The sequence below is a fragment of the Castanea sativa genome, chromosome 4 (assembly GCF_040712315.1).
Source record: "Castanea sativa cultivar Marrone di Chiusa Pesio chromosome 4, ASM4071231v1".
NCBI classification, from domain to species: Eukaryota; Viridiplantae; Streptophyta; class Magnoliopsida; order Fagales; family Fagaceae; genus Castanea; species Castanea sativa.
Genome location: NC_134016.1, coordinates 48,121,427 through 48,192,623, shown reverse-complemented (window position 1 = coordinate 48,192,623; position 71,197 = coordinate 48,121,427). Strand labels below are relative to the sequence as shown.

At 34.2% G+C, this 71,197-nt stretch overlaps 5 protein-coding genes, 1 long non-coding RNA gene and 1 pseudogene across 9 annotated transcripts in view; 6 read left to right on the top strand and 1 right to left on the bottom strand.

Moving 5' to 3' along the window:
- LOC142631046 (wax ester synthase/diacylglycerol acyltransferase 11-like) overlaps nucleotides 1-8,321 on the top strand; it is an 8,406-nt gene extending 85 nt beyond the window's left edge. Inside the window, exons 1-5 of the mRNA XM_075805123.1 lie at nucleotides 1-159; nucleotides 350-922; nucleotides 5,277-5,630; nucleotides 7,090-7,227; nucleotides 7,961-8,321. The exon at nucleotides 1-159 is cut by the window's left edge and continues 85 nt beyond it. Coding sequence (XP_075661238.1) covers nucleotides 1-159; nucleotides 350-922; nucleotides 5,277-5,630; nucleotides 7,090-7,227; nucleotides 7,961-8,113 — 1,377 coding nt within the window. The 3' untranslated portion in view covers nucleotides 8,114-8,321. The remainder of the gene's footprint in view (nucleotides 160-349; nucleotides 923-5,276; nucleotides 5,631-7,089; nucleotides 7,228-7,960) is intronic.
- A 12,786-nt stretch (nucleotides 8,322-21,107) lies between these two features.
- LOC142630506 (uncharacterized) lies at nucleotides 21,108-25,120 on the top strand. The gene is made up of 3 exons (XR_012843326.1): nucleotides 21,108-21,153; nucleotides 21,435-21,522; nucleotides 24,023-25,120. It is a non-coding gene; the product is annotated as an uncharacterized LOC142630506 (long non-coding RNA).
- Nucleotides 25,121-26,349: 1,229 nt separating this feature from the next.
- LOC142633055 (F-box protein At1g30790-like) lies at nucleotides 26,350-27,570 on the top strand. The gene has a single exon (XM_075807334.1). The coding sequence runs from the start codon at nucleotides 26,350-26,352 to the stop codon at nucleotides 27,568-27,570; it is 1,221 nt and encodes a 406-aa protein (XP_075663449.1).
- A 10,406-nt stretch (nucleotides 27,571-37,976) lies between these two features.
- On the top strand, nucleotides 37,977-38,921 carry LOC142633054 (RING-H2 finger protein ATL32-like; annotated as a pseudogene).
- Nucleotides 38,922-42,339: 3,418 nt separating this feature from the next.
- On the top strand, nucleotides 42,340-57,554 carry LOC142631196 (uncharacterized). 3 transcript variants are annotated; one of them, XM_075805298.1, is made up of 28 exons: nucleotides 42,340-42,567; nucleotides 42,695-42,869; nucleotides 43,037-43,176; nucleotides 43,283-43,399; nucleotides 43,626-43,766; nucleotides 43,889-44,272; nucleotides 44,375-44,532; nucleotides 48,067-48,188; nucleotides 48,340-48,431; nucleotides 48,705-48,951; nucleotides 49,078-49,138; nucleotides 49,385-49,533; nucleotides 49,640-49,710; nucleotides 49,814-49,981; nucleotides 51,061-51,132; nucleotides 52,955-53,056; nucleotides 53,135-53,224; nucleotides 53,529-53,604; nucleotides 53,706-53,799; nucleotides 53,907-53,976; nucleotides 54,080-54,259; nucleotides 55,198-55,320; nucleotides 55,413-55,496; nucleotides 55,624-55,808; nucleotides 55,955-56,093; nucleotides 56,187-56,246; nucleotides 56,800-56,904; nucleotides 57,010-57,554. In XM_075805298.1, the coding sequence occupies exons 1-28, from the start codon at nucleotides 42,448-42,450 to the stop codon at nucleotides 57,121-57,123; spliced, it is 3,639 nt and encodes a 1,212-aa protein (XP_075661413.1). In that variant the 5' UTR covers nucleotides 42,340-42,447; the 3' UTR covers nucleotides 57,124-57,554. The 3 variants fall into 3 exon arrangements, with proteins under 3 accessions (XP_075661413.1, XP_075661412.1, XP_075661411.1); XM_075805297.1 differs by having other exon boundaries at nucleotides 43,889-44,287; XM_075805296.1 differs by having other exon boundaries at nucleotides 43,889-44,532.
- A 1,508-nt stretch (nucleotides 57,555-59,062) lies between these two features.
- On the top strand, nucleotides 59,063-67,066 carry LOC142631573 (conserved oligomeric Golgi complex subunit 2). Of its 2 annotated transcripts, XM_075805769.1 has the most exons (13): nucleotides 59,063-59,682; nucleotides 60,138-60,344; nucleotides 62,108-62,444; nucleotides 62,910-63,071; nucleotides 63,278-63,377; nucleotides 63,474-63,689; nucleotides 63,778-63,886; nucleotides 64,297-64,497; nucleotides 64,745-64,849; nucleotides 66,213-66,338; nucleotides 66,441-66,575; nucleotides 66,706-66,853; nucleotides 66,957-67,066. In XM_075805769.1, exons 1-12 carry the CDS (start codon nucleotides 59,221-59,223, stop codon nucleotides 66,817-66,819), a joined length of 2,274 nt encoding a protein of 757 aa, XP_075661884.1. In that variant the 5' UTR covers nucleotides 59,063-59,220; the 3' UTR covers nucleotides 66,820-66,853; nucleotides 66,957-67,066. The 2 variants fall into 2 exon arrangements, with proteins under 2 accessions (XP_075661884.1, XP_075661883.1); XM_075805768.1 differs by having other exon boundaries at nucleotides 66,706-67,066.
- A 2,053-nt stretch (nucleotides 67,067-69,119) lies between these two features.
- LOC142631574 (uridine/cytidine kinase UKL1, chloroplastic-like) overlaps nucleotides 69,120-71,197 on the bottom strand; it is a 5,973-nt gene continuing 3,895 nt past the window's right edge. The window contains exons 8-14 of the mRNA XM_075805770.1: nucleotides 70,759-70,842; nucleotides 70,613-70,673; nucleotides 70,314-70,374; nucleotides 69,965-70,058; nucleotides 69,795-69,867; nucleotides 69,474-69,556; nucleotides 69,120-69,348 (exon numbers count right to left, since the gene is read on the bottom strand). Of these exons, the coding sequence (XP_075661885.1) occupies nucleotides 69,199-69,348; nucleotides 69,474-69,556; nucleotides 69,795-69,867; nucleotides 69,965-70,058; nucleotides 70,314-70,374; nucleotides 70,613-70,673; nucleotides 70,759-70,842 (606 nt within the window). The 3' untranslated portion in view covers nucleotides 69,120-69,198. The remainder of the gene's footprint in view (nucleotides 69,349-69,473; nucleotides 69,557-69,794; nucleotides 69,868-69,964; nucleotides 70,059-70,313; nucleotides 70,375-70,612; nucleotides 70,674-70,758; nucleotides 70,843-71,197) is intronic.

Here is a 71,197-nt window from a genome sequence, read left to right as displayed (position 1 = left end):
GCGAGTCCTAATGCACAATACTTCAACAGCTCTGTTCTGTCAGTATCTATTATTGGTGTCATGCAAAGTGAGGTACCAATTGAAACCAACGAAGCGCGTACCATATCATTGCTCAATGATGTGTTCCTGCCCATCAATACACGCTTCTCCTCCATCATGGTGATGTTATCTACTTTTCTCAATATTGTTTTACTTGGAAAATAATATGATTCTGTCTTCTTTTTCCTCTTTTATGAAATACACAAACATCAGTGCATGGAAGGTTAAATGGGTATTCAGATGCTGCTTTTTAAGGTTCTTACATTAATCCCTTTAAAACTGGCACTAAGTAGTGAGAATTTGTGAACAGGTTGAGGATAGAAAAGGTGAGAAACAATGGAAAAGGGTTGAGGTGAAGCTTGAAGAGCACGTTAATATTCCTATTTTCCCTACTGGCTTGTTACCCACATCATATGATGAATATCTTGAAGATTATATATCAAACATTGCAATGGAGCATTTTCCACAAAACAAACCACTATGGGAAATTCACATGGTTAAATATCCAACAAGCAATGCAGCTGGTACTATCATATTCAAGCTTCACCATGCGCTTGGTGATGGCTACTCTCTCATGGGTGCACTTCTTTCTTGTCTTCAAAGGGCTGATAATCCTTCTCTTCCCCTAACACTTCCTTCTCACCAACGCTCAGAGCCAGAAAGTGGCAGAGAAAGTGTTCGTGGAAGAGTGTCTCAACTTTGTTCCTTCATCTTTAACTCTGTATCTGATTTTGGTTGGAGCATGTTAAAGAGTACATTGGTCGAAGATGATCGAACACCGATAAGGTCTGGGGCTGAAGGAGTCGAATATCAGCCAATCATGGTATCAAACATGATATTCTCTATGGATAGTATGAAACACATTAAGGCCAAGCTTGGAGTGGTATGATCAGCATATTTTATTACAAATTAGCTAATGATTTCAATTTCATATCGTTTTTCTGGTAACTAATGACCTAATTAATATGCCTATTAAATGTGATCATAGGATGAAAGCATTTTTGCTAAAACATCATTAATATGTTTGTTGAATGTATTCTATACTTTTCATCTGAAATTTTATTTAATATTTAAATAATTAAAAAAAGCTTTCTCTTTTTACTAGTGACGTGCGTATATCTCAATATATTAAGAGGTTTTGGAAAGTTAGGTATTACCTTTTTTTTCTTCCAAAAATATCCTCAATTTAATTAGTTTATCATTATTCCTAAAACATAAGAAATGAGATTAAAATTGTAAATAGACAAAAATTAAAAGGTTTGGTTTACCTCCATTACTTTTTAAAAAGGAATCACCTTTTGTTTTAATAAGAAACTGCCACATCATCCACTAATTAAATAAAATGTGAAGATTAAAACCCACTACCATTTGTCATTGTATATTTAATACAAAATAACATGTCCAATTAAAAAAGTATTAAAGGTAAGTCAAACCCAAAATTAAAAATAAAAAACCTACAGAGTAAAAACTCCCCACTAGATAACTACCCTAAATTCCTAAGAAAAAGATACCCCATGTTCCATAAAATAAAATAAAAAATACCCCACACTCCTATAAATAAAAAATAAAAAACCCTACCCCATGTCCTATAAAAAAAAGACCCCATGCTTCTATCAAAAATAACAACTATCTCACGTTCTATAAAAAGAAAACTACCCGCATCACTTCAAAAAATTAAATATAAATAAATAACCCACGGAGAAACCAATTGCAACTTCCTAAAAAAACTTCCTATTTCATTTGTTCCTCTCTTCCCTTTCTCAACATAGTGGAATGCATAAGGAAAAATGCTAATAACATTAAATCCCTCTAACTGAAAACTCACAATATTTCTTCAGTTTCTTCTTTATTCTTTCATCCTATTTCTAATTGACACTATCTTGTTCTGCACTCTCTATTTAATATACTGAATTCTTCTCAATGGTCAAACGTTTTTCTCAAATTTGGTAAGCCTATAAACAAAATTTATATACTATGTAAGCAATTGAATTATATTATGTATCGTACTTTATCAAATACATATATTGTGAATTGGCAACTCTATGACATTATGTGATGTGTGAACTATATGAAAAGTATTATAGAAAATTCGGTTATACATGAAAAATTATGACACTAAACCAAAAAAAAAAAAACCCTCACACGCATGTGATGAGACTAGTATATATATAAAAAAAAAATGTTTATTTAAATTTGTGAGCATGATAATAATATTGACAAACTTATTTTTTTATTTTATTCCTTTAGTTAAAAATAAATCACATATTTGACTAAAACTACTGCTTTTATATTATTCCTTTAGTTAAAAACAAATCACATATATGTGATAAATTACATATAAGGCATGAACCTTGGCCTTTGTCCCTCCCCCCCCCCATAAGAACTTTGTACTTGTAGAGTGATTATCATGCTAAGGGTGCGTAATGGTTTACATGTAACTAATTAACTAAGCATTTGTATGAATATTAATGAATAGGTAAAAAAAATTAATCATAATCCTTATTTTTGCATATAAAGATTTGAAAGAAAAAAAATTAACCAAATAGCTCATAAAAAATTCAAACTTATTCAAGAATTACCAAATTTTAACATACTATAAAGCTTAAATTGCTAATATTGAACTCACCTTAAATTCTTTTGATACTTATGATAACTTCTCTTTTTCCTTTTATTAAAGAATTTGATGTTCCTGCCCATCTTGTGACCCTTTGGTCTGTTTTTTCATTTGACTAGATCAGTATCCATCTCTAGTCTTCCACTCTCTGTGGCCCAAGGTTTAGAAAGAGATTATTTTGGCCCCCTAGCTTATTCTAATTTGTTGGTCCAAAACAATAGTACTCTTTCATTAAATAAAATCCCCTTATTGTCCACCCTAATAAATTATAGTCAAGGCAAATGAGTAAGGTAATTAGATTCAGGTCAAAACAGGTTATCCTTAATGGGTTGTAAGCGGGTTGGGTTGACACTTATTTTTTTCATAGAAAAAATAAATAAATGAACAAAAATAATAAAATACTTAAAAAAACATTTTAAAAATAAAATGATTCTTGAATTTAAACAATTCAAAGTTCACCATTCACTAATGATATTATGAGGTCATCACCATAAAAAATCAAAATAAAAAATTAATTTCATGATGCATCTCTCATTACTAATAAATGATGTCTCTCATTTGGAAGATCGCACATGTTATGAGTTAGATATTAGAAAATTGGACAAAATTTTCATTACCTTTCTGCTGCTTTAATATGCACCAATTTTATCAATTAAGATAGCATTACTAATCTTCTTATTTCATGATGTGTGTCTCATTACTAATAAATGATGTCTCATTTGGAAGACCGCACATGTTATGAGTTAGATATTACAAAATTGGAAAAAAAAATTCATTACCTTTCTGCTTCTTTCATGGGTAATTATTAAGTATTCCCGGAGTACCATAAATGCGTACTCCTCCTCTCACATAACTATAGGCATCACTAATTAAATTTATGGTGGGACCCACAATTAATGTGAGAGGAGAGAGTACGCATTTATGGTACTCCTAGAGTATTTAATAATTTTCCTTTTTTCATATGTACCAAATTTATCAATCAAGATAGCATCCCTAATCCTCTTATTTCATATATGTACCTTGCCCTATATCACTCTTATAGTCTACATATAACATATATTATATGCACACACACTTGCAATAGCATTAAACATTATCATCTAATAAGCACCCCTTTTTTGCTCTACCATGCATGTGTATTCAAGGGCCAATGGTTTTAAACACTAGATGTTTGAGGTCACATGATATTAAAAATAATAATAATAAATTTGTTTTAAAAATGGGTCGAGCCACAGGTTAAACGGGTTGACCCAAACCAATCTATAAAAAGGTCGGGTCATGAGTCAACCTGTTTTTACTTTAGGTCAAAAAATTTCAACTTTGAGTTGGGTCCAACTTTTCCATGTCTAATAAATTATGTGAGCAAGGGAGAAAGTTCGAAGGTGGCATTGCCCCAAAAGTAGACTTATCCAAAATTCCTAGGTTTAGTTCTCCTACAACCCTAGTTTTAGTAACCAAAATATTGAAAATAGTAATTACCCTCTTAGCCACCATGCCATCTTCACCTTCATGACAACATGTTGACAATGACGCCTTTAAATCGGAAGCAAGATGAGGGTTGATTGGGAAAATTAGACCTATTAACCCATCTTCACCCACACACAAAGAATAGATAGCTATGGGTAATAGGAACAATAAACTGTTTTAGTCAAATCTATTTCTAACTTTGTACCCAATTTTGACCCGATCTGTTAACAAAGTATTTAATATACTATATATAATAGTAGAAGTTTTTTCTTACAATTAAGGTCGTGCTGCTACATAGGAAAACTGCCCATCTAGAATTCTGCCATGTATAACTTAAAAAGTGAAACATTAATTTGTTTGGCAATGCTACAACACTGTTTAATAGCCTCTCATTATAAATAAAAAAAAATAATATAAATTTAAGAGTCCTTCTAGGGTCACAACAATTTTACAAAACTCTTAAATTTTCCTACCACCTCACACATGGGTTATTAAAAAAAATTGCAGATTATAATGGGCCAACTATGAGATCATAGACAAATTAGGGCATTGTGAATTTATGTTGTGTTAGGTCTAGGAATTAGAGGCAACTAATAGGTATCATGATTGCCAAAATTCTCATATCAAATCATCACAATGCTATATCATCCATTAAGCCAAATAACATGCCAATGTTCAAATTTCACATCCTAAGTAAATCATGGAGAAAATCTTTCACACGAAGAGATTAAATAGATGCAAACTATGAAAGAAAGGTATGATAACTACTAGTAAGCCTAATCAAAATATACACTGTCTTTCACCAGTTTACTTTTGGTAGCCTTCAAGGTCTTTATACTTTATTTCTTAGGTGTCTGCAGATTGGTGTCAACCTTGTGATCATTTGCATCATTAGGCGCAAAAGTTTGATATTACTTTGTTCCCTTATGAATTTAGTTGACTCAAAAAAAAAAAAAAAAAACCTTATGAGGATATCATTTTGTATATATCGTGCAAATTTATTATTCTTAATCTTCATATAGTTTGTTAATTTTTATTATATTTTTTAATAAGTATGAAGATTAATTTGTTATAAAAATCTATAGAAAATGCACAATTAACTTTCAAAATTATAGTAAAATCATTGTTCGACCAAATTTTATTTTCTCGAGTGCAGACAGTAAATGATGTAATTGTTGGAATAATTTTCCTCGGCACCCGGTTATACATGCAAGAGAGTAGCAATAAATCAACTAAATCACATTCCACAGCATTGGTATTGATCAACACTAGAACAATGAGTGGCTACAAGTCAATTGAGGAGATGCTTAAACCTAACTCAAAGGTGCAATGGGGGAACCAATTCGCCTTCTTGCATGTATCAATGCCAGAGCTTAAGGACCATAAATCTCCAAACCCACTTGACTTTGTTTTGGCAGCAAGCAAGATAATCAAGAAGAAGAAAAGTTCATTGGGTGTTTATCTCACTGGTAGGGTTTTGGAGATTGTGAAGAAACTTAGAGGTCCTGAGGTATATTCATGATCTTATTCATCACCAATAGTTCACTATTTCTACCTTCAATCATTTGATAATTTTCAAAACAATTATGTTGGTTCTTTTTTTTTTCTTTTCTCTCTTTTTTTTTAATTAAAAAACCCTACTTATATATATATATATATATATATATATAGAGAGAGAGAGAGAGAGAGAGAGAATTGTTGGCATACTTAGTTTAATAGTTAATAGTTAATACTTGGTGTTTATAACATTTGATATTAATATCATACTTTTCTATCACATTACTAAAAATGTCAATTAGTTTTTCTTTTCTTGAATAAAAATGGGTAGAAAAAGGGTGGGAGGAGTGGAAGGGGATTGTATTCGGTATATAGTATATACCTTATAAGCAAGACACATAATCTTGGATTGGTGCGTCTATTTTGATATCCAAAGGTTATTTAATTTTTTTGAAGCAATTTCTTCACATTGCAAAGCCGCCTAATATTAATCAATATTAGAGCAATTACAATTTATCACCATGAACTTTCAGAATACATGACTATATCTTAAACTATAACTTGTGTTTCACTTTGTTCTTTATCGTTAATTAATTAGGCTATTAGCTTGGATTGATAAATAGGTCACATGCGACTCATGTAACTCCTGCATACGTGGCACCATGTGAACAAATCGAATTGACCCTCTTTAATCCCTTTAAAACAAAAGTTACGTGGCAAAATAAGAGTTAAATTTGTTAAATAATTTTATTTTAAAGGATTAAAGAGGGGAATTTTGGTCTGTTCATGTGATGCCATGTATGCAGAGTTCACGTGAGTCACACTTGACATGTTTTGCGGTCTAATTTAATAGTCCTATAGACGATAGGGTTCAAATTTAACCATTTAGGATGGTAATCATGCATTTTGAAAGTTTAGAGTCATAAATGTAAATAGGGGTATAGTTTATTTTGGTTAAGTGTAATTTTATTTTAATGTTATACAATTTTTGTCTTAAAAAAATATTGAAAAAAAAATCTTATATACATATAGCCAAAATTAAGAAAAAATCTAATTAGAATTTCAATTAGAATTTAATTTTGTGTCATGTGTCTCATCTAAACTTTTTAATTTTTATGTCAAGTTAAGTATTTAGTGCAGAATACAATAAGTTCAATATAAATGAACTTTAAGAAACTCAACCACATATCTAAAATTAGAAAAAGAGAGAATTTGAAAAATTATGCTTTCCAATTTCATTTGTTTGTCTAGTTAAAAATAATTCAAATTAATCAACTTTTTACATAAGACTATAAACAAGAGTCATTATATATATATATATATATGTGTGTGTGTGTGTGTGTGTGTGTGTGTGTGCGGTGTGAAGTTTTTTTTTTAATCTTACATTTGCATGTACACGATTCTAAAGTAGTTGAATTTATTTTTGAATACGTACTCTATAAGATCTTTTCGACATTCTTGTACTACTGCAGGCAGCCGCTAGATTCGTCCACGAGACACTAAGGAACTCTAGTTTGTCAATTTCGAATGTGATCGGGCCAGTGGAACAGGCATCTTTGGATAATCATCCGATTAAAGGTCTATACTACTTGGTGTTAGGTGTACCTCAGGTAAAAATGTAAAATTAAAATTGTTATTATACAGAGAAATGTTATTTCTATAATATTTTCACAATATTGTCACAACAAATTTTTGGTGGTGGGTTTCTATTGGTTGTTATGAGTGGGAAAAAAAGCAATTCAAGTTGTAAATTTAAATTAGAACAAATAACAACTTACTACCTATAATTTTTTGTAAAAATATTATGAAAATAACACTCATCTATTGTATACCACCTAGTTTTCCTTAAACAAATAAATATCTTTTATAAAGATTTTTTGATAAAAATAAAATTCCAAATTCCACCTTCTTGTAGTTTTTTTTTTTAATTTTTATAATCCATATATATCGACGTATAGATGTGACATGTTTGCCTCATAAAATAGAGAGACCATGTGCTTTTCTTTCATTGGTTTTTTTTTTTTTTCCAAGTCATAAAAATGATTCTGTTTTTTGAAGTCACAGAATGATATTTGTAACTTTCTACATATTAAAAGAAATCACATAATGATTTTGGTACACTTATTCTCAGATCTTTGATGTTCACTCTTTTTTCTTTTTTTTTTTTGGTCTTTACAGCGGAAAGTATAGAACAAATTAACAAGCATGATTTATGATTTAATGTGAAAAAATTCCTCAAATTAAATCACCTTTATGAATAATTATAGAACACCTTGCTTTCAATTAGATTCATCATATTTTATGACCCACTGTAACATGTTTTTTTTTTAAATGGATTTGCAGAACCTTACAATAACAATGGTAAGTTATATGGGAAACCTGAGGATTAGCGCTGCCATGGAGAAAGGATTCATGGATCCCCAAAGATTCAAGTCATGCGTGGAAAATGCCTTCGAGATAATTCTCAAAGCTGCTGATGATGAAATTCCTATTTAAACAAAGATGTATTTTTTTTTAATCAACAAATTGAATTGTTCATTCATAATATTGATTTTCTATCGATAAATAAGTCAGTACAGTTTATATATGATTGTTCATCTTTTCTTTCATTCTCCATGTAAAACTGTATGTGGGTAGATGGGTTTTATACTTTTAATTAATGTATCCTGCATTATTGGGCTTAATATTTATTATCATGATGCCAAGTCTATTTCTCTTTGATTTATTATTTGGTGTAATACATACATACATACATACATATATATATATATATATATATTAAATTGACCTGGATTAAAAGGGACTATTTACACCCTCCAATGACATGATGCCACCTCATATTTTTACACATTAAAACAATAAACTTAACAAACACAATCACTCCCTCACAAATATGAAACCAAGAGCGGTTTGGCAATGTAGTAACGTTTAAATGTTGTGGAAATATGGATGGATTAAAAAATATTGTGAAAATACGTATTGTGCTATTTAAACAACGAAAACTGTTGTTTAAACAACAAAAACCAAACAGACCCTAAATCTTCAGAAGTCAAACCCCGAAATAACCGTCATAATCTGATGAAAGTACCACCGAGAAACTAGACAAAACCGGATGGTTGTATTCAATGCCTCACCTGAAAGCACAAACCCAAAGCCCCTCCCTCCGCCTCTGGTTGTCTGCCACTTTCTTCTCCTTAGCAAATCGCAACCAAAACATCGTCTGATATATAATTCTACATCAAACCCAATTTCCCTTATCTCTGGATTTTTTTTGCTTTTTTTTTTAGCGTGTTTAAATGTTATTTTAAAATAAAAACAAAAATTCTCTAGGATGGGTTAGGTAGTTTCGCATGGCTAGTGTGAAAGTGAAACAAAAGCCATTCTATTTCTCTTTTTTTTCCTACTAATGCTTAAGCCATCCTTCTCCTTGTTGATGTTGGCCATTTTTATAAGTCTCAGTTACTTGGAGTTCCTATTTACAAATCTCCAATAACTTCTTGGACTTGGAGTTCCTGTTTTTCTGCAAATTTTGGGTTTAATTTTTTTTTTAATTAAATTTGGTATTTAGGGAGTGGTAGTGTGTGATAACATTTTATTGATTTGTGGGTAAAAAAATTTCAACTTGCACAGTCCACACTTCAATGAAAATCTAAACAAAGTCTCATCTCCGCTCATTATTTGGTAGCCAATAGCCAAGAAAACCAAAAGGAAAATGCTCGTCTTCTTCACAAAGAATCCCAAAATAAAACCCAATGGCCTTGATTCAACCACATCGGCCAAGGATCTAACCTCCACCACAAAATTGCCATGAACCACCACATCAAACTCCAAATACTCATGTCAGCCAAACCCAAAATGCAATCAACCCAATTGCCATTAACTCATAGAAAATTGCTGACCCGCGACCACAAGAACTTCATCACCAAAATAGAAAGATGATCGAGGAAGAGATGGGAGATATAAGATAAGAGAATATATATATATATACTGAAACAAAGAGAGAGATTCAAGCGTTAGATTAGATCCAAAGAAAAAGAAATAGAAATGAGAATGAAAGAAAGAGTCAGCTGAGAAACAGAAGACATTGACCACGTGAGAGAGAGAGACGTGTAAAATTTGGGAATAAGAGAAGTTATTAGGAAAATGCCGAAGTGGAGGTTTCTTACGGAAAGCTTTTAAAATCCATGATTAAGAAACTATATCATTGCATGATATGTTCTTGTATAACTTCAATTTGTGTTACAATTTAATGAAGAAATCGTTGCTTGACCATGCAATGGTTTACAAAAAATTTGTCAGTTTTAAATACTGCACAAAAAAAAACTCAAAATTTTAGATATTAAAACTTCTAAAAGACCAAAAAATATTAAAGAATCAGATGATTTACTGCTTAGAAATTATTGAAAAAAACAAAAACAAAATATATATAACTAAACAATAAAGAAATATGAGAGAAAGATGGGTTACATTCAATATATATGACTATTTGAAAGAGAAATATAAGAAAAAGAAAAAAGTATATGAATCCTTAAAGCAATAAGTTTTAAATTTTAATAGGTCTAAACTTTAAACCGAAACAAAATATATATGACTAAAAAATAAAGAAATATAAGGGAAAGATGGGTTACATTCAATATATATGATTATTCAAAAGAGAAATATAAGAAAAAGAAAAAAGTGCACGAACCTATAAAGTAATAAGTTTTAAATTTTAACAAGTCTAAACTTCAAACAATAAAAAATAAAAATTATATACAGTTACAGGCGTATGGTTTGGTGGTTCAAGTATGAAAATCACTTTTTTGAAAAATACATGAAAAATCATAATATATATATATATATATATATGAGATGGGTTCAAGTTACACCTGGTGTAACTCCACAAGAGTTACACCTTTTTTAAATCATAGATTTCCAAAAGATCTAACGGAAAAAAATAAAATATCATCATTATTTACATCATTAAATACTTACCTAATTAATAGCATCCTCATTATTTCTCTCCTTATTAAATATTTTTGTGTCTCTTTTTTTTTTTTCTCCCCAATTTCTATGATAGATGTGCTTTGTTGATGGTTGCACAATAATGCAAGCAACCCCAGTTGTTGTATCTCCTCCTCCACTATGTAAAAGCCGAGCACAGTGTATTGGGGTCAATGGTGTCCTTCTTTCCCATTTGTTGCAAGTCTCAGATAAAATCTCAATAACTCCATTCCCAAGCATGGCTGTTGCTTATGCTTATGTCTTCTTTTTTTTTTTTTTCTTTTTGTGTCGTGTGTTGTTGTTGTTGTTGTTGTTGTTGTGTGATCATAAGAATTGAATTTGAATTCAATCCAATCGAGAAAAATGAAATCAAAGAAAGTAAAAAAGGTTTGCGTGAATTTTGAAGAATTTCTTGGACTGAGGTGATGGAAAGAAAAGAGCGTGGTTGGACACTCTTTTCGCTTCTACAAATGGTAGTTTTAAAATGTTGGTTTGTTTTGTGCTATTTTGTTTTTATGGTGTGCGTATGAGTAGAGGATCAAATGAAATGAAAAAAAAAATCAATTTAGATGGATAGAAGAAATAATGAACCCGCACTCTGTATGAACCCAAAAAAAAAGCAATACATACAGAGTAAAGAATGAACGATTTGCAGCTCTTGGTGAATATCTTCCTAAAAAAGATGAGGAAAGTAATAGAGGTTTTATTGAGGGGAGAAAAAAAAGGACAAAGCATAGAAAGTGGAGAGAAAAAAAAGGAGACAAATATTTAATAAGAAGAGAGATAATGAGGATGCTATTAATTAGGTAAGCATTAAATGATGTAAAGAGTGATGATATTTTATTTTTAACGTTAGATTTTTTGGAAATCTATGGCTTAAAAAATGTGTAACTCTTATGGAGTTATACTAGGTGTAACTTGAACCTATCTCTATATATATATATATATATATAAAGAGAGAGAGAGAGAGAGAGAGAGAGAGAGAGAGAGAGAGAGATGGATTCAAGTTACACCTGGTGTAAGTCCTGTGAAGTTACGCATTTTTTACACCATAGATTTCTAAAAGATCTAACAGTTAAAAAAGATACCATTAAATGTTATTGCATTCCACTTTTGTCTCTCTCCTTATTTATTGTTTATTACTTGATTAAAGGGCACTTGCCCTTTATATATATATATATATATATATATATATATATATATATATATAAAAGATAAAATTTTTACTCTAGCATAATCTAAATGTATATGTGTGTGAAACTCCCTCCTGAAAACTTGAATCCCGACCCTTGCCCCCCACAGCTCACAAGCACTTATACTTGTAGAGTGAGCTCACAAGCACTTATACTTGTAGAGTGACCATCGCACTAAGGGTATGTGGTGATGGCACTTGCCATTTTCAACAACCCACTTTTCAAATGAGTCATTAAACTCTCTCCACTCAACCCGTATTCTTCTTCTTCTCCACAAGCACTTATACTTATGGAGTAACCATCGTACCAAGGGTATGCGGTGGTGGCACTTGCCATTTTCAACAACCCACTTTTCAAATGAGTCATTAAACTCTCTCCACTCAACCCGTATTCTTCTTCTTCTACTCTCTCTCTCTCTCTCTCTCTCTCTCTGAACTCACCCCTTCTCCTGCATTGACCCACACAACTTATTGGAGCTAAATGTTAAATTTATTAGCTTGTTAAATTAATTCAAAATTATATATCAGTCCAAAACCAACTAAAGCCAAAAATATTTACTTTTTTACTGATTATAAGTCCTCTATCACTTGGCAATGGAGTGAGGGAGATCTGGTACGAATGTCAATTTAAAAAACTAAACAAAAGACGTTATTTTATTCTTGAGTCTTTCCTTAAAATTTTCTTTTGCTATGTTTTTATTGAAAGGAAGCTTTAGATTTTCTTAGAGAACTATTGCTCTATCTGCTCTACTAGGTTCATCTTTAAGATTTGTCTTTTTCTTTGAAATATTTCTTTTGGGTAAGTATTAAATTGTAAATCTTTCGTATTTTTCATGTGTAGTCTTTTGTGGATTTGGTGGCTCTAGGTATTGCATAAATCTTTCACATGGTTTCCATGCCCAGATTTTTCCAATTCATTAAAAGTCTACAGCCCATCTTTCTACTGCAAAGATAAGTATTAAACCCGAAGAAACAAAAAGGTTTTAGATTGTGATGAAAATTTAGAAATTTCTGTTGTAGCTTTCACTTGCTTGTCAATGAAATGGAAGGTTTGGCCATGGTGGGATGCTCTTTAGTAGATTAGTATGGTTTCTAGGTTGTTGAAAATGGCATGTGCCTTTAATTAAGTGAAAAATAATAAAACATTAAATAAGGAGAGAGAAAAAAATTGCTGGTATTAATTAGGAATAAGGTGGAAAGTAATAGTATTTAATCATTTAATAATATTTTTTTAACCGTTAGATCTTCTAGAAATTTACGGTGTAAAAAATGTGTAACTTTACAAGAGTTGCACCAGGTGTAACTTGAACCCGTATATATCATTTAATGATATATATTAACAAAGTAAAGAAGAAGAAAATAACAGAAAAATAGCTCATACCTCTACTTGGCTTTAAAAAAATATCGGGGTTTGCATTGCTTTTATAGTGTTCATGATTAACCTCGCAAATTTAGAGATAAATTATCAATATTTGAGTTTGAGTTTAAGTTGGACTTGTTAGAAAGATAAAGTTTCACTCGTTAAGTTTGGACTTTGGCTGTTGATATTGTTTAAAAAAAAAATTATTATAAAAAGTTAAAGATTTCGGTTATATATATATAAATAAAGTAGGGATTCTTTCAAAACACTATTGACTCAGTCCGGAACTATAGCCCATATTATATATGGCCTTTATTATACCTTGTTCTAGTAGAATAAGGATTCTTGTTTTTCTTAGTTAGATTAGGTAGAGATGTAGAGTACATGTACTCACAGGTTAGTTCCTTTCCACGTGTATAAATCACTTGTTAGATAAATTTTTTTCATTAAATGTCAAATAATTTTTTATTATATTGGTCACGTCAATAAAGTTATGAGAGATAGAGTTTCACTTCTTATTAAATTTGGACTTTGGTTGTTGATATTATTGTTAGATAAATTTTTTTCATTAACTGTTATCTAAATTATCAACATTTGAGTTTGAATTCAAGTTGGACTTGTTAGAGAGATAGAGTTTCACTCCTTATTAAGTTTGGATTAAATAAAAATAATTTTGTTTAAAAAAAATGATAATGATGAGTTTGAGTTTAAGTTGGATTTGTTAGAGAGATAGAATTTTACTCCTTGTTAAGTTTGGACTAAACAAAAATAATTATAATTAAATAAAATGATAATTTTATTTAAATATTGTGCTGACGTGGACAATTGTGAGAGTTTCAGAGGTTTCGGTTATATATATATGTAAGTGCACAATTGCACCTGGTCCCAAGAACAGTTATGGGCTCAGGCCCAATGAGCCTTAAACAATACGAATTTGTAGAGTGTGGGCTTGAAACCCAGGTTAGAAGCGTGTGAGGATTAAATGACAAACTAAAGATTGCAAGTAATTGGAAACAACAAGGAATATCGTAAATCAGCTTCCTCGGATGTAAACCGAGAGTTGTTCTTATATTATATCTTTCTCTTTGTTTCTTTTTCTTTTTAGGTTACAAAAAGTCCGTCCACTTTTTCTGTCTTAGATTGCTCTTTAAATACTACTCTTTTGAATACTTTGTACACGTGTTGCCTCACCTCCCCCTTAGCCTAGATATTTCTTTTCTCAGTGCCTTTGAATAGTAACTAGAAGTTTCTCTTCCACTGTTCAGGTGTCACTTCCCCATAAATGCGGCCAGGGTGGTAGGTGCAGGGTCTTTAATGTGGAGGTAGCAGCCTTTATCTTTGACATTTCTTCAACACCGGTGCTTCTGGGGCGTTCTAGGGTTCCCCCTTTTAACCATTGGCTTTAACCGTGTCATCCCCTAATCTTTACTATGAAATCCCGAGTTCTTCGGTGTTCATCCGAGGGTAAGTTCACCCTCGGCTGGATCCTCGGATCCTCGGCGTATGGGCCGACCCATAGTGCTAACAAATTCTAAACCCAGGAGCAGGCCTTCCTTAACACGGCCCAAAAGGCCCACATTCCCATCAGGATCTTTTTGCCCCCCACAATATATATATATATATATATATATATATATATATATATATATATATATATATATATATATATATAGATTAAGAGAAAGAGCTTGAAATGATGATAGAGAAAAAAAATGGAGAAAGTGAGAGAGAGAAACGAATGATACATGTTGTGATTGCAAACAAAGTTGCTGAAGAGTAGAGCTCCGAGCATCACCAAAGAAAACTCACAACCACAATCTCTCTCTTAGTAACATTTTAAAAAAAAATGAAATTAGGAATTATTTAATTATTTTTATGGAATAGATGGTACAAGTTAGGAATATGAATGATTAGGGTTCTTATTTTTTTTGTTTTTAAATGAGCTTTTCTTGAATATAGTGTTATTTTTTCTAATCTTGTTCTTTTTTGGGGCTATTTTTTATATTATTTTGACTCATTTTTATTGTTACTAGAAATTTTATTTATTTTTTTGCTTAAGGGATTAAAGATTACATTTGGGGTGCCAATATTATTTTTGTGAGTAATGCTAGAGGCACAACAATTCTTAGACTAGCACAAAAAAAAAAATTAGGGATTAAAAAAAAACATGTGTGAATTAGCATGTTAATTTAAGAATATTGTAAAATTGTTGTAACATTTTATTATATCCCTAACATTATTCTTATTTTTATTAAATCCAAATTCTTAAGATTATTAAGTCAAGATAGTCAATTTTTTTTTTTTTTTTATAGAGTAGACAAAACATGCTAATTTAAATATAATTATATATATAAATAAAGCCACCCCTGCCTATCTGGGGTTGGAACTTGGAAGTCTTGTTTGTCTTTTTCATCCCACCACCCATCATTTTTCAGTGCCATTAATGAATTTATTGCCTTTTTTTTTTTCTATTTTTGCTTGTGCCTTTGGTTGTTTTGGTCCTCCACGAGCAGGCGGTGTGCTTCTAGTCTACAATTTAAGTTCTTGACCACAAACCCTTCAGGTGGGCAGCACCATAAACCCTTCAAGTTTGAGGCTATTTGGCTTAAAGATCCTAGATGTGATGAGGTGGTGGTAGATTCGTGGCAAGAAGGTCTGAATAGACTGGAAAATATCAATTTAACAATTGTATTGATAGATGCAGTAAAAGGTTGAAGGTTTGGAATAAAGTGGAGTTTGGGCCTGTGGGGAGGAAAATTGCGGGTCTACGAAAAAAACTACAGGAGATGGAATATCAATAGACAACAACACAAACTGAGAAGGAAATCTTTGAGGTTCGTAGAGATTTAAATATGTGGCTTGATGCAGAAAGTACAATGTGGAATCAAAGGTCTCGTAACACATGCTTGGTTAGTAGAAATCATAATACTGGCTTCTTCCATGCAAGGGCATCTCATCTGTTTCAACGTAATACTATAAAAGGATTGTGCGATGCAGCTAGGGTATGGCAAGAGAAGGATCAGATTATGGAGGAGATAGTCGTGGGGTACTTCCACTCAATCTTTCAATGAAATGGCCGGACTGAGGCAACTAGGATTATAGAAGCTATTTAGCCAGTGGTGACTAGTTCCATGAATGATGCCTTAGTCATGGAGTTCAAAGCTTGGATGTGTTTTAAAGTTATAATTGAAGTCCAAGTTGAAAATGCAAAGTTTGCTCAAGAAAAGCTTAAGAAAAACACATTTTCAACATGTACCTCGATAGCAGTCTCGATACCTCTTGATAGAAGCTCAAAACCTACTGCCTCCTCGATAGAAGTCTCAATACCTCTCGATCGATCAAGCTTCGTGGATCAGCAAAAATCAGCAACGCGAAAAAACCCATAACTTATTCGTTTGAAACCCGAATTGAGATCTGTTTAAATCGATATTTAAAAGACATCATAAGCCATCTATTAGAATGCTTTTTAGAGAGAGAAATGATAGGCTAAAAATGGATTGACTCCTTGTGATGAATTAATTAATTAATTAGTCAAGTTTATTAATTAATAAAATTAATATGCAATGTACATGACAGCACAAACAAATCACCAACTAAAATAAAATGCAACGAAAAATAAATTTGATAAGGTGATTTGTTTTCGAATGGGAAAAACATTCAAGGCAAAAATCTCACCGGATACAAGTAAAGGAATCCCAGTACTTTATACCAACCTACAGTTGAACCCTTACCCCAATACCCAATTAGACTTGTTCTGTAGTAACAACCTCTCATTTTAATGCACAGCTCCCAATACATGACTAACCAATAAATGTCTGAATCACAATACGCGACTTGATCACCAACTTAAGAAGGATGTTAGCTGCAAAGTTCTTCAATTCATCACACGATGAAGATCACAAAGTTGCTTGGACACAAAACCCTACGGTATACAAATACAACAGTTTCGTTAAGAGAAGGAAGAACTAGGGCAAATTAGGTTTCTAGTCACAATTTGCATGAACAACACTTTGCTCCACACTTGTGCGATTGTGTTCAATGTGACTACCCTTAAAATAATTCTTATATATGTTTAGGGTTGTGAGAAAAGAAAACTCAAACACATACTCACGGATTGGAATGAAATCAGAACTGAAAATCTAATTTTCATAATTTTCAATAGATACCCTATCTGTCAAGAAGCTGTCGAGTTTCGGACTTAGACAGCTTTTTAAATCTCGATAGATACTAGCTATCAAGTTTTAAAAACCAACACTTCATTACTTGATTCTTGGACAGACTTGCATGGCTTTAACACTTGAACTTGAAACCTTATTCCTTGAAACATTAAGCACATCCTAGATTTACCCAATTACAAGTAAAGTGCGTTTTGTCAAAGGATTAGCCAATAAGAAACACTCCATTTATGTGGCTAGGGTTTTGTAACTAAGTTTTCTCTATTTCATAAAGCCAAAGAGTTTCAAAGTAAATCTTAAAATTCGATTGGAAAAGAAGCTGAAGTCATAGCAACCACCACAGACTTGCTGCTGTGAGGAAAACCTTCAAGAGGTTCTTGAAGCCAATTGGAGGTTCCAACTATGATTGTGGGTGGAGAGTTCATACATTGAAGAGTTCAAAGGTTCTAAATCAGTAGTAGGATTCTGTTGTAAGTTCATTGACTGCGATTGCAGAGTCTAAGAACAAATGTTTTGTACTAGATTTGAAACTTCTCTTTATTATAGTGGATTTTTTTTAGAAGGTTTCCCTCAGGATTTTTACTGTGAAACTAGTTTGTTTCATTGATTTTCCTAGGTCATCATATCTTGTCTTATTTACTATTCCGTTGTGCATAATTTTGACCTAAAATTGATGTTTGTAAATTTGAACAAGGTTTATTCATAATAGATCTAATTAACAACTTGGGTTTAAAATTTATTAATTCTATCAATTGAGGCCTAAATTTCCCAACAAGTTGTATCAGAGCAGGTACACTTTGATTGGATTAATTTTCTGAGTGTAATCCTTGACCTCTATTGTCATGGAAATTATTGATTGTTTTGATCTGCATGATCTTGTGTTGAACGATGATGATGATATTCAAGATGTCTATTGTAATCTTTATAAATTTTGTTTGAAATCTCTTAAAAGTTCTACAAAATTAAAAGCTAAATATAAAAAGATCAAACTTGAAAAAGATGAATTGATTGCAAAATTATAATTTGAATGAGAATTTAAAAAATCAATTTTCATCTCAGTTAGACAAAATTAAGAGTTTAGAAGAGCAACTAGTTGAATCTAAAACTAAAGTTGAAAAATTAATTAGTGTCAAACCTGTTTAGGAATGGCAACGGGTCGGGTTCGGGCCGGGTTTTTGCATATCTAGACCCGACCCACGGGCCAAGACCCGTGACCCGGACCCGACCCGATTATTAATCGAATTTTTTTTCCGAGACCCAAACCCTCCCCGCGGGCCCCGTTTACCTTCTTGGGCCCAAATCTGACAAATAAAAAAAATTTTGAAGCCCAAAAAATTCTTTAACCTAAAACACTCAACCGCTTCACTTCTCGAACGAGTTGGGTCCCCTCTTCTTGCCAAATCCGACCACTACAAACAAAAAAAACAATGGCACCAATCAAAATCACAAAGTCATCAAAACCCATTTCAAAACCTTGTGCTAAAACCATGTTGTCACAAAACCCAGATGCTAAAAGCAAACAAAACACACAAAAAAAAAAAAAGAGATTGAGAGAGATATATAGATATATATACCGGCTATGACGAATCAGCGATTGTATTGCATGCGCTTGTGATCGTGAGGGCGTGATAAGGCGTGGCTAAGGAGTGGCTAAGGCGTTGCTGCGTGCTGAGGCACTGAGGCGTGAGGTTGTGATGAGGCAAGGCTAAGGGCCTGAGGCGTGGCTGTGTGATTATGCGTGAGGGGGTGAGGGGCTGAGGGGCGTGAGGGAGGGTGTGAAGATGAAGTGAGAGGCGGCTGGGTGAAAATGGAATGAGAGGGGCTGGCTTAGGGTTTCATTTATATAAGAGGGGGTTTTTGTAATTTCACCTAACCGGGTTATATCCGGGTCGGGTTTCGGGGTTTTTGATAAAACCCGGACCCGCTTCGGGTTTTTTTTTAAAAACTCATACCCGACCCTATTCTTTATCGGGCCAGGTAAAATTCGGCCCATTAAAGTCGGGTCGGGCCGGGTATTCGCGGGTCGGATCTAAATTTCCATCCTAAACCTGTTGTTGAGCCTAGCTCAAAAGAAAAAGATTTTTACATTCTTCCATTTAAAAAGAATAATGAAGAGCTGTGCACTCCCCTCCCCCTTCTCTTCCCAATAAGTCTAGGGATATAACATTTTTCTCCGTTGTTGACATGGCCTATTATAATGGTACCACTTAAGAAAAGTGGTATGTGAAAGTTCCATATTTAAACGGAGATGTATATAATTCAAATCTCTCATATAAAAAATGTTAGTAGTTTTCAGAAGTTTCCCTCCCCTCTAAAGAAAACCTAGGTGCTAAAAAAAATTGGCCTAGGTTCATGTATTTGTTGCTAAAGAGGGGGCAAGATCATTTTAATAATTTGTTGCTTGAAAATATTGGTGATGCTTTAAGGATTTAATATTCACTACAAAAAACGCGCTTTTAAGCCGCGTTTTTTAGCTGCGTTTTACAAAAACGCAGCTACAGGGTCAGCTTTGAACCGCATTTCTACAAAACGCAACTCCACCCTGGACGTATAGCTGCGTTTTAAAAACACGGCTATAGACCTCCCCTGAAGCTGCGTTTTTAAGTGTGGAAGCTGCGTTTAAGTGGTTAGGACTGAAGCCGCGTTTTTAAAAATGCGACTCTCCACCCCATTTTTCCAAAACTTTTTTTTTATTCAATTTCTTTGGAGCTACGTTTAAGAAACGCAGCTTAAGAGATGCTTAGAGCTGCATTTAATTAAACGCAACTCTAAGCATTTGTGGAGCTACGTTTAATAAACGTAGCTTAAGGATGCTTAGAGCTGCGTTTAACTAAACGTAGCTCTAACCATCTGTGGAGCTGCGTTTGATTAAACGCGGCTTAGGTTTAGTATAAAATTTAAATAAATATATAAAAAAAATAAAACCCTAAACTACTCTCTGATATCTAACCCGATCTCTCACCTTCTTAAGCCAACCTTCCTCGATCTCTCTCGGCACTCACTTTGTCTCGGTCTCTCTCACTACTTCCTCTCTCTTAGATTGGCATGGAGATGATGCTTGGAGTTCGGCCCGTGGTGAAGGAGATCGGCATGTGGTAGAGGTGTGGAGATCGGCCTGTGGTGGGTTTTTGGTTCGGTGTTGTGTGTGTGGTGGCTAATGTGGGTTGAGACCGATGAATTGATTGATGGGTTGGCTTGGTGGTAGGGAGTTTGCGGTGGAGATTGTGGTGGAGGTCAGAGATTGGTGGTGGAGATTTCAATGGGTTTGATCCTTTGTAAAAAAAAATTTCCTATGGGTTTGATTCTTGGATGGTTTTGGTATGGGTTTGATGGCAATGGGTTTTGGTCCCGGTGTGGTAGGTGTTTGGCTTGGTGGCAATGGGTTGTGTTGTGTTTGGATTGGTGGTGGTGGTAGTGGGTTGATTTGGGTGATTTTGATATGGGTTTGTAGTGATTTGTTGGGTTGATTTGGGTGGTTCAACAGTGGTGGGGTGGTGGGTTTGGGTGGTGGTGCTATTGTTGATGATGGTGGTGGTAGGTGGTGGTGGTGGTGTTGTTGATGGATTCTTTCCCAAATTAATTAGTGAGGACTAATGCTTAGTTGAGTTGAGCTGAGTTGCAATGCTTTGAAGAAATAATATGTTGTCAAATAGTTAGTACCGACTCTATTTACCTTTCGCGTACTTCGCTTATCACTGAGCTTATGACTTTTTCATTAGAAAGTATTAACTTTCATTACTGTGTTGCTTAGTGAGTTTTAATAGTTTAATGTTTTTGCAGGTCCATGAATGACAAGATACTGGAGAGGTTGATGCCCTCAGTAAAGGTACCAAATTTTGGAAAATTAAACATTTAGTTCAGAATTAATTGAGTTACTTATGTAATCCCCACTCCCCAGGTTCCTTAAATGAAAGTTATTTCTGGAGGTGGTTTGGTATCATTATACATGGGCTAGTGTTAGCATCATAGTACATGTTCTTGCTTTCCCCTTACTATATCTGTTGTAGTTTAAATGTTAATTGATGATATTACTGCTGTATTTTTTTTTGGAAGGGTCATCTTGTTAACCTAATGTTCTCCCTTTCTATATATTGTTTTCTATCCCAGGAGATAATAATTATGTGGATGACAGACTTCTGTATGCTCTTGGTCAGCTCTTGCTTTAGCGGCACCACATAATGGGCAGAGCCATAGGGTAAAAACTCTAGCAAATAGCCTTCCTATTTGATTTTATAATTTTATTTGTAAATTTTTTGGTTTTACTTGCGCCATGTTGGCATGGAGTCATCATCATTTTGTGCAGCCTCATTGACAATAAAGTATGCATATGCATTTTATTTGGCATGATTTACACAGAGACACATGCAAGCACACACACACTTGAGTGGTAAATTTCAAGCGCAGTTTCATATACCATGGTTCTGGAGTTGTCACTTAGATTAATTGATTGTTTGTTTGTTTTGCTTTGCTGCATATTGTCATCTATATTAGTTAAGGCATGATCCCTTCCTTTGAAATAGATAACAGAAAATAGATTTGATACCAAATCTGATGGTAAATATATGAGATATCATTGTTTGATTAATCATAACTGATCATATCAGTGCAATTGAAAGGAATTTATTGAAGGCCAAAGTGCTAAAAGACCCCCTTAGATTTGGGTCAATTTCAAACTGATCAAAGAGAGAGGGGGGGGAATTGAGGTGGCAGTATTTGCTTTTGTAATCAATATTTTTATCATGATTCAATGCTAGATCTTAGCAAAAAAGTTTGTAATTTGATTCAAAATTATATTCCTTTAATTTTCTTTCGTTTCTTATTAACCAAGCTTATATTTTATTTTAAAATTTATTTTCAAAGGAGTTTTTATTAAATTATAATTCTCATGAGTATTTCATTACATTTTTGTTTTAAAATGATATTAAAATTGAGTTTTTTAATTAAGTTCTACCCAAAAAAAAATTATAACAAAGTGTCACATGCAGTGCATGTGGGAACACAATTTTCAGACCAAGCCCAAAATGTAAGGGATCTTGGCCCAGTGAACCCAGTACAATAAATGTGTAGAGAGTGGGTCAAAGAGCTAGGCTTTAGTGCTTGGATAATAGTTAATATGATTTTGGATGATGAGCCAACAAGAATTGAACTCGGTTTGTGCGAGAAAGTTGGTTCTCGACACAATCCGAAGAGCACTGTTCTAGCGTATATTGGATGACCATGGTTACAGGAGTTGTTGAGATTGCTATAGTGCTTTCTCTTCTCCTTTTTTTCATCCCCTTCTCTGGGATCTCTACCCTTATTTATATTACCTCTCTCCCTTCATCCTTACCCTACACGTGGACTACATGTGGACAGTTGATGGTTGTCCCATCAGCCCCCTCTAAAAGTCTTCTGGGGTGGCTGTAAGGCTGCCATAATATTGTTCAGAGGTCACTTCCTCATTAATGCGGTGGTAGCAGTTTCCCTTAGATATTTTTGAGTCCTTATCCCTCTTGTACGTTCATGATACTCGTTGCTATCATTAGAACTTCTTGGAAGGTCATCCTTGATCATTAGGATTTATACAAGATTTGCGTTTGGCTTTATCCGAGGAGATAGTACTCCTCGGACTCGGACCACCCATGCTTCTCGGCCAAAACCACATGCTCTCGGCCAAATCCCAAAATCCATGACCCCACAGTGCACATGATTGAATGAGATGAAGGGGTCAATTTTGTCATCATGGGTCAATAGCACAAAATTGAAAAAGAAAAAAAAAGGCACAAATTTGAAATTTGAGGGGGTCTGTTTGAAATTGACCCAAACCATAAGGGGTCTTTTTGCAATTTTTTTTTTTGATAAGTCTTTTTGCAATTTGGCCTTAGTTAAATGCTATGAGCAACACTTAAGGAGTTTTGTGTAATATTGGTTGGGAGCCCAATGGACCATATTGTAAACCTTCTGGTGATATTTCTATCATCACCAACTATTTTGCAATGCCGGCTTAGTACAATACCTTATTGGTTAGTGATGAGTAGGATTTGTGAAGATGATGTACAAGATCCCGATAAGACTTGAAACCAAATTTAGAGTATGACAAGCACAAAGAGGTCACCACCAGTTTTCTTCATCCATGTTCTTATTTTTCTGATAAACATAGCATGCACAAAGGTTCACTTCTTGAATTTGGAAATAAATATTCATATTGCTTACATTTCTGTCATTGGCAGGTTCCTATCTTATGTTGGTGTAGAGAATTGATGGTTTTAGAATAGGTTTTGTTGTGTACTCTCAAAGTCTTAACTTTTCACATTTTGTGTAGAATGTTGTTTCAGAACTGTGCTTCTTTGGCCAACCCCCCATTTATACCTTTTTTTAATGAACTCCCATATATTTTTCTAGTACCTTTTTGTCTTCCATGTTTGCTATTGAATTTGGAATTGCTGCGTGTTAGATTCTTTAATAAGTTCTGTTGCTTGATAATTGAGCTATATAGGTAGGGCTTAGCTATAGCTTTCATATCTTGCTTGACTTGTTTTATTGCATAGTAGGGGAAATCTAGTTGCTTTACTACTTTTATGTGTGCTCATTGGCTTAATCTATAGAAAAAAAATTGTCAGAGGAAATGTCAAAGATATTTTTAGATGTACAGATCATATTGTTTTAATTGACAATGGGTTGATGTTTGATTCAATGATTTTGATATGGGTTTGCAGGCATTTGTCGATAGAGAAGAATCGGTACCTCTACATTCGTCTACTTCCAGAGCCTTCATGATTCTCCAAGGAATAGCCTCTACTTGCTCGGGTTTTGATATAGTGACTACTCTAGAGTATCGCATTCTTATTTGGCACCTGAAACATGAAGAACACACTTGCTTGGCATATGCACATCTCCATGACTAGACACATGCAAAATAGGTAATGTAAAGGGAAAAAACAATAGCTCTCATTATCAATCTGATCCATGTATTGCTGAACTTGATTGAATTGAAAGTTTTGACTAGATTTTTTTATTCTCTCTATGTTTTAACTCTGATAAATTGACTACACAACTTACTACACTACTCTTGTTAACGAATAGTTGAACTACAGCTAACCTTCCTCTCATGTTACTAAGTTGATGGAAACAACATAATTGATATGGGGCAGAAATTGATTCGTGGTACTATATTTTCGTTGTATTGTATTTTTAATCCAAATGAGCTCTCCCTATTTCTAAATAATTTTTTTCCCTTCCATTTTGGCATTTGAAAAGCGAAATCACTCCATAATTAGGCAAAAATAATGTCAAATTATGTCTCTTTCCCTCATAACATTGTTCTACCAAATTGTTCCATGATCATGCCTTTTGATACAAATGTTTGAATTTGAACTCATGTTTAGAGTATTATGTATTGCAAGCAAAAATTTGGCAAGTTTAACTTGACAAAGAATAATTTGTGCAATTTTACCATGAAGTGGACAAGAAAGCGTATGTCAAAATGGAGCCAAATGCCATTGAGGAAACTCTTGAGGCCTCACAACATGTTGTCATTCTAAGCATGTTGTAAAGTTTTTTGTGAATAGACATGAACAAACGTCTGTATATATATTTTTGTTAATAGCCGGTTTGGTTGTTTATGATGTTGTTGGCTGTGGCTGTGGCTTTTTGTGATGTTGGGAACTTGTTTATTTTGGCAATTTTTGTGTTGGAAACTTGTTTATGGAACTTGTGTTGGGAAGTTGTGACGTTGGGATAAGTTGTGTTGTGTTGGGAACTTGTGATAGCAGGGAAAAATTCTTCAGTTGTGATAACAGGGAAAAGAAAGAAAAAAAAGAGGGAAGAGAAAAAAAGAAGAAGAAGCTATAGCCGTGTTTTTAAAATGCGGCTATAGTTTTTAGGCTTTGGTTGACAAACGTAGCTGAAAGAGGGCCTATAGCCGTGTTTTTGAAAAACGCAGCTATAGATCGCTGACTATAGTCGCATTTTTAAAAAATGCGGCTATAGACCCGAAGCCTATAGCCGCGGTTATAGAAACGCGGCTACAAACCCGCAGGGGGCTGTTGCTGCGCCGCTTAGGCCTGGGTTGTAAACGCGGTATAGACCCCCTTTTTTATAGTGATTTATCCTTACTCCATGGAAATGCGAAGAACTTGCGGTCTATCATCTCTATTTTCCAATTTTTCTTAACTGTATCGATTACTTTTTTTTTTTTTTTTTTTAGAAACAAACACACACACATAAGAGAGGGAAATGAGTTCTAACGCAAAGGCACACCACAACTCCGCTCAAAAGTCATGGCAACTTTTAAGGGAGGATGAAACAAGTTATACTACACACAACACGCTTTCTTAAACAATATGGGACAATTATCCCTTCTTCTTTTTTTAAAGAAACAAACACATACACAAGAAAGAGGGAAAGAGGTTCTAATACATTGGTGTCCTACTCATTAGGATTATAATAATGGAGTAACTGATATATTAGACGTAAAATTTGAGAATGTAGCACATTGGATGCATATTATTATTACATTAGACGTAAAATTCATGTGAATCTGGGTGTCCTACTCATTAGGATTATAATAATGGAGTAACTAATATATTAGACGTAAAATTTGAGAATGCAGCACATTGGATGCATATTAGCTAGTGAGAGAGAGTTTTGAGAAATTGGCCAAGTAATTTGTCCTTTTAAAAAAAAAAAAAAAAAAACAAATACGTTGAATATATATCGTATTGTTATAATTGGTAGCTTAAATTTGAGTTCATCAATTTGTGCCACATAGGATCATAGCCTTGAATGTTTTATTCCATCCTAAGTTATACTTTTGTGTTGATCACGTAATAATTAAAAGGGACTCCAATTGAATAGTTATCAAGCCGTTAACATACTTATTAAGAATAGTATTCCTTATTCGTGTAAGACTTGTACTACGTCTAGACCTAAAGCATATATATATATATATATATATATAATACGGATATTTTCAATTGGATAAGTGCCGCAGTATTTGAATAGGCTTCTCTATTCTCTCGTAAATTGTGTTCTTTGTGTGAATATGGCTGAGTTTCAAGTTAAAGAAAAAAGAAAAGCAGCCATAGAAACAGGCAGAAGTTTTTTTGATTCCATCCCACATCAAATCATCCTCAATATTTTCTTAATGCTTCAACTGCGTTACGTCCTCAGATTGAAGTCCGTGTGTAAGGCCTGGTATGTATTAATCCATGATGACTTCATAGACTTGTACTTTAAGCTTTCAAGGAAAAACTCTTTTGGGATTGGCATTGGACTTAGTACTGGTCCTCATGCCCGCGACTATGATTCTAAAACTATGATTCCTTATGAAATATCTTCTTTACAAATAGGAGGTGGGATAAAGACTTTGATGATAAAAAACATATCTGCCATCGATGGATGTTTGAGTGTAAGATATTCAATTAATGGTTTGATCTTCCTATCCGATGATGATGATTTTTATGTTTGTAATCCAAGCACTGGAGAGTTTGTTACCCTCCCCAGATTTATTCATCATCCTTGTCCTGATACGAAAAGGAGGATTTATGAAACTGGATTTGGATATTCTTCATTGATAAATCAATATAAAGTGATCATTATCTTTCAAGATTTTTGTGGAAAAAAACCAGTTTCTAAGGTCAAGGTTGCAGTAATAACAGTGAGAAGTTCTTCAAATTCATGGAGGATCATCGATGATTTCCCGCAATATAAATATCTTGGCGAACGAGGAACAGTATGTTTGAATGGCACTATATACCTGATGGGTTTCTGCGATCATCGTACCCATCTTGTTGAGGTTTTGGCATTTGATGTGGCCGATGAAACAGTCCGAAAAATCACTCCACCTCCAGAAATTTATGATAAAATTTTGCCCAACTTGTCCGAACTTGAAGGGAAATTGTGTTTAATTGACTTCAACGACCTTGATGATGAGAAATCTTTTGAGATATATATGATGGTAGAGGATCATCAATGGGAGTCTCGATATACATTATTTTCTAAGGATTTCAAACTAGATTTTGATTATTCCCTATATTATACCCAATATCAATGCCTCAGACATGGGAAATTACTAATATGGTCAGAGTTGATTGATGGATGGCGTTTTTTTTATATCAAAAGCAAAACCTACGAAACTATTGAACTTGCTGCTTCAGATTTCAGTATAAGCCTTTTTCCTTATGAAGAAAGTCTAGCCTCTATATGTAGTATGAATGATACTCTCACTGCCAATTGCCTAGAGGTTGAAGCTAACGTGCCCTGATTGCCTGGAGGCTGTTGTGCTTGATGTGAGGTCCTCTCACTGCCAATTTATTTTCTTTTATTGTGGGGCTAATTTTAAACTCTCAATTAGATATTGAGACGATTTCTTTTTATTTTTTTGGTAATATTCTTTCCAATTAGATATTGAAACCATTTCTTTTTATTTTTTTTGGTAATATCCTTTCCAAATTTTTCTTTCTATTATATTTATTTTCTTCTAAATAATTACTCAAATTAGTTACATTTCAGATTGACATTTTTTAAATTTGTAGTGGTAAGTTGCACACACACACACCTTGTGGGTTTTGAATAATGACCTCACCCTCCAATCCATTATTATGGAGGAGAAGTGTCATAAAAGCTATAGCTCATTGGTTTCAAAACTTTTTGATGAGGTCATACAAAGTAGGTGGCAAGAGCAGCTTCAAATCATACAAAGTTTTTCTTTAAACTAATTTGGAAAGAACCACTTCAAACTCTTCTTATATTTTTTTTTTTTTTTTTTGTATATGAATTTTGACAAATTTATCATTAGATTGCATATTCTTGCTATATTCTTCATGCTTACAAAATTTAAGTAGATCAAAGATCAATACTTATGTCATCAATCAAAAGTTTAAATTTCAAATTTTTGTAATCTTAAATTATGCATGAAAAATAAGTTTTTGGATTGAATGATAAATAACATCTTATTTGAACAAAATTTAATATGCGTAATAAACATAAAGTAGATGCAATTCAATAATTAGATTTTCAAAATATGTAACTATGTTAATTTTTTAATAAGAGTTTGGAGTGTTTCTTTTCAAAGTAGTTTGGAGAGAAACTTTGTCCCTTCAGATCTGTTAAGAGTCATTGGTTTTAATACTCAAAATTATGTAGGCAAAGCTTGGGACATGCAATATCTTATCCAGGTATAAATCCATACAGACGCATTACTAAAAAAAAAAAAAAAAATTCGCCATATATACATCATCTAAAACAACATAAAAAAAAAAAAAAGTATTTACATCTCAACTAATCTAGATTGTTTTGTTTTGATTACATGATCACATGATGCCAAACCAAAATCGGTTTTTTGCTCTAAAACAATTTATCACTCTTCTGCTATAAAGACATGAAATGAGAGTATTGGTCATGTAATTTCCATTAAAGCCCTGTGGTTTCTAAAAGATAAATGATAAAAGGGTTATGAATTTGAAAGCTTATAAGGTTCGGGTGATTCAAGCAGTCCTTCAATGTGTGAGATCAAGACATGTATTCCGAACCACTTTCCTCATTAACTAATCAGTGACTTATAATAATAAATCTAGTGACGATTTTTTACTACTTTTTTCACAACCACTAATTTGACATTATATAATTAGTGCATAATAAAAGTTGTGTTTATAATAGGCCCATATTATATAGATATTGCTCCAATTGCAACTTCCTATCTTAGCAAAGTTGTGAAAATTTGTGTTTCTATATAGCTCCTGTTGAGTTATATTTCTGCATTGATATCAAGATTGTAGCATTAGATGGTAAGGTTAGGTCAGGTGCTACTGGCTCGACAAGCAAGAGTATGAAAAGTTTTGAGTTTTAGACTAGCCCCGTTAAAAAGATTTGGGTTGGGCTTTTTTTTTTTTTTTGATATGATTTGGGTTGGGCTTTTGATCCTAGAAATAGCGAAAGATCATTCCCATGGTAATGATTTTCCCCTCTTTGTGTGTGAATTGTGATAAACTAGCATACAGTTTAGCTAGATTTTCGATTCATGTTTCTAATTATACAGCATGGATGGAGGAAGTTCCTTATTCCTTACGCTCTATAGCAGAACATGATGTAGCCAATTTGGCAATTCAAGTTTAATAAAGTTTCCTTAAGTTCTTTCTCAAAAAAAAAAAAAAAAAAAAATGAAGATGATAATGATAAACTAACCTCGTTGCAACCATTTGCTTAAAAGCTTTATATGTATATCATTCATCTAATATTTTAAGGGAAAATTTTAGATATAATTCCTTAAATCTTTCAATTGAAATTAACTTCATGGTTGAATTGACCAATACAATAAAGATAATATTATCTTTTTTTTAAGAATAATTTAATTCTACCGTATGTTTGATTGGTGAATGCAACCACATGATTAAATTTAGTTAAGGATCCTAACTCCTAAGGTGCAACACTTAATTAAGAACTTTCCCACATGTTTAGATGTGGAAAAGTTTTGAAAAAATTCAGTAGTTATATATATAAATATATATATATATATATATTAAAAATCTAAATTATTAACAATTACAACTATGTATGAAACATGAAAAATGAATTATTTAGTTAGAAATATTGATTTTTTTCCAGTTTGATTATTTGCTCTCCTTTTTGTTTACCAATTTAGTTGTTGACCTTTGTCAAACTAATTTTTTTGTTCTTAATTTGTGTTTTTGGGAGATCAATTTGAATTAAAACATAGGGATCCCCACAACCACAATTATTGTAAGAGCAACTATTGTAGTTAAAATGGGAAGTTTGGTTGCTCAGATCATGCCCACCAGTGAAGTTTGGCCAAATTCTTTTAGAGGAAAAAGAAAGAGCCATAATATTATGAGATTTGGCAGCCAAATGAGATTGTAATAAAGAACAGAGTGTTCAACTTATTTTATATCCAATACCTTTATCATCATTTGTATAATTACAGTCCAATATAATAGATACACTTTTATAAATAAATCTTATAAAAAAAACACTTTTATAAATAAATAAAATAAAATAAATGAATGAATACACATCAGTATTTATGTTGAATACACAATACTCATACGTCTCTGAAATTTTTCTTACTTTAATCATGCATCATTTTCATTCATATGATTACATGATTGACTAATGTCATTTTATTACAATCACATCAATTTATCTGTTGAAAAATACAATGATGCATTTTGATTGGTATTATTTTCTAGGCATAACCTTCACTAGCATCGTTTTTTTTTTTCATTTTTATGTCTATTTCTAGATTTGAGTAAGAGACACGTGCAATTACTCGATGCATCTAATGTAGCATTTATTTCATATTAGATTCTATCAGTTTTTTTTTTTTTTTTGAGAATGTAGATTCTATCAGTTGATTTCATTGTTAGAACCCATTGACATAATGTATTGAATGTCCAAAATTTTCTCAAAAATAAAAAAACAAACAAAACATTTTTACTATTAAAATTAAGGATAAATTGTAAATTATATCCCTAAAGTTTAGAGGTACTTGAATTTTACACCCTAAAATTTCAGAATTTGAATTTTACCCTCTAAAATTTATGGTGTTTGAATTTTGCACCTTTACGTTTCAAAATTTAAATATTACACTCTAAACTTCTGAAATTTCAAACACCCTTAAACTTTATAGAGTAAAATTCAAATATTCCAAATTTTAGGGGATAAATTCCAAATTCTAAAATGTCAAATTGTAAAATTCAAAAATCTTCACATTTCATGGGTAAAATCTAAATTCTAAATTTTTGAAGTGTAAAATCCAAACACCCCTATATTGGCATAAATGCACTTTTAGTCCCTACATTTTGGCGTTTTTTCATTTTAGTTCCTACATTTTTATTTTACCACTTTTAGTCTCTAATTCAATTAACGCGTTTCATTTTAGTCCTTTCTGTTAGCCCAACGAAAATTGCTTAGGTGGCAAAAAGATGCTGATGTGGCCAATTAAAAAATGATAAAAAATTTTAATTAACATTTAAAAATGTCAAAATATAGAGACTAAAAGTGTATCTAAATTCTAAATTTTCGAAGTGTAAAATTCAAACACTCCTAAATTTTAAGAGCGTAATCTACAATTTAGGGAGCTATATAAAAGTGGAGGAAGAAAGTTTGATGTGGTGGTAGCATCTACTGCGACCATAACAGACATCGTTTTAGGAAGAAATTCGTCAAATACACTTCTCAGAGATTGAAGTGGAGTGATTTTAGGAGAGATAACCAGGGTAGAAGCCTCTGAGAAGCTTAGTTGTCGTTTTTTAATATTTTATTAGAAAAAGTTCATGTCCACGTTCAATTCAAATCACTCTCAATTATTGATTTATAAAAATATATTATAAAAATAAAAAAAGAGATAAGGGGAAAAAGAAAAAGTGGGCCAGTGATGCTTTTGAGCCAATTGGTCAAAAATTCTGAAGGCAGTACAAAACTGTATTCAGTGGCGCAAGTTAGGCATGTCCCACGTATACAAAATATGGTGGAACCATGCACGACCGTAACGTATGTTTGTTTCCAGCAAAGACAAGTAGACAACTCTCATTATTTCCTGTTATCTGTCTCAACCATGACAACATTCAACGGTAACTCAAACCTCACCTAGATCCATTGTGCTTTTATATTTATTTATATATATATATATATATATATATATATATATATATATATATATATATATATATATATATGTGTGTGTGTATGTATGTATGGCCAAGGGTCCATTAGCTCAGTGGCAGAGCATTTGACTGCAGATCAAGAGGTCAAATGCTCTACTAGAACCGTATATATTATAATTTAAATTCTATAGTATGAGTGATGTAATAAATCAAAAAAAAAAAAAAAAGACTATTACCTTACAAAGTTTTACAAAGTAAGAGCATCCACAATAGTATAGTTATTTTTTAAGCTATTTGACACTATAAAAAGTTATTTTATCTTTTTTACTAACTTATTTTACAAAACATCTAACGACTGTTGGTCTATTTTAGCTTTCAACACAATAAAATAATATAAACATCACAATAAAATAATATATCTACTACAATAAAATAATAAATACCACTATAAAAAATAAAAATAAAAACACCACAGCCAAGAACAACCACCCAACAACAACTAGCAAGTCAAGAACAACCATCTACAACCATTGCCAAAATTCATCTCTATTCTTAACCACGACAAATGCAATAACCAAACACAGTGATGATCAGACGGCTGAAGAGGACAGTGATAATAAGGCTTTGATGGGTCCACAAATGGCCGAAAAACAAGACTAGGAAACTCAATGTCCATAGAAATATAAGGGTACCGATCAATCACGTCACGAATGAGTTCGAACTCGGATTCCAAATTACCAGTCCACACTTCTTGGATCGTAATCGGTTTCTACCTCTTTTTGAAATCATCGCTCTCAATCTTCTTGATCACTCTAAAGTCAATGTCTTGGAAATTCTAAGCTGAAAATTTTGCTAGTTAGAGAGAAGACTGAGGTGGTCTTCTTCTTTTTTTGTGTAGTGTAACGCCCTAAAATCAAAAGCAATAAAATTCTATTTAATCTAAAAAATCCATAAAAATATTAAATAAAAGAATCCAGCAACCTAAAAATTTCATCACAAATGTCAGAGCTCTAAATCCACCAAAAATTAAAAACATCCTCAAAATAATTCTCCAGTACAATGTTTAATACCATAAAAATAAAATAAAATCTTCAATCCCACAAATACTTCGTAACTGTTTACTCCCAGTAATCTCTACTCCAATAATCCTTCTAATGTATCTGTAAGGGGAAAATAAAGGGGGTGAGATAACTCAATAAGTAGAAATCACTAACATTGGGGTGTGGGAACAACTTTTTTTTTAAAAAATTCTTACAAACAATTCATTACTCATATCTCATCAATATTTTATCATCAAATATTTCATATAAAAGAAATAATAATCTTTATATAGTGAGCCATCATAGTGTATATATATCAATATCATCACAAACACAATTTCCTAGACTTTACTCGTGGTCAACGTTTACGCCCCATTGACAGGGTTGTGATATCCCTTTTTTGGGACTAGAACCTCCTTTTCATTCCCTTTCTTAAGGATGGTTCATTTGAAACCTAAAAGTGTACTCCCTTGCTAAGGAGCTTTCTTTTTGGATCATCAATAGTATACTCTCTTGCTAAGGAGCTACTAAATGTGCACTGTCCCCTTTTCTAGGACCATCCCTAAGGACTAGCTGCAGTATGATTGTCCCTTGCTAAGGACTAACACAGTACTGAGCTTTTTAATCACGACTTACCATAGGTTTTCAAAACATATTCAAAATGTTCACATAAATAATCCATTCATAATTCTCAAAATATAAATATATATTCACACATACAAGTTTAAACAAATTTAGATTGTCCCACATGTTTTTCATAAAATGAATATTCAACGTACACATCAAGCATTTATAAAGTATCAATTTATATATAATATCAACATATTTATTTTATATAGAATAGTTTAATAATCAAACATTGTTTTGGAAAAGCCCCCAAAATTAGCAAACACCACTTACCTCTTAGTTGCTCAATAAAAGAAATCAACCTCCCTTGAATCACAATAGATCAGTAGAATTAGAACCTAGCAACACCAAAGATAGGTCTATCAATACACAATTTCCTTCTCAAAAACCTATTATTACGCTTAAACAATTTTATCCTATACAATACTAATATATCCAAAAAATTTCATTTATTCACTTAAAAAATATTGCTACCAAAACTTTTTTTTTTCCATTGATATAGTCATGAATATTCAAGACTTCAAAATGGCCGAATAAGGGAAATCTCATCAATCTACAATTCACATCCTTTCTTGTCATGTAGCTATATCCGTCACTCCTAGTCTAATATAATAATAATCATAGGACATCATTTCCCATGATATAAGGATAAATGGGTGTTGATGAGATCAGAATGTATGCCTAAAAGTCCTTCTACATTTAATATATTGATAGGTTAGATTTTATGAAGTCATGCCTATGGTCCTATTAGCTACTAAAGCAATTTCAAGCACTATTCCTCCCTGAAAATGTAGGATGATTCTCTAGCCATATATTACATATCTCAGTTCATCTAATAAATGACTCATAACTCTTGATGCCGCAAGACATAAAGGACATTGATGGGTATAGATTGGACAATGATAAGAGTGTAGGTGCATGACATATGGTGGAGGAATTAACAAGGCTATATACAATTTTAAAATAACCATAGAGTAGCCCTATTATTCTATTAGGTACATCAGTAAGAGACGCCTCCTATAAGAGTGGGAACAAACCATACCTGTAGACTCCAATCTCACGGCCACAGTGAAGAAAAGCAAAGCTCAACATTCGACTGAAGCAAAAGGATGCCCCATCAACAAAATACACTGTGACTAAAGAGGAAGAAAGCTAGGGTTTTATTTATTTAATTTTTTTTAAAGGCTTAACAAGGCTCATATATATTCACTTATGTCACCTCACTTGGGCTTCATATTCTATAGTATATATCTCACTTTTAATATGTTAAGCCCAAATCAATTTAATTCATTTAATTGTAAGCATCCTTTGTAATTTACGTATAATAATTAAATTGGTATCAAAATTATGGGGTGTTACATGCAAAGTGTGAAATTAGTGTGTGAAGTTGAGGAAGTGAGGGATGAATATAAATGGGGAGGTGAAGATGGTGTTGTGTGTGTGTGTGTGTGTGTGTGTGTGAGAGAGAGAGAGAGAGAGAGAGAGAGAGAGAGAGAGAGAGAGAGTGAGTGAGTGAGTGAGTGAGTGAGGGGACTGTGTCTAAGTTCAACATGTTTGCTTACTTTTGACTAAAGACAAGTAGTGGATCAGCTTCACTAAAAAGACTTGGTCCGATCATTACCGTCCTCTATTCTTAACCATCGACAATGGAGCTTGGTCGGCAATGGAGCTGGGCAAGATGGGTCTCAGTGATGAGGGAGAGAGAAAAAGAAATGAGAAGGAAAAATGAAAGAAAGAAGAGAAGTCGGAGAGAGAGAAAAAGAAAGAAAAGATAAATTATTTTTTTAATGAGAGAAGAGAGAGTTTAATAAATAAATAAAATTTTAGCTACTTGCTACAGTACACAGCCACTATTGCTACAGTGCTAAATAGCTATATTTAGCACCACTATTGCTAGTGTTCTAATAGGTTAAACTCTATTCTTTTATAGTACATGTAAAAAAACCTATTATGTACTTCAAAAGTTACAAATTAAACTTAATATTTTTAAAAGTAACTATACTAAACCTTAAACACAATGTTATTTTACCTAAATGAGTAAAGTTTTAATTTCTTGCTTTCCTAAACATCAATATTTAATTTGTTACCTTTTAAACTATATGTTTTACTATGTTACTTCTAAAATCCTCAAGGTCTAATTTGTTACTTATGAGGGATTCAAATTAATATTCTTCTAATGAGAGAGATGATGGATGGTGCCACTACTCTTTGGGTAGTACTATTGTATTTTTGTTAGTGGCTAAAATATTGTTTATGTCATTTGCATGAAATTCATATATTTTTCCTAAAATTTAATAAATTATTTTTTGTCCCTAAACAATCATCTTCATCTTTAAAGATTATTGCTGAATTTTTTTATCCCTTATGTTCTGTCAAACCATAAAAAATGAAATCATTATTTTGATGTTATTAAGTTATTTGAAAATGTTAAAATGTTGATTTAGGATATTTGACTTTTTACATAATTTGAATGAGAATTCCTCTAATCCACAACATGGCAATCAACAAAATCATGTACGTGTATTTTTTATCACATAAGTCATGTGACTTATTTAATAAGCCATATAATTTATTTAAACAATACATGTGTATAGTTTTATAAATAATCATGTAATGTGTTGGAGAAAATTTCTTCAAACTGGTTTGGATGAAAACTTTTTCTTGTTAATTTTTATTATTTGTTTGTAGGAATCCACATCAAGTGACTATTAATATGCTTGAAATTACATTCACGAACGTAAGGATATTTGACGAAGAACAAATAATTCTCATCAGATTTTCAGAAAATAAGCTAAACGTGGACATATTTATAACCTTGGGAGACCAAATTCTCATATATATATATATATACACCACTTTGTGGATGTAAGTAATATTTTCTTAATAAACAATGAATGGTCAAACACTTGTTTAATGTAACGTAAATGCGTGTTTTTTTTTTTTCTAAAAAAAAAATCATTAGTTCAACATCTCATAATATAATTTAAAATAAATCTCCTTCTCGAAATTTTTTTTATAAAATAATTCATATATCAATGTCAATCTAACCTAGGCAGCCTAAACTAATTATTTCCCGTGACAATATCACCATTGTGTTACCTTGACATATCTTTGGACAACAAGTTCACCGATCTATTCTCAAAAAAAAAAAAAAAACAAACAAACAAACAAACATGTTTGCTAACCTATGCTGCAAGGAATCTCTGTGCACCAACCAGACAAGGAAAAAATGTTATATTATGAAGGACCAAAGCTGACAAGGAAAAAATGTTATATTATTAAGGGCAAAGTTTAATTGCAACTCTACTCAATATCTATGGTTTTTTTTTTTTTTTTTATATACAAGATATAATTTTTACTCTAGTCTAATTTAAATGTATATGTGTGTGAAGCTCTCTCCTGGAGACTTAAACCCCGGCCCTTACCCCCCACACCCCACAAGCATTTATACTTGTAGAGTGACCACTGCACCAAGGGTATGCGGTGGTAATACCTATGGGTTCTAATTAGCTTAATTGGTAAAGTTTCTAATGGTTGAATAAAAGATCTGGAGTTCAATCTCCGCTTACACCAAAAAATAATTGGTGCCTTGGTCTAATGATAAAAAGTTATTATATGGAGTAAATGTCATAGGTTAAAACTTTCTAAAAAAATATTTGATATTTTCTTTTTTAAATATGAATGGCATAAATGCACTTTTAGTTCTTACATATTGGTTTTTTTCCATTTTGATCCCTACATTTTTATATTATCACTTTTAGTCTCAAACTAATTAACGCGTGGCATTTAAGTCCTTACCGTCACCCAACTAACAGAAAATGCTTACATGGCTGATGACACAGTAAAATAATAATTAAAAAACCTATTTTGGCATTAAAAATTTGTCACGTCAGCATCTAAATTAATTTTAAATAAATAAAAAAAATTAAAAACAAAAAATTACAAATCTAAGAATATCAAAACTTGTTCTTCAATGGTCTTCTTAAATCAAGAAATAATTTTTTAATTAAATTATTATTAATTTACACTTATTTGATTCTCAAAAAAATAATAATAATAAATCCAACAACGACATGACATCAAACCCATAATCAAAGAGCAAACCCAGCAACGTCATTTTCCGTTATTTGAAATCCAAATAAAAAACAAACAAAATTATTTTTTTTTTTTAGTTTTAAAGTGAACACCAGATTTTCACTACAAACACCAAACACAACAAATTTCAAAGCCACTCATACAAATTTTGCACATGCATATGCCCAGACTTACCATTCCATCCGCAAATAAAAACCATAGTAGCAAAGCATTCAATCTATTCACCAAAACAATCCCATGAGTCCCCTTCGGCCCGTATCGAGAGAAGGTGAGATCGAAGATTCACTATGGGGTTTCGATTTACAGAGCTTGAAGCTCCAGCCATGGAGGTTGAGAGGGCAAGTAAGATCGAGATTAGAGAAAAAGAGAGAATGGGCTGGGTTTAGAGATAGAACCACTGTAGGAGGTGGTGGTGACGCAAGTTCGAAGCTCTGCTATGGAGGCAATGAGCTTCGGTTAAGAGAGATACACTCGACAGGTGGGAAGAAATGCGCAGTCAAGCGCGGAAACACCAGATAGCTCGTTCGATTTGGATTGGGAGAACAAGTTGTTGACGGCGATTATCACTGTTATACTCGTTTGCTTCTTCTCTTTCTTGGGCTTCTTCTCAATCTACCTTCGCAGGTGCGCTTGAGAGCGCGTGGCCGCCGCGACAGCTACCCAAATAGATTCCTCTTCCTCAAAGGTCTCAAAATCAGCAAAAGCGCCCTCTAATGTGCCGTTTGCTTAAGCGAGTTCGAGGACCATGAGACGCTCCGTTTGTTGCCCACGTGTTCCACCCTGTTTGCATCAACACCTGGTTGAGGTCTCGAGTCACATGCCCTGTTTGCAAAGCCAAGCTCGCCTCGGAGACCAATCGACTCGTTGACGATTCGTCACATTCGAGTGAGTCGAGCAACGACCCAACTCAGGAAAATTCGGGTACCCAACTCGACTAACAGCAAAACCATGTTGTGGTTAATGTTAAGGAACCTGAAAGCAAAGATTTGCAATTGCAAATGGACGAGACAGTGAATCGAACGAGTGGGAAGCTCCCTAGATCGCACTCAACGGGTCACTCACTAATTCAACGAGGTGATAACACAGAGAGATACACTCTACGATTGCTAGGGGAGGTGAGGATCCAAGTTCTTTTATTATGGGTTTGCTCTTTGATTCTGGGTTTGATGTCGTTGCTGGGTTTATTTCTTGATTTAAGAAGAACATTGAAGAACAAGTTCTTATGTTCTTAGATCTGTAATTTTTTGTTTTTAATTTTTTTATTTAATTAAAATTAATTTAGATGCTGATGTGGCAATTCTTTAATGCCAAAATAGATTTTTTAATTATTATTTCATTGTGTAGTCAGCCACATCAGCATTTATGTTAGTTGAGTGACAATAAGAACTTAAATGTCACGCGTTAATTAGTTTAGAGACTAAAAGTGGTAAAATGAAAATGTAGGGACCAAAATAGAAAAAAACCAAAATGTAAGGACTAAAAGTGTATTTACACCAATATGAATTTAGACAAATTCATCGTTGGATTGCATTTCTTTTTATATCCTCCATATTTGTAAAATTTCAAAAAGATGAAAATTTATAACTATACCATCAATCAAATATTTAAATTTTAAGTTTTTATACTCTAAAATTATGCATAAAAAATAAATTTGTGGATTAAATTCTAAATAACATCCAACTAACATGAAATTTGACATATATGTTAAGAATATAAAGAACTACAATCCAATTGTTACATTTTCAAAATATGAAGCCATTTTAATTTTTTTAGTGGAAGTTGTAGTCAACCAAGTTTGTAACCAAGCTTTTTCCTATTTCATCAAAATAAAAATTGTCCTATTATTATTAGATAATTGACTAATTTCAAAATCATGCTTAGATTTTAAAATATTAATTTTAATACCTATATTTTTAAAATACACAATTTAAGTATAATTTCTTAAATGATGTGACTTAGGTTCCTCCAATTAAATTCAATTATGTGTTTGCATTAATTAATGAATTATATAGTTGAATTCAATTATCATTCAATACAAAAAAAAGTTTTTTTATTTTGGAATTCAACTAAGGATTCACATTTTTGTTCAATAGAACATTCAAACGCACATATAAAAGTATAAAGGCTATAAAAAGTCCATAAATTAATAAAGCTTTCAAAAAAAAAAAGAGTCAAATATTATATGTCTTATAATGGAAAAGAATTGAATGACATGGACAACTCAATACATTTCGGGGTCTAAGACGATAAGTTTTAATGATTTTTTTTAATTTTTTTAATATTTGTTAATTTAATTTTGTGTATTTATTTTATTTAAAAATCTTTCTTCTTATCTATCAAAATATCTATAAAAACAATTGTTCTTCTAGCCTAATGAGATTAAAATTGTTAATATACTTTTTGTATTTAGCTTTTGTTAATATCTATTTTACTAGTTGTTAGGCAATCTTCATTGCTTATTCAACATATCATAAGAGCATTAACATTAGGTATGCTACATTTTTAGCATTTAGCCATGATTTTAAAATCTAGTACAATTAAAGAACTGCTTTTGCTCCTCATTTTAAGGGTTTTTACCGGACCGAATTTGTGCTCGATTTGTGGTTGAACTGGATGGTCCAATCCGATTTTGAAAATTATGCATTTAGCACACCAAAAAACGTCCCACATCAAATGTTCCAAATGGTAAAAGATTTAGTAGGGATGAACTATACAGTTCTGTTAGTAGAATTGTATCATAGAAATGCTAAAAACTTTTACTCTTTTTTTTTCATTTTCTCTCTCCTCTCACATATTTCTATCTCTCTCTCTCTCTCTCTCTCTCATGCTTCTCTCACTCTCACTCTCAGCCTTTCTCATTCTCTTCCTCTCTCACTCACACTCTTGGCCTTACCATGCCTCCGCCTCGCCATGCCACACCGTTGAATCTCTCTCTCTCTCTCTCTTGATTGACGAGTTATGGGTTTTTTGTTTTTTGGGATGGATTTTCAGAAGTGAATGTGGTGGGTTGTTGGTGGTGTTGAATGAGTTATGGGACAGGTTAAAGATAAGAGAGATAGGTGTTTTTAGAGAAATTAAATGAAATTTTTATTAGTTGTTTATATTATTTTAATATGTTGTAATGTTAAAATGGAACATTTGATGTAGGGTGTATTATCAAATACTATATTAAAGTAGCAAAAGTAGGATTTTGTGTGTTATTTTAGCATTTGGCATAGCACAGTTGATGCTAGACTCATAACAGTTTAAAAAAAAAAAAATCAATTTAGGGTTTCATTTGTATAAAATATTGGCTCAAAAATTTGAGGACCTTATTGAAGATGTGGAAGGAATGCAAACCCCCCTCCACACACACACACACACACACACACACACACATATATAAGTTAATTATGATTCTACATTTTGGGATTTGCTTGGGTACAAGTTTGGGACCTTTTGTCTATTTAGTGGAGGGCCTTGAAAGTTGAAATCTTTAAAAAAAAATTTGGGACAGGTAGGGACCTAAGGCCAAGGCCTTGAGATGTCACTATTGAATGGAATGGACGGAGAGTAACTATTTGGTACTCCTAAAATATAGTGATGTGATATTCACTCATTTTGTAAAAATAATAGGCTTTATTATGAATTTAATCAATAAGATTCACTATTCATGTGAGAGGAGAATATACTAAGAGTACTTGAAAAAATTCCATGTATATGTATAAATTATTGGAAATGAATAAACATGAAATGGGAGAAAGGAACGACAAAAGTTGACAAAAATCAATGGATTGTCATTTGCATAGGGAAAAATTGGTACGGGCCCAATTGAAGCAAGTTTGATGGACAACTTAACAACAACATTAGAAGCGACAATAATCCAATGAACTCAAAATAAGCTTCATCACACTAACAAAAGTAAATAGTCGATGATACAATTATTCAATAGATCATGACTTAATGATTCCATCACTAAGACTTTGAAAGTAACTCTTTCACCTTCAGAATTCTTAAGAAAAGAATCATTATCATCATATAACAGATGAAAAATGTTGATACAACACTTGCAAAAAAGAAGAAGAAGAGAAAAATGCTAACATAGCAAACGAAACTCGTGCCACATCATCCACCTAACTCCAATTCATAGATGTCGTTTGAAACGTAATCCGTCCTCAACTACTAGATGGCGATAAGGATATTTTCAGTCATTTTGAACTTTCTTGAGATTAAAAAAAAAAAAAAAAGATAAGCCCAAATATTCAAATTTAACCCAAAAAAAACACAAATTAACCAAATTGGATAATGGAGTTTTCTTATTTTTGGTAGGAAACAGTAAAGTTTTATTTTATTTTGGAAAACAAAAACTCAAATTCATAGACACCGTTTGAAACGCAATCCGTCCTCATTTAATAGATAGCGACAAGAACATTTTCGGTCATTTGGAACTTTTTTGAGAAATTTTTTTAAAAAGATAAGCCCAAATATTCAAATTTAACCAAAAAAAAAAAAAACACAAATTAACCAAATTGCATAATGGAGTTTTCTTATTTTTGGTAGGAAACAATAAAGTTTTATTTTATTTTGGTAAACAAAAACAAAACAATAAAGTTCATACCATAATCTATCTCCTATAATATCTCCTTCTCTCTCACACACTCTCTTTTCGGTCATTTCTCTCTCTCTCACATTAACTGAGGCAAAAAGAAAGAGAAAAAAACCAAACAAAAAAACAAGACTAGAAGAGAGAGAGTGAGAAAGAAAGAGAGAGAGAGAGGCATGGTTTCAACAAGAAGAAGTGGATCTCTCTCTGGTAACACCAACAACAACAACAACAACAACAACAGTAAAAGATCATCTTCCTCTGAAGATAAGCCTCCTTCACCAAAGCGTCAAAAGGTTTTTTTTTTTTGTGGAAGAAATGAAATTCAACGCTCAAGATTTTCGATTTTTTGTTGTTGCGATCTGTACGGTGTCGTTTTGGTCTAGGGCTTGTTTTCTTGACGGAAAGTTGTGAAATTTTCAGGTCGAGAATGGCGGAGAGAAACCGACTCAAGCGGTGGCGGAGAATTCAAAAGAATTGTGCGAGCCGTCGACGGCAGATCCGTCGGAAAATGCTCCGATCGTCGGAGAAGACGCCGTGAGTACTCAGAAAGACGAGGTCGCGCCAGCCACCGCCGTTGATGCTCCGATCGCCGACGGTGGGTTCTTTTTTTTTTTCTTCTTCTTCTTTGTTTCGCTCTGTCACTCTCTCACTGTGCTCAAAGCTTTATCATTTCTTTGTCTGTGCGTTTCGATTCTGTCAAAACTTTACGATTATCGAAACTCGAAGTTGAAAGTTTTGTTCTTTTTTATTTTTATTTTTTAGGAGATACGCCGAATCCGATTTCATTAGTTGATAAGCCGAGGAGTTCGTTCTCTTCGTGGAGTGTATATCAGAAGCGAAACCCGGCTTCGACCTACGAGCTTTCGACCCCGTGGTGCAAGCTTCTATCACAGTCTGCACAGGTTGGGATTGTGTTTTTGTTTTTTTTTTTTTTTTTATAAGGTTGAATGGAGTTGGGAAGTGGGTTTTCATTTTTCTGTGTGGTAATTGTTTGATTATATGCCGCAGAATCTGAATATTTCGATTTGCACTGACACATTCGCCATTGGGTCGAGTAGAAACTGCGGTTTATTATTGAAGGATCATACTATTAGTGGGACTCTATGCAAAATAAAGCACACCCAGGTATACCTTGTGTTTCAGTGTAATTTTACTTAGTTAGAAGTTTTGTAGGATAGTTATGAAATTAGGCATGGCTTTGATGACAATTAAGTGAGTAACAAGCAAGCACATATATGTATTTGTGATTGTACTTGGGTGTATGTACTTTGGTTTTCTATCTTTTTGGAGATGAAATCCTTAGAGATATGTATATGCAGTATGAGTACTCATTGTTTCTGGACATGATCAGCGCGATGGTAGTGACTCAGCTGTGCTAGAAATTGTGGGGAGCAAGGGACTGGTGCAAGTAAATGGGACAACTATCAAGAGGAGTAGCAGCTGCATGCTCAACTCGGGTGATGAGGTGGTGTTTGGGGCAAACCATGCTTATGTATCCTTCTCTTTGGTTCTTGGACGGTTCTTTGTTATATTCTTCCTTGTGTTTTCCTGTGTGTAGCTATGCATGTGTGTTTGTGACTGTGTTCATGGGCACCTTAATTCTTGTCAACATAGATATTTCAGCATCCCGTGCCTGAGGTTGCAGCCAAAGGTACAGAGGTTCAAAGTGGTGTTGGGAAGCTTCTGCATTTTGAAAGGAGGACGGGGGATCCTTCAGCTGTAGCTGGAGCTTCCATACTGGCATCCCTTTCGGGCCTTTCCAGCATGAGACAAGATGTATCACGTTGGAAGTCTCCAACTCAAACTACCACTAAAGTCAACCAGGGTCCTGAGGTGCCTGCTCAATCCGTTGTTCAGGATGGCACAGAGGTTGAGCTTGATGGCCTGGAATGCAACTCGGCACCAAACACCGGGAGTGATAAAGCTGCAGAACCTGGAACCACCAACAGGAACTCTCCTCATGACTGCAACCCGGACTCTGGCATAGAGGCAGGCAATGTAAAATTCTCTGGGGTGAATGATTTGCTAAGGCCTTTGTTCAGGATGTTAGCTCGATCAACTAGTTGTACTCTAAAATTGAGCAAAAGTATGTTTAAACAGGTTTTGGAAGAAAGAAACGAGTGGATGAGGGATTCGCAGCCAACATCAACATCGGGTATGTCTGTGCGGTGTGCGGTATTTCGAGAAGAAGTTCTCTTAGGAATTCTTGATGGCAGGAACTTAGACGTTTCATTTGACAACTTCCCATATTATTTAAGGTATGATTCTTTCATTTTACCATGTTGTGATTAATTATATCTCTTCTAATCTTTTAGATATGTATGTCTGTGTGTTGTGTACAATTTAAAGACGGGGAATATTTATTAAAAAAAAATACAGGGAATTGTAATAATTTGCTTAATATTTTGACTTGTTTTCCTTTATCATGTAGGCCCCCCCATCCCCAGGTTCTATGTAGGCAGCTCTTGTCTAGTGGATAACATATGTTGTGTAATTTTGAAATGTGTTATGGTTTCTGGAAACTAAATTTTTGTTGGGTTGACTTGATTTGTCTATTAGACCAACGCTTCTATGTTACTGTATTTCAAATACTAGTAGGTGTAAATTAACGTAGTAAAAAAAGAGATTTCGGGAATAATGTGGCTTGGTAGATGCCTTTGTCTTGGGTAGAAACCTAAAAATTATAAGATATCACAAATCATTCTAGAAAAAGGCCCTGTTAGTCTAGATTTTTGTTATGGGCAATTCCTTTATATTGTGTCCTTTTTTTATTTTAGATGTAGCTTTTGGCTATCAAATCATAGCTTTTAAGTTATCTTTCCTCAATAGAGGAATAAAAATCAATCGTATAAATTTATAATGGATAAAATTTAGGTGCAACATCTTAGGTGCAGTATATTAGGTTCCCCAACTGAATTTCAGCACTTGGTTGCATTAACCAATAAATTTTGATAAGTAAGAATAATTTTATTGAAAAAATACTACTTTCTACAAAAAGCACAAAGTAGTCTAAAGAAAACAAAAAAATTATGTACAATAAGAAAGAGTCTATAAACATGAGAATGGAGTCACTAGATGTGAATCCCTATGGATGAGACCGTTCAAACAAAGTGCCTACAAATAAGCCGAAAGGCTGGTCCTCCAAGTTCTCCAAATCCTCAAACATGTGTCTGTTATGCTCTGTCCAAATAATCCCCATCAAACATGGCGGCGCCAAATTCCAAATACCCAAAGAGTACTTCCTGAACCAATTCCTCCAAGCAAACACAAGTCCATTCACTCCCACATAAAACCCAAGAGACTCCACCCCAAACAAACTAAAGCAAAGCTTCATAACTGATAGGCTACACTGCAATGGAGCAAAGGTGATCCACTGCCTTCCCACTACTCTAGCACATACAGTTCAAATCCACTTAGGTATAACCCCTCCTCCTAAGGTCATCACTAGCATCTTCCCCCACGCTGCTGTCCAAGCAAAGAAAGAAACTTGTCTGGGAGCCTTAATACTCCAAATACCTTTCCTAGGGAAATTGAAAGAAGTGGATCCCTGCAAATCATTATAATAAGAACAAACACCTCACCCATTCTCTGCCTTCATTGGGAGGAATATGAGAGTCCAAAGGAGGAATAAAGGCATCCACCAAATCCAACTCCCAATTGTTAAAATCCTGGAAGAATCTCACATCCCAACACCTCCTTGTCCCCACATCCTATCTCACCATTAGAGACTCTACTAGAGCCTCTCGATTAGTAGAAATATTGTACAAAACTGGGTCAACCTCTTTTAGAGGTTGATCACCACACTGACAGTCATGTCAAAACAAACTTGATTCTCCACTCCCAACTTCAAATTGAATGTGCTAGTGAAACTTCTCCCAACCCATTTTAATGCTCCTCCAAAGACCACAACCATGGGAACCACTACTCAACTTAGAAGTCCAACGCTCCCTTTCCTCCCCATACTTTGAAGCTATCCTCGATCCCAAACCTCCACAACCCATTTTAATGCTCCCCATACATGTATCCTCGATCCCAAACCTCCACAACCCATTTTAATGCTCCCCATACATGTATCCTCGATCCCAAACCTCCACAACCTCTTTCCCAAGAGAGCTTTATTGAAGGTGGTAATCTTCCTTGTCCCTAAACCACCATTAGCCTGCATGCCTTGTCCCATCCTACCAATAAAAAACAAATGGTATTATCTTTTCCAAGGATAATTAAATTCAATGCAGCTAAATGCTTGAATTTAATTGGAAAACCTAAAATGCTCCACCTAAGGTATTGTACTTAAGTTTTACCTATTTATAATTGAATGCAATAGGTTGTGAAGCTGCTTTGTATTGCTGTAGTGTGGCCTTGATACCTAATATTCTAGGTCTAAATTAAAAATGAAAGTGGTGCGTTACCTTATGAAGTAAAGGTTCATTTATTTCTTTTATTTAGTAGGAGGAGATTGTAACAGAAGAATAAGACAAATAGGGGATGGTATGAGGCCCTTGGTTTACAATGAGGCACCTGATCTTGTCAAGATAATGCCTTGATCTCATTTGTTTGAAAATTTTGAAGCGGATTTTCTGGATATTAGAGTTGTTTTTTATTGATGTTTTCCTTAGGACTATGTCATGATGAAATTTCTCCCCTTTTCCTGTCCTCTTTGAGAAGAATGGTCTTTATCCAAATTTATGCGCTTAAATCATTTGCCTTTGTCATAATAGTTTTCTATTTTCTATTAAGAAACAAATAATGTTGTTATTTCAAGCTTAGAATTTAATCGATCTCCACATTTTCAAATCAATATGATTTTCTGCTATTGGGTTTCTTTCATGGACTTGCTCTGGCTATAATTCACTTTTAGGGATCTTATTTCCTCCAAAAGGATTATCTCATGCTAAATGCAGTGTGGGGGAATCAAAAGGTAGTACAAGCTTGCTTATAGCTCTTGTTCCCTGCCCTCAACATGAGACAGGTTTTGAGAATTAGGACATATCCTCTTGATGAGTGGAACTTATGGACTTTGAGGCAGGGATCCATTTTACTTGACGGTAATTTCAGTGTTCTGTGAACTATCTATTTTGGGAAGCCAAGTTGTAGTGACAAACAATCCACTTGACATGATGCAAAACAACTTGCTTCTATTTGAAGTCTTCTTGGGTTTGATGTTGTGAATTTTTAAGCTCTGATACCATTTTTTTTAAGGTAAATACTAGATACTCATGTACCTCCGGAAATTCAAGCCTAGGAAGCACGGGTGCTTAATTTAGGGTGTTCTACCTGTGTTGTACCTATGTCATACCAGTGTCGTACCGGTCTCATGTAATAATTTTTTAGAAAATGCTTGCGTCGCCGTGTTTTACCTGTACCTGTGTCCTTGTTCGTGCTTCCTAGATTCAAACCCCCACCTCACCCACTGCCCCATGCTTATTGGGGGTGGAGGTGTGCCATTTAGCCCAAAGGCCTGATACCATTTATTTATCATTTTGTTTATTCTTTTTGTTATTCATTTGGTTTCTTTCAGCCGTGGAGATTAGCTGATTAAATGATTGGTAGATAACCAAGTGTGTTGTGGTTTCCTAACTAGATTACATATACGTGGGAGTTTTAGTGTGTCCATTGGCTGACTGGTAGACACAAGTTGTTGGATGGTTTTTGATATTGAATTCTACAATCATAATTACATATACGCATGAGTTTTAGTGTATCCATTGGCTGACTGGTAGACAAGATGTTGGATGGTTTTTGATATTGAATTCTGCAAACATAACTTGTGGTTTCATTTTTTACTCATGCAGTGAGAACACAAAAAATGTGCTGATTGCAGCTTCATTTATACACTTGAAGCATAAAGAACATGCAAAGTATACCTCGGAGCTTACTACTGTGAATCCGCGAATTTTGCTCTCTGGTCCTGCAGGTTTGTGCGTATATATATTTTTTTTAAACCAATTTTAATCTCTAGGGTGTAGGGTTTGAGATATATCAATAGATGTTGAGGCTAGATTTGTTGTTTACATTCCAGAAAATTGAACTGCAATTTTTTGTTTTGTTTTTGAACCTCTTTATAGGGTCGGAGATATATCAGGAGATGTTGGCAAAGGCACTTGCTAATTACTTTGGGGCTAAGTTGCTCATATTTGATAGCCATTCATTGTTGGGTGTAAGATAAAATTACTTTCTTGACTCTGATATTAGAATTACAGTTATACCTATTTTCTATTTGATAATTCTGGAATTAAGCTCTTCCTCTTTCCTTACTTGCTGTTTTTATGATACCCAGTGACTAAATTGATCATTCACGCATGGTACAATGATTTGCTGCAATTTTGTTTAGTTTTTGTATTCATTATCTGATTTCTCTTTTGATGTTTCTTTTTTTATTTACCAGAGATGATCAGGCTAATTGATTGGAATATTAATAACAAACATGTAGGGGTTATCGTCGAAGGAAGCAGAGCTGCTGAAAGATGGAAATAATGCAGAGAAGTCTTGCAACTGTGGCAAACAAAATCCTTTACCCATGGACTTGGCTGCGAGCATGGATCCGTCAGCAGGTGAAGCAGATATACCCAGCTCTTCAAATGCACCTTCTCCTTCTGGCTTGGAATCTCAGCCTAAGATGGAGACTGACGCTGTACCCTCTTCTTCTGGGGCATCTAAGAATGACTTGTTTAAACTAGGTATACTTTTTGCATTATATTTAGAGATGACCTTTGCATGTGGATTTCCAGCTTTCCATACCATTTGGATGTTTGGATTTCCTTTTGTTTCCTCTGGATTCATTTCTACAAATATGATATGTGCAGGTGATAGAGTAAAATTTAATGGTTCAGTTGGTGGCATGTATACAGCAGCATCTTCTTCACGGTAAAAATCGTTATGAATAATTGCCAGTGCTATATTATCATCTTTTCTGGATGCTTCAGTTTCAGATATTCCTTTCCCATTTGATTGTTTTTGTTATTCGCTTGTATTCTTCTGAGGGAATTCATGCTTAGGCTCTCTTTCTATCTAAACTTAATATTAGATGGCCTTTTTTCTTGTTTATTTTTGTGCAACATGAACTTTTAAGGTGGTCTGCTGTAACACATGCTTAGTGAACTTAACGTGTAGGGGCCCGTCTAGTGGAGCCCGTGGAAAGGTGGTATTAGTTTTTGAGGAGAACCCGTGGTCAAAAGTTGGGGTTAGGTTTGATAAACCTATACCAGATGGGGTTGATCTTGGAGGTCGGTGTGAGGCAGGTTTTGGATTCTTCTGCAATGGTAAATTTTACTTTCACACCATTTTCACAAGCTTAGACCTCATAAGATGTCTTATTATTTTCATCATTTCTATTGTTATATGTTGAATCTCTCTCTCTCTCTCTAGTTTCTGATCTTCGTTCGGATGGCCCGAGTGTAGAAGAATTGGACAAGTTGCTTATTAACACTTTGTTTGAGGTAGATTTTCTTCCTTGTTCTAAACAATTGATTCTATTTAGATTCTCTTTTGTGAATAATATTTTCATTAGCTTGTGGATGACTTTTAACATCTTATTGCCAGGTTGTATTAAGTGAGAGCAGAAGCTCGCCTTTCATTCTGTTTATGAAAGATGCTGAGAAGTCCATTGTAGGAAATGAAGTTTCAACATTCAGAAGCAAACTTGACAAGCTTCCTGATAACGTGGTTGTAATTGGTTCACACACTCATACTGACAATCGCAAGGAGAAGGTAATGTTTGCATTGTTACAAATTTATCAATCATGCCGGGGATTTCATTTTCCCTTCAATTATATAGTCTGATATGCTTGTATAATTAAATGCAATGTGAGATGAGGTACAGCTTGAGTCTCAACTTCATCCTTCCTCAACTTTAAAATGGAAATGATGAATAAAGATTACAATGGCTTTTACGACATGTATTGAACATAATGTGTCTATATTCTTACATGCATACATCATTTATGTCTATTTTGAATATGACATAAATTTGGCCTATATTATCACAATTTTCTGGCACTTATATCATACATTATGTAGATCATGCTGTTTGAAGTGACTTATATACTTGTTTTTCATTTCTACACCTAGTTGCTGCAGTTCTAAGTATTTTTCTTATTTTTTGTCCACTTATTACGAGGGTTTTTTTAATTTTAATTTTAATTATTTTATTTTATTTTATTTAATTATTATTACTTTTAACAATTACTAAATCAGGAACTTATGTAGATACGAATATTAGGTACTAGGTTAAAAAGTAGTAATGCTGACCATCATTCATTGATGCTAGGAGGATATCAGTAGCATAGGTGTTAACACTAAAGGAAAGGTTTTACGATGCCACCTAGTCTATTTGGAATGCCTGGAGGAAGGACCAACCCGCCTTGGTCTGGGAAGGGGTTCAGGAGGGGTCTGCCTACCAAAGGCCTATGGGTATACCAATCTGAGAGAGTTGAAAATCTGACTTGCTTGGAGAACTACTCGGCACATTCTACTCTAATATTTTTTGCTGCTTACTGTGATGGTGTAAACCTACCATCTAAGCAGCATTCCTTTATACCTGTTATTGTGCTGCTTAAGAGAGCAATGTACTATCCTGGGTAGCATTAGGTGTGGTGAGTTAATTGTTATTTCAGATGAGTAGAGAATGCTAAAGAAGCATGATAAAGAGGTCATTGCAGTCAAGTAATGTGACACCTTGGATTTGTAGGGGATCCAATGAATTTTGCTTGTATGTTGCATTTTAAGTATTTCTTATGGCTTCCTCATGTAGATCTGTTTTCTTCTTACCATATATATTTTTCTTGCAGTCACATCCTGGTGGTCTTCTTTTCACAAAATTTGGCAGCAATCAAACTGCTCTTCTTGACTTGGCTTTCCCGGTAATGCTTAGTCTCTAGATAGTTCATGGGTTTCCATTTTTCCTTGAAGTTGTACAAGTTTTGGTTGATGTTTTCCTATTGTGAATGTGGGTTGTTCTTTCTGAAGTAGAAATAAGCCTCATAATGGTACTGCTTCCTGGATGTTCAGTTTCAATAACTTTTTCTAGGATTATGAAGATTTTTTGGTTAAAAAATCTTCCTGCTTGTATTATTAGTTTTTTCTGGGTGTTTTTTTTGGGTGCATAATCCTTTATGGAGGCACTTCCAATTTTCCATAAATTTGATTCTGATTTTGATGTTTGTAATTTATTGACATATCATCATTATTCTTTGTTTGCCTTTTGCTACTACATCTGTCTAATATGTGTGAAAGACATAAGTCTTTGTTGCTTTGGACAAAAAGAAACTTAAAGTTGAGGATGTTTACTTTACTAAGTTAGGAGTTTGAAATGTATGTGTTATTATAATCAGCAATGTTGAACAGTAATTTCCTGAACCTTCTATTGTTCAAAGTAAGAATGACTAAAATGTTGTATGAAAGAATATATGTAGATTATTAGGATGGGCTGGGATAAATTTGCTGGTTATCCTCAGTATGTGATTGGGGATGGCCAAAGAGTGATGAAATATGGTGTGGGAACCAATTGTTGAAGAGCTGCATTTGGAATTATATGCACTTGCAGTTGAGAAGGAGGCCTTGATGAATTCTTACTTGGACAATTAGAATGTGGGGGGGGGGGGATCTTCCCCTTGGAATATCAGGCTTATTTGTGCTTTTAATGATTGGGAGTTTGAATCAGTAGACTCTATGTTTAATGTTCTACGCATTTCCAGGGGGAATGCCCTGATTAGGTGGAAGGTGATTAGTTAGCAATAGTAAGTTTGATGTCCATTCTTATTAAGAGGTTTTGAGATGTACAAATGGTGTCTTTCCTTTAGAAGTGCCTTTGGTGCAGTAGGCTCCAGCTCCAAAAAGAGGCACATTTTTTGTATGGATGACAGTATGCAGGAAAATTTTAACAACTTATAACCTTAGTAGGATAGGTGTATCTTTGGTGTATCATGGTGAAACTGTGGATTATCTTTTCATGCATTGTGATGTGGCCCGTGAGCTATAGTCTTTTGTATTTTCACTGTTTGGGGTCCATCGGTAGTCCCCAAGAGAGTTATGGATTTACGTTTTGGATAGAAGAACTGGTCTGGTAAACAAAGGAAATTTTTATTTATTAATTATAGCCCTTTTATGTCTATTGTGAGTAATATTGAGTGAGAGGAACAATCACACCTTTTCGTTCTATGACTTCTATCATTTTTCCTTGGCTTTATTCCCCTTATTTTTCTTCTGATGATATGCCTACTTCATTATACTTTAATTTTTACTGGAGGTAAAAAAACTATGTTTTATTACAAATATTGAACAATGTTTTGATAACTGAAGTGCAATTCTGAAGTAGGAGGGAAGATATGAGGGCACTGTTATGTTGTTATGGGTCATCTTGGGAATTGACTTCAAATTTTATATGGGACTCATGTCCACAATTAGTTTTATTGAGTTTTTGCAGGTCTAGGCTATTACTGGTTTATGATATATCATGGGAGAGTGGTTGGAAAGTTGGATTTCTTTCACACTAGTTAATGGTTTTTATGTATAAATGTCTTTGCATAAAACCTGTCATTCTATGTTATGAAAAATGTCTATGCTCTCTCTTGCACATACACAAACTTAATTTTTATGGGCTTGTGCAGATTGCTGAATGGAAATTGGGAAAATGTGCTCTTTCTGACAGAAATTGTTAATGTTGCTGCCTTTTTATTTTCTCAGGATAGTTTTGGAAGATTGCATGACAGGGGTAAGGAGGTCCCAAAGGCGACAAAACATCTGACTAAGCTTTTTCCCAACAAAGTAACCATTCACATGCCACAGGTCTGTTGTAGTGGATTCCTTACCATCAGTTGGCTTTGCTTACTCAACATATTCTGGAGGCTTATTAATTCATTGCAGGATGAAGCACTTCTTGCATCATGGAAGCACCAATTGGATCGAGATTCTGAAACCCTCAAAATGAAAGGAAATCTGAATCACCTGCGCACTGTGAGCAATTTTGCCCTTCTTAAATTTTAGATCATAAGCATTATTGTTGCTTTTAACACAAATTATACTATTACTTGATAAATTGGTGCTTTAGTTATTTAATATTATAGATAAAGTCTGGCAAAAGTTTAAATTTGAAAACCCTTTTGTGTTGTTAGTACCTGTGTAGTTTCATATTTTTCTAAATTGATCATTGTGAGTACGTTAGCATTTTTCTCAAAATATTTCTCATATTTTGAATGTATGTATGTTAGCATGCAGTGTTTTTCAAATGATACTCGCAGTTAATGTTCATTATTTGTAGGTTCTTGGTCGGAGTGGGATGGAATGTGAAGGACTTGAGACATTATGCATTAAGGACCAAACACTTACAAATGAAAGTATGTTTTATTCTTCTATATCAAGACATGATGATTTGCCAGTTTGACTATCATTATTATTATTTTTTTAAAATTCTATTATATTTTGTTATGTTTTGCAGGTGCAGAGAAGGTAGTTGGGTGGGCTTTGAGCCATCATCTTATGCAGAATCCTGAAGCTGATCCTGATGCAAGGCTTGTATTGTCTAGTGAGAGGTAATTGATAGTTTGTTTGCTGCCATCATTTTAAATAGTGGTTGGCTGAAATATTAGTTATTGGATGGAAATTACACAGTTGTAATGCCATATTGCAATTCTGGCAGCATCCAGTACGGCATTAGAATCTTGCAGGCTGTCCAGAATGAATCTAAGAGCTTGAAGAAGTCACTTAAGGTGCTTATTACACTTTCCTGCTAGGAGATGTTACTTTGACTAGTTTTCTTTAGTGCATCTATAATATAATGATCATCAAACTGATTGTTTTGGCTGAAATCAGGATGTTGTAACAGAAAATGAATTTGAGAAAAGGCTTCTAGCTGATGTTATTCCACCCAATGACATTGGAGTTACTTTTGATGATATTGGAGCTCTTGAAAATGTCAAGGATACATTGAAGGAGTTGGTGATGCTTCCGTTACAAAGGCCTGAACTTTTTTGCAAGGGACAATTAACTAAGGTTTAATCTCTTAGTTCAAAGAAAATGAGCTTCTTCATTTAAAGATTGATGTGTTACGATTTATTTATCTTTCATAACTCTATATATATGTGTGTATTTTAAATTAAGGGAAACCTTTTCATTTTACTCTTAGGATGTTGGTTCCATCATAAACGAGTTAAATGGACACCTTATTCATTTTCACCTTTTGTTTTTGGTATTCTTAATTTAAATAATTTAACCAAAATTATCAAATATAAATTGTTTTAAAAGCTGATGTCTTCTACTCCTAAATTTGCCACATTGTGATTGCCCAAGTTTTGGTGACATTTTTTTTGATAGGTAATAGAACTTTTATTGAAAAAATGAACATCGTGTCTTATGAATTTCTGGTTTTCTGCGCAAAAATAATATATGCTTGATCTATTATTTATGAGTTACCATTAAGCAAGAACATGTATCTTTGCATAAGTAATCTACATACATGAAAGTGCAGGTTTCAAAATTTTTACTGTTATATCTTTGCCCTTACAATTTGGGTTTTTCATATTTTAGATCTTGACCATGGCCTTAGATGCTTCTCTTTCCTTAATAAATTTGCTATAAGCGTCATTCCGTGGACAATTGGTAATTTAACATGATATTGGAGTAGGAGGTCCTGAGTTTGATCCTTGTTTCCTTCACTCTACCTCTCATTTAAAATCTCATGTGTTTGACATCACCTAGTAAAAGGGAATTGGAGCCCACATGTGAGGGGGAGTGTTAGAAGTATGTGGTTAAATGATTAAATTGACCATATCTTAATCGCTTTAGATTTTGGGAGAATTGGTAATTTGACACTTCTTTAAGATTTGATGCACACATACTGGTGCAACACCGCACTTGTATAAATATATGGTATTGAACTTGTTTTGTTATGAATGTCTAGAACTATCTCACTTTACATCTTTTGTTTCCAGCCCTGCAAGGGAATACTATTATTTGGCCCCCCTGGAACTGGTAAGACTATGCTTGCGAAGGCTGTGGCTACTGAAGCTGGTGCAAACTTCATCAACATTTCCATGTCAAGCATCACGTCTAAGGTTAACAATTATAATTTCCTCGTTGATCATGACAAATCTCTTTAACGACTTCATTTCATAATTTTAGACTCACAATCTTGTCCTTGCTGCAGTGGTTTGGCGAGGGTGAGAAGTACGTAAAAGCTGTTTTCTCACTAGCAAGTAAAATTGCGCCTAGTGTGGTATTTGTCGACGAAGTAAGCTCTTTGCCTTTTTATACCCTTGCATGTTGAATAGTAGTTTTGTTGTATTTGAAGTAAGCTTTTTATACACTTTCATGTTGAATATCCTCAATTTTTGTTTTTTCGCTTGGTCTTTTTATAGGTTGACAGCATGTTGGGCCGGAGGGAAAATCCGGGGGAGCATGAGGCCATGCGTAAAATGAAAAATGAGTTTATGGTGAACTGGGATGGCTTACGGACAAAAGATACAGAACGGGTTCTTGTACTTGCAGCCACAAATAGACCTTTTGACCTTGATGAGGCAGTCATTCGAAGGCTTCCGCGTAGGTAAAACATCATGTCAAACTGGACCCATAAGTCTCATGCATGTGTATATAAGAAACTCACTACTGTGCTTACATGCATACACATTTCTTGTGCTAGGTTATATCATTTCAACATACTGGTAACTTTGGGCATGTTTTCTTCCACAGATTGATGGTAAATTTGCCAGACGCTCCAAATAGGGCGAAGATACTGAAAGTTATACTGGCAAAGGAGGACTTGTCTCCCAGTTTTGATTTTGATTCAGTTGCAAGTATGACAGATGGATACTCTGGAAGTGACCTGAAGGTGTTTTTTTGTTACTAGTTTCTTTGGTAGTTGATGGTTTTATTATTTAATAAGTGGAGTGACTGTGATCATATTTGCTCTGTCATCTTGCAGAATCTATGTGTAACTGCTGCACACCGTCCAATTAAAGAGATATTGGAAAAGGAAAAAAAGGTTTGTTTCTTCCATCAAATCAACGGACAGTTTAGAAATTTATTCTTGCTCAACAGTGTTCTCGTCACTTTCACTTTTGATGTTTATAAAATTATTTGGGGTTGGTAGCACCAAATCTTTTACTGTCAATCCAGTTTACTAATATCATGAGTTTGCTGATCAAAATGCCAACGAATATGATGACCTTCAAATTGTCAATTGCAACCCATTGTTTTTGGATACAAAATCTTTACACTTGCTTTGAAATGAGAGCTTAAAAATTAGTATATACAAAATGTCCAGTAGTGTGCTCCTTTCTGGCATATGTGGTTTTGAACCCATTGTATACACCAACCTGTTCTTGCCAATGAGAGATTGTGGTATTGTGTTCAACACGTACTGGGTTCACTTTGTTAACTTTCCTGCTCCCTTAGATTGTGGTATTAAATAAAACTTAGAATTGAGGTGAAAAACTGAAGAACATGTACCTGTTCCCTTAGATTCATAACCATCTTATGCAGGTGCTCTTTGTCTAGATGCATAGCTTTTCTGATCTAATATGTTAAACTTACAGGATCGTGAAGCAGCTTTAGCAGAAGGTAGATCTGCCCCAGCTTTGAGTGGCAGTGCTGATATACGGCCTTTAAACATGGATGACTTTAAATATGCTCATGAACGGGTAAAGTGAATCTTAAATATCAATTAATACAATATTTCCCCTTGCTTGTTTTAATTGCCTTTTTTTTTTTTTTTAATATGTACTGTGCTTTTTATGTGGATATAGGTATGTGCAAGTGTTTCTTCCGAGTCTGTGAACATGACTGAGCTTTTACAATGGAATGAACTCTATGGTGAAGGGGGTTCTAGAAGAAAAAAGGCTCTCAGCTACTTCATGTGAAGGCTATCCTGTACAAATAGTTCTTTTCTCATAATTCTCTGCTCTTGGTTCTAAGGCTGTGCTTTAGGTGAATTTTGCTGCTCCTCTAGGGCTTTGCTAGGGAGCCATTTTGTCTGTAAAATGAAGTATAGGTTCTTAAATAATTTATCCCCGAGTTAGATTTGTGATGGTGGAAATAAAGTGAGTGAGAGCCTTTTCAAAGTCTTGGCCTGGCTCCGCTGCTTTTGTTTTGTTCCCCATCTCCTTTCTGTCAACATAAAGATCTTGTCCTTTTAAATTTAGAAAAAGAAAGAGGACCCTGTGCATAAATTTGTAGTCATTCTTTATGGGGTTTGTTCGAATTGAACAATAAGCAATGATGCTTACACCATATGATACTATGAATTGGCTTTATGAATATGTTATGTAAATGCATGCAGAGCCTGTTTAAATACCTTGTCTCGTTATATCATGAATTATGGTTTCCTTAACATAAGAAAATTGAATGGTTGGTTCATCAATTCGGGCTGAGCAAGAACATTGTGGCCTTTATAATGTCAGCGGTGTTAATCTCGCACTTAAAAAGTGTAGCTCAGTGTCAAATCTTTGTATGGGGATTTTTATATTGCCTCAAAACCATTTCATTGTGGAAATTGTTTTTCTTTGGTGTCAAAGATCATTGAGTGAAACTTGCCGTGCATGGCAAAGTGGAATGAACTCAGTGTCTTAATAAAACAAAATGGCGCTTCGGCCCTTGTGCAACATAAACACATCCATTTAGCTGTATGTAAAATGTTTTGAGATATAAAATATTTTACATTGAAAACATTTTTACTTTATGGTGTTTGATTGTGTACTTGAATTTGCTGTGAAAATCGGTTTTTAGTATTTGTGTTGCTGTAAAAAGAAAAAATTTCCTAGTTCTCAAAACCCACCAAATGCAAGCGCAGATGCGCAAGCCAACAACCACCCAAAACACAACCATCAACTACCCATAAATCTAGATCAAAAAGCCAAAAAAAGCCCACGAACCCTGATTGGAAAGATCTGAAACCCATAAGGAAAACCAATGATCCCAGAGCTTGATCTAAAAATCTAACCCAGCAAACCCAGTGACGATGGGATTGGAGCAGCAGCCACCAAAAACCCAAGAACGCTGCTTGAGTGTAAAATATTTTTACCTGTTTTTGCCTTGGATTCTACAATTGTTTGAAAACATTATACAGTTGACCAACTATTTTACAACAAATCAGACGGTATAATATGTGGAGGGTTAGAACTTAAAATCAACTCAATGGTGAAACAAATATGAAAATATGATGAATTGTTACACGTGCCTCTCCATGAGATTTATGATTTACTCATATTCCTTAAAGAAATTAGAGTATAAAGAAATGAGATATTATTAACTCATGTGCCTTAAAGAAATTAGAATAGAAAGAAATGAATCATATGAATTAAATTCACTTAAATCATAGTTCTTTATGAGATTTATATTCAAGTTATAAGCGTGACATTAAAATGAAACAAATCATATACATTCTTAAACTGTAACTTTCGTTAAGATTTATGATCAAATAAAATTTAGAACGAAACACTTCATAATTTCCAATTTTTCAAGTTCTTAACATTAATGTACAAAATTTTTCTTTAATTTATATATATATATTTTAATGATGTGCATAAGTTTTTTATTTTTATTTTTGAGAAACAAATGATATTGGAGGAATTTTTAAGTTTAGGGATATTTAGGGTTTTTTTTTTCTTTTTCTTCCTAATTTTTGATTAACTTCTTTTTCTTCCTAATTAAATCTTGACCGTCCAAACAAATGAATCTACGTCATATTCACGTGGGTCCCATGATAGACGGTATTGATGGGATTTTCCAACGTTTTGTTTTGTTTTGTTTTTTAGCAAAATAGTATTGCAAGTAGTTCTCACTTCTCACACACTGCTTCTATTTCTTCGTCTCCAATTAAAACACTTTGTATAGTATAATTCTCAGTTTCATTAGTCTTCGAGAGAAACCCAATTTTCTCACGGTTTTTTTTCTCACCAACCAAACACAAAACAAAATCAAAGAAACCAAAAAAGAAGAAGCAAAAACCGGGATCCGAAATGGCGGATCCGATTCCGGCACAAGCGCCACCGAGATCCGCGACGGACTTCTTCTCGGACCCGCTAGACTCTCACCCGCTATGGTTCAAGCCCTCGCTCTTCCTCTCCGCGAACTTCGACTCCGAGTCCTACATTTCGGAGCTCCGAACCTTCGTCCCCTTCGACACGCTCCGATCCGAGCTAGAGTCCCACCGCGCCGCGCTCAACCACGAGCTCATCGACCTCATCAACCGCGACTACGCCGACTTCGTCAACCTCAGCACCAAGCTCGTCGACGTCGACGCCTCCGTCGTGCGAATGCGCGCTCCGCTCCTCGAGCTCCGCGAAAAGATCGAGCAGTACCGTGCTTCCGTCGATCGCTCGCTTGTTGCTCTCAAGAACGGTTTGAAGCAGAGATCTGAAGCCGCGTCGGCGAAAGAGACTTTGCAGATTTTGCTCGATACCTTTCACGTTGTATCGAAGGTATGTGTATACATCGCAGTCTCTGTGTGTGAGTGATTTAGTGCTTATTTGGATCGTATTTGAGAGAAATTGGCGTGAGATTTAGTTTTCAGATTTATACGTGTAAAATGCAGTGATTTAGGGTTAATATTTGTGAATTTTTGATTCAATTTCAGTCTGTGAGTGATTAGTTTATTAATGTATTTGTATCTGGATTTATGATTACCTAGATCACACATTAATTTGGTTCAATTGAAGCTTCATTGTGTAGAATTTTCAATTTTCAATGGAGTTGAATCTTCTTTTATAGTCTTATTTGGATTTTAGTTTGCTGAAGAATATTAAGTTTGAGCTTAGTGTGTGTTTTAATTGCATTGGGAAGGTTTAGATGTGATTGTTGCAAATCAAGGTTTGTACTGAGTTTAGTTGCGAACGAGTTTTAGTAATTTGGACATGATGTTGTCTAATAAGTGCAGGTTGAGAAACTAATAAAGGAACTACCAAGTGTGCCTGCTGATTGGTCAAATGGGGATGTAAATGTGGCAGAGCGGAATTCTATGAGCAATGGGATTTCTTCACAGCATGTTGAGAATGGGATGAATTTGAGAGAGACTCAGAGTATGCTTTTGGAGAGAATTGCCAGTGAGATGAATCGGCTGAAGTTCTATATTGCTCACGCACAGGTCTATTTTCTGCTCTCCCTCACATTTAGATTTATTTTTGGTTACATATACATTTAAACATGAAAGAGAAAATTAGAATTAAGGTTGTGTTTTTTTTTATGAAGGAATCTTGGGGAAAGATGATGAGCCATTAAGACAACTAAGATTTACATGCCAGACCATGTATATAACCTTAAATGGAAATAAAATTGTAAAAAATATATTGTTGTGTTAAATACTCCAGCTTGATTATTCATGGTCTCACCAACTAGCATTTATGACATTATCTTGCTTTGTTGTTGCTTACTTACCATTGCTTAGCTAAAACTAGAAAAGCAATTGAAGAACTTAGGCTCCTTTTATTTCTTAGAAAGACTGATGGTTACAAAAGGAAAATGGTAGAAATCTTACTGTTTCATGAGCATTCTACATGTTTTTACTTTTCAACAAGCAAAGGAGAATAGCAGGTTATGTCTACTGTCTGTGAGAGAAAGACCAGAGAGGAAGAGATAGGGAGGTGGGGGAAGAGGAGACTAGTGTGTGCGAGAGAGAAAGACCCAGGAGTTGGAAGGGGGGGGGGGAGCTTAGTGCGTTTGTGTACACGTGTGCAGGCAGGCAGGAGTAGCGTTTGTGTATGAGAGACAGGATGGGATGGCTGTTTGTGTTTGTGGGCAGGCAGGAGGAGTGGAGTGAGGGTTTTCCAGTTGAGGGGCTAACGTATATATTAATTTGCTTACATTGATTTAAGATGGCCAAGAAGTTGATAATTAGGGGTAGGTTCAATTCCCCATGTCTCCATATACTTGACTAATTTACCTATTAATCATTGTCTGTTAAGGTGCAGCCTGGTGGTTGGAAGCTTGAGTAGAGTTTTAGACCCAAACATCCTAGGTTTGATCCCAACTAGGAGTTCCCCCAGACTACTTGATACATGTTTCTGACGGTTGCATGTATCCGTGGTTTACTCCCTAGGGATGGGTCCAAATGGCCCTGCCTTGGGAGGTTCCACGTCATCATAAAAAGAAAAAGAAAAAAAGAAAAAAATTGTATAATTAGTTGAAACATTATGAGTTCAAAAAGCTTACAAAGATTTCCATTTAAGGTGGAATATGTATGTGTTTTTCAAGATTCTAGGAACGCTCAAGGAAGTATACAAGCTATGTGAAGTGTGTGAGCTAAGAAGGGTTGGTGTCTGTGGTGTTTGTGTATCTTGTGTTTTTGTGTTTGTGGGGTTTGTGTATTGTTGTGGTGTAAGGTTGAAGAAAAAGGTCAAGAGAGCGTGTTGTCATTAGACTTATGGCCAAAAGGGTTGAATGATAACTCAGTATTTATGTATTTTACATTTTAAAATCGTATCCTTACTCTTATCGCCTCTTCTTGATAAAGATGTATATACTTAACAGAGAGAAGGGGGGTGGGGATTCAAAGTGCTATTTTGTTAGATGAGCTGTTGGGATGCAAATGCTGGTAACAGCCTCAGCCTCTTTAAAAGGGATAGCATAGAATAAATTTCAGTTTTATTGTAGGGGTTAAATTGTAAAACTTGGGCTGACATTTGAATAGACGTGCCAGCTTTTTTTTTAAATGTGAGATCCTCAGTGTATCTAAATTCCCTTTTCTGCTACCATCCAACTGCATGTTTCTAATTGCAATTATAACATAAAAAGGAAAAAGAAAAATCCACTTACCTACATAATATAGTGAAACAGGACTGAGCTTGCAATTGCTCTATTAGGAACTCGTACATTCTGTGCTCATCTCGTTTCTATATTATGCCAGTACAGAACCTGCCTTTCATTGAAAACATGGAGAAGAGGATTCAGAGTGCTAGCCTATTATTAGATGCAAGCTTGGGACATTGTTTCACAGATGGGCTTGAGCACCGGGATGCAAATGCAATTTACAATTGTTTACGTGCTTATGCTGCTATTGATAACACTACGAGTGCAGAAGAAATTTTTCGTACAACTATTGTAGCTCCATTGATACAGAAAATTATTCCGCATGGGGCGTCAGCGGTTGTTGCAGGCTCATCAATAGATGAACTCAAGAATGATTATCAGCAAATTAAACAATGTGTTGAGAAAGACTGTAAATTCTTACTGGAAATTTCTTCTGCAGGTATTGCCCTCTGCCTTCAGTGTATATATTGTATGCACAACAACTTACAAAGCTTATAGATGTTAGGCCAGCTATGAAATTCTTCATCATCTGATGCTATTTAGACCTTAAGCTCTATCATTGGAAGTTCCATTCCACAACCTCAATCTATGTTCCTCTGGTCTTTGTCTCCTTCATATCACCAACTGGTGCAGTCATTGGTCTTAAATTTACAAAATAAAGATTTTTTTTTAAATAATAAAAACCATCATTATTTTCCAAAAGCCATCTTTACTGGATAATAAATCATCTAACCTCTTTGAGAGGACAATCTCCACACCGTTGCAATCTCTGTATAATAGATTTAATATGAAAAAAGGGTCATCTTATAGCATGTTAACTAACTGGTTCTTTCTGTGCGTATGGATTTATGACTTATTGGTTATGAATGCTATTGACTGTTGTAATGCTTGTTGGGCTTTTCAGAAAACTCTGGTTTGCATGTGTTTGACTTCTTGGCCAATTCCATTCTAAAAGAGGTTCTCTCTGCACTCCAAAAGGGAAAACCAGGTGTTTTTTCTCCAGGAAGACCTCCAGAATTCTTGAAAAATTACAAATCAAGCCTAGATTTCTTGGCTCATCTAGAGGGTACTGATCAGCTCTCTCTCTCTCTCCCCCCTCTTCCTATTCTTTCTTTTAATTTTGCCCTTCAGATTGTAAAAACTTGACAAAATTATTATGCAATCTATTAAGACATTTGTCAGGTGATCGTTTAAGACTGTTATGTTACATGTATTCTGCATATAAGAGCATTTGTTGTTCATTGTAGTTATAACATCAAATTGTCATGCAAGGCTACTGTCCATCCAGATCTGCTGTTGCTAAATTTCGAGCAGAAGCTATATATGTTGAGTTCATGAAGCAATGGAGTGTTGGGGCTTATTACTCTTTGAGGTACTCACTGTAACTTTATTATGGTTTCTATTGTTATCAAATTGGTTAAGTATTATTTAATGGTGCGGGCTGCTTATATAACTGCAATTACCTCAGACAACAGGAAATAGCAGGGGATTTAAATTCTGCACTTACGACCACCAGTCTTGTCCCTATTCAGAATATAAATTCTGGTCAAAGAAATTCTCGTGAATTGACTTTAAAACAAAGTGTTACTCTCCTGGAGAGCCTGAGAGCCTGCTGGAGAGAAGATGTTCTTGTCCTCTCTTATGCTGACAGGTTTCTAAAATTATCTTTGCAGCTTCTTTCAAGGTCAGTTATCTTGGAACTTAAAAAGTTTCTTTGAGTCTATTCTGCTGATGCATTAACAATTGACTGCCTATTTTTGAATGTATATTAGATACTCAAATTGGTTGTCATCTGGATTGGCCGCCCGGAAGAAGGGTAATACAGCCTCCAGCTCTGGATGTGAATGGGCTGTTTCAGCTGTCCCAGAAGATTTTATTTATGTAAGTATTGTATCTTGATTTCACTACATTTATATTATTCCTTTGTTATTTTTATATAAAATCAATACATAACATGTTGGTCCTTGATTTGTGGCTCTTGTTCTCAACCTGAAGGTACTATGTCATATTCCTTTGCCTTTAAAAAAAAAATTTATATATATATATATATAATCAATACGTTACATGTTGGTTTGTGATTTGTGGCTCTTTGTTCTCTACCTGAAGGCAGCATGTCATTTAGAGAGAGAGAGAGAGAGAGAGAGAGGGGCCGGGGGGGGAGAGGTTCATGGACATATAGTGATTTTTTTCATCAAGTGAATTTTTCTCAATAAAAAGAATAAAAGATAAATTAAAATGTATGAGATGATCATGCTTTACTAGTGTATTGATAGAGGTTATTGGATTTACAGATTATTCATGATATAAATTGCCTGGCCTCGGAGGTTTGTGGTGATTACCTGGGACAAGTACTTCAAATTCTTTCTTCATGCTCTGCTGTTGTTCTAGATTCGGTAAAACAGAGTATTTTACATGGTGGAAAGTCATTGGAGGATTTAGTGCCTCTGGTTATTAACACAATAATAGAGGCACTGGTTGAGAAGTCTGTTGAGGTAAGCTATAACTTGTCAATGATATTGTCTGAAATAACCTGGAAGGAGGTGGTGTGCTTATGTTTATTTGCTGCTTCAAATATTTTCTTGATTGTAATATGCAGTGATAGAACCAATCTGCTGGCTGATTGGCCCAGTGAATATCTGAAGTTCTGAATTATTTTTGTTCATATATTTACTTATTATTTTTTTATTAGTTCTGAATATTTGTTCATTCATAAGACTTCTTTCTCAAATATAAATGTAGGACTTGAGACAGCTGAAGGGAATAACCGCAACTTATAGGATGACAAATAAACCTCTTCCTGTCAGACATTCACCCTATGTGTCAGCGGTATTGCGACCCCTGAAGGTGTGCAATTCTCTTTGATTTATAGCTGTTGTGTTATCCTCTTATCCAAGCTAGATGTTTTCTGAGCAATGGGTTTGGGGTTTTACCCATTGTATTACCATGTCTGATTTTTTAATTTCTGTTAAATCTTCTCTTTGATTTGTTTGAATTTGTTTCAAGTGCAATGGGTTTACTACAGTAAACACATTGTACTTTTCTACTCAAAAAACTTCTATTACCTATCAAAAAAAAAAAAAAAAATTCTGTGCTATCCAATTATCTACTGGTAGATTCCTTGATTGTGTCCTAAGAAAAAGTTGGATAGAAAAGGCCATATGATTTATTACCATATGTTGTCAAAGGCGAAAGGCAACCCTAAGCCATCAAGGCCTTGTATTGCCCGAGGTGTGAGGTGCCAAAAAGGGACTAGCTCGAGTGCAGTGAGTTGCCAAATTCTAAATGCAGTTATTATCTATATATAGAGTTTAAAAGTTAAATCATCTTCATCTTATACATTGGAATACTATTATCCTAGAGCTTAAATCATACAGGTTTTATAAATTCATCTAAGAAAGACTTTACAATAAACTTATATAAAAAGGAGATGAAAAAAGAAGATAGAATCACTATAGTGCTGAAGATTATATAATTGAAATTGAAAAAAATATGTTTCTGAATTGATGAAAAAAAAAAAGAAAAAAAAAGAAAGGGGAGAGAGAGTAAAAGAAAAAACTGTGAGGCCTTTGGATGGGCCAAAGAAGACCTGTGTATGAAGTGGAAGGGGTTGGGATTCTGAGTCCAAAGCCTTATTTTTTATTTTTAAATATTTTTTTAACTTTGACTTTTGCTCAGTTAGTGATGGCCAGCTAAGTCCCACTATCTTATCTTCTGTTTTAATTTCCTTTAGTGCCTAGAAAATTTCTCCAGGTACATGCGTAGATGCTAAAAGTGAGCAAATTGGAGAGCCTAATATACTGTATCTAAGTTTTCCCAATAACTTTTATCAATATTATATAATCTGGAATTTGAACAAGGAATAATTACACAACCTAAAAGAGAACTAAAAGTTCAGAATATGGCGTGACTTCTGAAAAAAAAAGTTCCAACAAATGATATGAGAATGCATACAAATATTTGGGGAGGCTCTTCATCTAGGTGTTGGAGTATCTAATCCCCAAGTCCTTTCTGAAAATATCCTTTTTTTTTTCTTTAAAAAAAAAAAAAAAAATTTACGGACTGGACATTAATTAGTGCTATGGCTGTATTCATCTATGGATATATCACTTACTGTATTTCTAGTTCTGTTGTCAGCTTCACATTTACACTAACATGGTGGATTACTTATGAGTTTTTATTTTTACATTGAACTACCAACTGCTCCCAGGTTCTTTTGGAAGGAGAGCGAGCTACAATATACTTGACAAGGGAAACTAGGAATGAACTATTGCTTGGTGCTGCAACTGATATTACTGGTCGTTATTATGAATTAGCTGCTGATCTTGTCAGTGTGGTTAGTATCTAATTGCCAATTACATCTGTAAACCTTTTGGTCTCCTAGAATTCCCCTTGCCTTGAAATATTATCCGTTTAAAATTTATGCTATCTTGACCAGGCGAGGAAAACAGAGTCTTCACTTCAGAGAATACGACAAGGGGCTCAAAGACGAGCTGGAGCAAGCTCAGATGTGTCGGATAATAACGTGTCTGACACCGGCAAGATTTGTATGCAATTGTTCCTTGATATTCAGGTAAAAATCAACTGTATGGCCATACTTAATCTCTCTCCATTTGTGTGCATGAATCATGAGTTGTTGGGTAGCAAACCATGGACTCTGTGGGATGACTTATACAAGTTTTCTTTGTAAATATTTTCACCAGGAGTATGGTCGCAACCTTGCTGCCCTAGGGGTTGAAGCAGCCACTATTCCAGCATTCTGTTCCTTGTGGCAGTGTGTAGCCCCTCCAGATAGGCAGAGCGTGATCAGCTTGTAGATTTTTGCCACTTTGCGCTGAGTGGCTTGTAGATGTAATTTTTTTCTTTCTGGTCATAATTTCATTTTAAGTTTTTTTTGGAACTTCATCTATTGTTTGATTTATTGTAATAATTGGTTCTTGGACATTCTTTGCAGTGTTCTTACAAATTAGAGAGGCTAAAGAACTTAAAATGGAGGCGAAATTTTTGTACTATCAACTTATATACAAAATTACTACTCTTTATTAGTGTTTTCCCCCTTCTAAAGTAGACTTGTCAGCTTAATTATTAGTCGTCTAAAGTAGTGTTGTTTGATTCATTATAGGATTTGAAACTCTCTCCTCGCTTAAAAGAAAAGAAAGTGAAAGAATATAAAATCTTGATTTGAAACTCTATTCTTGCAAGAGAAAAAAGAAGTTACTTGTACCATCATAGCGCAGGTGAGGGAAAAAGGAGATTTGGGTAGGGTTAATTACAATACTCTTAGGTTGGGCGTTGCTTTTTGGTTCTAAACCCTAGATTGTACCAACTTATATTAGGGGTGCTAACAAGTTGGTTGGACTCAAGTTTGGGGTCAAATGGCCACTTCTTGACCCAATGCTTTAGGTGGGAAACTCTTCCATTTTGCTGCCAACTGATGAATCAAGTGAAATCGATTAGACTCCACTTTTGAGTAATAGTAGGGTGTTGCATTTTGGATGGATGGGGTGGGGGTTGAATAAAGATTTTAGTTGGCTAAAAATTCAGAACATAACAGAGCAACAAAAACTAGCTGTCCAAATAAGTTAGGGTTAACCTGTTAATGATGGCGTACAAAGATGGCTGGGTGTTTCATCCCCAATTAATAATTATGATACAAATTGAGATGGCTCATACCTTATTGATGATGGTGGACAAAACTATGGCTCAACGGTAGAGAGAGAGAGATGATTGGGGGGTTAGGGGGAGTGTATGGCGATCGCATTGCATGGCTATGGCCATGTATGACAAGAAACTGCACGTGGTGGCGGTTGCACGACTTAGCAGAGGGTCGGAGACACAGGAGAGAGGTGGAGAAAACTTGAAAGTTTAAAACCAACAAAATTAAAGAATGAGAGACTCATGGATTGTGAATAAGATGTAATCCCCCATATCCAAGAGCAGGAGAAAACTTGAAAGTTTAAAACCAAAAAAAATAAATAATGAGACACTCGGGGGTGGGAATAAGATGTAATCCCCATATCCAAGGGCACATACGGGAAATATATATGTGATCGAGTCAAGTTTACTAGGTGGAAATTTGTCACACTTGAAACTTGCTTGATTCCCCAAATTTTTATAAATCTCATACTCACTACCCTAATTGCCATTTGGGTGAAATTGCCAATGACCCTTTTGGATTTGACTAAATCAGGATTCTGGGATTGTCGATGTTGAGCAGTCCTAACTTATATAATTAGGGCCAGCCTTAGGCCTCGCCACTTAGGCTATGACCTAGGGCACCTAATTGTAAAAGGCCCTAAATATGTGGAGAATAAGTGATTTAAAAAAAAAAAAATTTAAACATGTAAGTTGTATATTTTTTCCTCAATTTTTAAGAAGGCCAAAATCATTTTAGATTAATAGAAATACAATGAAAATTAATCATCTTAAAAAGTAAGAATAATGGATTTTAAATAAAACAATTTATAATGTAGAACATTAACTAAAAATACTATTTAAGTAATCTTTAAAAGGGTCCTCAAAATGCACTGAGCTAGTCCTTTTATATAATCTCAATACTTCTCATTTTAGGGCTTCTTCCCGTCATTATTTAGAACTCCTTAAGCATTGTTGTTTATTTTAGGGGCATTTAATGGCAGTCCTATAGGGAGGAAACGGTGGTCGTATCATGTATGATATTATCATTCATGGGGGGCTGAAACATACAGCCCTACAACAAGAAAAAAGTTTTTGTTCCAAGGCAGAGACTTCTCTACCTATTTAACTGAGGAAACCATTAAGGGCTGATAGCCATATTATACAAGAGGAAAACATGAGACATAAAAACCTTCCTATGATTATCATTAGTCCAAAAGAAAGTCCAATACTTTTTCCTATTGAATCTTTCCTTCAAACTTTATCTTCCATCACTCATCTTTCCTCATGTTTCAACCAACATGGTACTACACAATCCAAACAAGATATTATAGTAAGTAAAGAATATTAGATAAAGTGGAAAAAAGGTAAAATAGAAAATGACTTTCCTCGTTGTTTTCCCAAAACTTATTTCCTATAGATAAGTATACCACATTTGATTTGAGTGGAATGCAAAGCTGACATGACAACATAACGGCTTCTGCTATGCAAATAAATTACTATGAGCTTCAGTTCGCGTAAATCGTAATGGTATATATTTCAATCCATCTTCAATGGTCAAATTAAAAATCATCAGTTCCAAAGTAGCGATCGCCAAACTCTCCCATCCCTGGTATGACACGGAATTGATCGTTTAGTCCAGCATCAATCTCTGAAGTTACAATTTTCAGAAATGGAAACTGTTTGCATACACGATGTATCCCCTCAGGAGCCTGAAATTAGTGTCATAAAACGAATGCAAAATCACACATTTTAAGCATGGAATTTGAGGAAAGTTAATTGCCAAAAAAAAAAAAAAAAAGGCAAAAATATGTAACCAACATTCAAGCTAACTCACAGAGATGAGGTTGAGGAATATAATTCGAGACTCTGGAACTCCCTTTCGTGTAAGGAGTTCAATTGCTTGGCTGGCAGAATTACCTGCAAGGAAGCAAACAAGGCTGTCTCATAGTTATCCAAATAAATGCATCACTCACAAGTGGAAAAGAACTAGCTGGTAGTGGTACTGGTACTGGTATGCTTTTAGTTTCCTTGGATCCATGGATGAATGTTGGTTCTTAAACTTAAGACTTAATTTTAGACAATAAACAGTTAGAAAAGTTTTCTATAGATGATAAATGGAATAATATAAATGCATGTAAACAGTAACAAAGGTCACCTGTTGCTAGAACTGGATCCATGAGGAGGACATGCCGTTCTGAAATATCTTTTGGAAGCTTCTCATATATAAGCTGGATGATGTAAGAGGAAGGAGAGGTATTATGTAGGGGGAACTCCATTTCACCTTGAAGAATAAAAACCAATACACATTTCAAATATATGTGACACCTGTTTTTTATTATCACCGGTACGATGGATGAGGATTTTTCCTATCTTGATTCCTTTGCAGCATGCACGCAATGCATTCTCCATACTTTCCCCACTGAAATATAAACAATTAAGAAAACTAGTTACATATTGTTACTTTTAGGGAATATTTGGACAGAAGAAAACATAAATTCTTGGATCAAACAAAGATACGTTCTACCCTGATCCAATATCAAAGAGCCCCAGGAAGCTCCTAAAGTTAAAAGAATTTATATAACCAAGTCTTAAAATACAAACAGAAAGAAATTCACGATTGCCGCTTAAATGTAACCTGTGGTTAAAATTAAACAGCACTAAATTCTAAGCTCACCTTCGAATAACGGAAACTCCACATAATTTCTTGCAAAAGTCAACTCCGGTATACACTGATCCTGGAATAGGACTAGATACTGTAAGTGATTTGCAGCAGAGTTTGATATAGCAGTATCAATTACCAATCAGATAATAAGGATTGCAGTTTTTCCTGTGACAGGCCCAGCTTGAGCCAGGCATGGTGCAAACTCACATGACTTGAATTATATACTTTTTTAATTTTTAATTTTTTTTTGTTTCCATAATATGAAATTTTGATTTTACTTTTTTTTTTTCTCCCCTCGCCCTCAAACACACCTGTAGGAGTGATTACTTGCTTCTCCGTAAAAGGCAAGTAGCCAAGACCATGTTCCACTACCTGAAATATTTATGGTTTTTAGTATATGTTAGACACAAATGGATATACAAATTGAAGGTCCTCAAGATAACCAGTCTCTACATACCAGACGTATTAAACGATCTGAATAAAAAACAAAATCATGCTTTGTAATTTCCTTGTCACGAATCAGAGTGTGCATGCCTCTTATCTGTAAAACCAATCCTAACATTATATAAAACACAAAGGAAAAATATAATGAAGCTTAATTTGAGAAAAGTAGGAAATTCAAGCACACACTATGCATGTGGACTCTATCCCAGATAATCATTGTTCCAATCCTCCTGTCTCAGAACATGTTATATCTCTTCATGCAGCTGATTAGAATTATGATCATTAGAATTAATATTCGCACCTCCTAAAGTTATCAGACTACTACCCACTCAGAGGTTGCATCCAGTTTAACTCAGACCAAGGTATGACCATATTAGGTGGTTACTGCAGTGCACAAAAGATTGGCTGCTGCGTGGAGCACTCCTGATATCTTTTATGTTAATTAGTTTGTG

Excerpts from the sequence above, each read along its gene's own strand:
- LOC142633055 (XM_075807334.1), top strand. The coding sequence starts at position 26,350 with ATGGCTGAGTTTCAAGTTAAAGAAAAAAGAAAAGCAGCCATAGAAACA.
- LOC142631196 (XM_075805296.1), top strand. The coding sequence starts at position 42,448 with ATGGTTTCAACAAGAAGAAGTGGATCTCTCTCTGGTAACACCAACAAC. Across the intron at positions 49,139-49,384 it reads ACAGCAGCATCTTCTTCACG|GGGCCCGTCTAGTGGAGCCC; the intron begins GTAAAAATCGTT and ends CTTAACGTGTAG. Across the intron at positions 56,094-56,186 it reads ACTCTGGAAGTGACCTGAAG|AATCTATGTGTAACTGCTGC; the intron begins GTGTTTTTTTGT and ends GTCATCTTGCAG.
- LOC142631573 (XM_075805769.1), top strand. The coding sequence starts at position 59,221 with ATGGCGGATCCGATTCCGGCACAAGCGCCACCGAGATCCGCGACGGAC. Across the intron at positions 60,345-62,107 it reads TCTATATTGCTCACGCACAG|AACCTGCCTTTCATTGAAAA; the intron begins GTCTATTTTCTG and ends ATGCCAGTACAG. Across the intron at positions 64,850-66,212 it reads CGGTATTGCGACCCCTGAAG|GTTCTTTTGGAAGGAGAGCG; the intron begins GTGTGCAATTCT and ends AACTGCTCCCAG.